At 34.4% G+C, this 72089-nt stretch overlaps 1 pseudogene; it reads left to right on the forward strand.

Annotated features, from left to right (window-relative positions):
* Nucleotides 1-36871: 36871 nt before the first annotated feature.
* Nucleotides 36872-37016, forward strand: LOC114100902 (U2 spliceosomal RNA; annotated as a pseudogene).
* The last annotated feature ends 35073 nt before the right edge of the window (nucleotides 37017-72089 follow it).

The raw sequence follows: 72089 nt of genomic DNA on the forward strand, positions 1-72089 counted from the left end.
AATTCGACAGCCGAGGCCTGATCCATTCCCATTTGCGAAAATGGTAATTTGCTTTTTCACAAGTAGCAATGAACACACAGACTCCACACTTAGCTAGGCAAAGTCTTTTTTAAAATCACAGAAGGAGAGTAACTAAGAACAGAGTAGGGACGAAGAGCAGGAGAAGAAGATTAACATTTAACAGGGATGAGAGGTGGGAGGGAAAGGGAGAGAAAAGGGAAATTGCATGGTAATGGAAGGAGACCCTCAGGGTTATACAGTGGAGGAGGTAGAGAGAGAGGAGGGGAGGGGAGGGGAGAGGTGGGGAGGGGGGAGGGGGGAGGATGGGAAAGGCAGCGGAGCACAACAGACACTAGTATGGCAATTTGTAAATCAATGGATGTGTAACTGATGTGATTCTGCAATCTGTGTATGGGGTGAAGGTGGGAGTTCATAACCCACTTGAATCAAAGTGTGGAATATGATATGTCAAGAAATTTGTAATGTTTTGAACAACCCACAATAAAAAAAAATAAATAAAATAAAATAAAATCACAGAAGTGATACCCGAATACCATTGTCATATTCTGCTGTTTAGAAGCAAGACACAGCCTCCTCCAGAGTTTCAGGGAGGGATTATAGGAAGGTATATAAATAACAGAGTTGATGTTGTGGGGAAGTCACCTTAAAGTCCATTCACACAGTGTCTTTAAATTCTTTGCTTTGAGAATAATTTTTCATACACTACATAGATTATGCCACAGTTCTCCATCATAGCAACTATAAGTTAGGCAGTACTTAAGAAGTGCTATTCCCATGTTCCACCTAATGTTATCTTCCAAATACCAAGTAAGGTAAGCAGTGGCAGCAGCAGTATACATGTTTTATGCCTGAGGGAATAGAAGTAGAGAGCTACTCAAGATCTCATAATCTATAAGTAGCAGAGCTGGTTTTCTAATAATGTTTCCAGTGCTCTGATTTACCATTTTGGTTCTTTGGGAAATGTACTTGCAAACATTGGCTTTCTCAAACTCAGCAAAACAGGCATAGCACCAAAAGATTCAGAAAGTCTTTCACTGCCTCCAAAATTGAATGTATCATCAGATGATTGGTGGAAATTAATAAAATGTTATGGTTGGGAAAAAGAGAATATAATTATCATGTTAGCATTTCTGTGTTCCTAAGTTGCTTTTTTAAAAAAAAAAATCCTTTAATGGCCTATTTTAACAAGCTGTATTTTATCTTTTACTCACAAAGGGCTTAATGAACTCTCTTCCATGAAAAAAAATTCACACACTCACACACACACACACACACACACACACACACCTACAGTCATAGATGACTATGACTTAATGATCAGTTCTATCTTTCCATTGTATAATCAATATTTTTAAAGGGAATAGAAACCTTCTCTTTGGAAGAGTTGAATCAGATAAACAAATGTTGTAATCCAGTTTATACAATCTTTTCCTCAAAAGAAATCAGAAAAATTGTCTGTGCAAATATATTAAATTTTACTAACAATAGAAAATGAATGCATTTCTCATCTGATATGAAGGACCAGTGCCTTGGCCTAAAATTTCTTTAAGCTATTCACTTTATAGTAATGTGAAATTGCTGATTTTCAAGCCTGCTCATTCAACATACTCTGACTAGAATGTTTTCAGTTTGAATGTGTTTCCATACAGAGCCTTTCTAGAGTCAAGCACAGGAAGAGTTTTCATCTAGAGATAGGGGAGGAGTTGAGAAACAGGAAAAAAAAAAATGCTGACCTTACAGAAGCCCTTAACAGTATTTCAGGACATGGCCCAGGCTACCATGTGAGTTGCAAATATCAGTAGATGAAAAGACAACTGGAACACAGAGATTATTGTGAAATTTGCACTTTGGCCATATCAAAATTTGGCTCTGTATTATTAAATCAGGGATACATTTAGTGTGTTTTTGTAATGCTTAGAAAGTCTGATGAAATTTAAGAATTTTAAAAGTTCAAAGGAGGAGATAGAGGAAGATGGCAGAATAGAGAGGTGACGTGACGTCCCTAGTGGCTCCATGATATGAAACCAAGAAAAGCAGACAGGCAGCTTTTCATCAAGGTGAGTAAATGAACAAAAATGGGGAGGGAGGCTTTACTTGAATTTAATACTGGATCCTCAAAACAGATCAGGGACTCAAGAGATCAAATATAAAAACATAAAGAAATCTTCAGCCCCACAGCTGTGGCAGTGCACAAACTAGATCTGTGATCCCCCAGGCAGTAAAGCCATAAAGGAATTAAAGGAACCACCATTCTTTTTTTTAAGATGTTGATAGACCTTTATTTTATACATTAATTTAAATGTGACGCTGAAAATTGAACCCAGTACCTCACACATGTAGGCAAGTGCTCTACCACTGAGCCACAACCTCAGCCCGGAACTACCATTCTTGCGAGGACCGAGGCATGCCAGGGTAGGAAGAGTTTAGAGATTAAAGTCACTACCCAACTAAACAGTAAGATGCACTATAGAATATCCTTGTATAGGAAAGAAACTCCATCTCTCATGGAAGAATAAAAGTCTCTGGAATACTATGAAGGATGTGCAAAGAGGCAAGTTCATTGTATTGAGCCTATTCATTGAAAGAATAGAAAACAGCAAAATAAATAACCTAACATTATATCTCAGTGCCCTAGAAAAACAAGAACCAATCAACACCAAAACCAGAAGAAGATAGAAAATAATTGAAATCAAAGGTAAAAATCAATTAAATTGAAACAAATGATTCAAAAAATTGAAAAAAGTTGGTCTTGGACAAAATGAATAAAATTGATAAATTCTTAGCCATCTTAATGAAAATAAAGAGAGAGAAAAACTCAAATTACTAAAATTCATGATGAAAAAGAAAATATCACAATGGACACTACTAAAATACAGACAAAAAGCAGAAAAAATTTGAAAATTTATACTCGAATAAAATAGAAAATCTTGAAGACGATGGCAAATTTATAGACACATATGAACTACTCAAATTGAATCAGGAGGAGATACACAATTTAAACAGATCAATGTCAAGCCATGAAACAATAGTCTACCAACCAAAAAAAGCCCAGGACCAAATGGATTTTCAGCCAAGTTCTACAACACCTTCAAAGAAGAAATAACACCAATACTCCTGCAATTATTCAATGAAATAGAAGAGAATGAAACCCTTCCAAATTCGTTCTATAAAGCTAGTACCACCCTGACACCAAAACCAGACAAAGACACATCAAGAAAAAGAAACTTCAGACCAATATCCCTGAAGAACAGATTCAAAAATTCTCAATAAAATTCTGACAAATTGCATAAAAAAATATTAAAAAGATAGTTCACCATGATGAAGTGGGTTTCACACCAGGGATGCAAGGTTTGTTCAACATATGAAAATCATGAGAGGTAATTAATCACATCAAGAGACATAATCACATCACAAGAATCATATTATTATCTCAATAGATGCAGGAAAAGCATTTGACAAAATACAGTACCCTTCATATCCAAAACACTAGGAAATCTGGGGATAGTAGGAACAGACCTCAACATTGTAAAACCTATATATGCTAAACCCAAGCCAATATCAATTATAAAATGAGAAAAATTGAAAGCATTTCCTGTAAAAACTGGAACAAGAAAAGGATGTCCTCTTTCACCAATTTTATTCAACATACTTCTGGAAACAGTACCCAGATCAATAAGACAGAAGAAAGAAATTAAAGGGATATGAATAGAAAAAGAAGAACTTGTACTGCTCCTATTTTTCCAATGATATGGTTTTATATTTAGAAGACCCCAAAAATTCCACCAAAAACTTCTAAAATTTATAAATGAATTCAACAAAGTAGCAGGATGTGAAATTAAAACCCATAAATCAATTGCATTCCTATACATCAGTGATGGATCTACTGAAAAAGAAATTAGGAAAACTATGCATTCCAAATAGCCTCAAAAAAAAAAAATAATGGAATCAATCTAACCAAAGAGGTAAAAGACATCAACCATGAAAACTACAGAACACTAAAGAAAGAATTTGAAGAAGACCTTAGAAGATGGAAAGATCTCCCATGATCTTTAGGCAAAGTTAATATTGTCAAAATGGCCATACTACCAAAACTGTTATACAGATTTAATGCAATTCCTATTAAAATACCAATGACATTCTTCATAGAACTAGAGAAAGCAATCATGAAATTCATTTGGAAAACTAAGAGACCCAGAATAGTTAAAGCAATCCTTAGCAAGAAGAGTGAAGCAGGTGGCATCACTATGTCAGACCATAAATAACACAACAGAGTAATAGTAACAAAAACAGCATGATATTGGCACCAAAATAGACATGTAGACCAATGGTACAGAATAAAAGACAGATGGAGAGAAACCCACATAGATACAGTTATCTCATACTAGACAAAAGTGCCAAAAACGTCCACTGAAAAAAAGATAGCCTATACAACAAATGGTACTGGGAAAACTGGAAATCCATATGTAGCAAAATGAATTTAAACCTCTTTCCCTCACCCTGCACAAAATTCAACTCAAAGTGGGTCAAGGACTTAGGCAATGGACAAGGGACCCTTGTCCAAATCTCCACCATGTCAACTTAGAAACCAAATTCCTCAACAAGACTCCAAAAGTGAAAGAAGTAAAATGAAGAATCAATAAATGGGATGGAATCAAACTAAAAAGTTTCTTCAGAGCAATGAAAACAACCAATAACGTGAAGAGAGCCTAAAGAATGAGAGAAAATCTTTACCACATGCACCTCTGATACAGAGTATTCATCTCCAAAACATATAAAGAACTCAAAAAATGTAATATCAAAAGAAACAAATAACACAATCAATAAATGCACAAAATAACTGAATATACACTTCACAGAAGAAGAAATATGATTGACTAACAAATATATGAAAAAAATGTTCAACATCTCTAGCTTTTAGAGAAATGTGAATTAAAACTACACTGAGATTTCTTCTCACTCCAATCAGAATGGCAATTATCAAGCATACAAGTAACAGTAAATACTAGAAAGGATGAGGAGGAAAAGGTACACTCAGACATTGCTGGTGGAACTGCAAATTGGTACAACCATTATGGAAGGCAGTATGAAGATGCCTCAGAAAACTTGGAATGGAACCACCATCTGACCCAGTTATCCCACTCCTCAATTTATATGCAAGGGACTTAAAATCAGCATATTACAGTGATGCAGCCACATCAATGTTTATAACAGCTCAATGCACAATAGCCGAATTATGGAACCAACCTAGGTGCCCTTCAACAGATGAATGGATACAGAAAATGTTATTATATGCACAATAGAATATTACTTAGCCATAAAGAACAAGGAAATTATGGCATTTGATGGTAAATGGATGAAACTGGAGAATACCATGCTAAGTGAAATAAGCCAATCCCAAATAACCAAAGGCTAAATGTTTTCTCTGATATGCAGATGCTAACTCACAATAAGGGGGGAGTGGTGGGAAGAATAGAAGTATATTATATTAGAGAAAGGGGAATGAAGGAAAGGAAAGGACAATGAGAATAGGAAAGATAGTAGAATGAATTGTACATTACTATCCTATGTGCACACATGATTACACAACCAATGTAATTCTACGTCATATAGAACCAGAAAAAAAAAAATGTCAAAGTATATCCTGCTATCATATAAAATGAGAACAAATAAAAATATTTTTTAAAAGTTCAAAGAAAATTGTAGTGGACTATTTTTGGTGTTTATGGGTTTATTTAATGAATCATAATTCACTGATATTTGAAAAACAAAAGCTGAATTTTTTTCATACTTGGGCAAGGATGTATTGCAAGCAAATATAGTTTTTTGCTAAGGCTGGAAAGAAGAAATGCTGGTACAGGACCAGTCTTTGTGCTTTCCCAAAATTCTTATGTTGAAAACCTATCCCCCAAACACCAATTGTGGGGAATTTTTTTAATTTAATAAATAATATTAATTAAACTGGCTACCTTAATAACTTAGATCTCACTACCTTGCACTACATGAAATAAAAACTAGATGGATTATAAACTCCGGAATTTAAATAAATAAAAGATTTTTAGGCAATTGAGATGGAATAAATTGAAGATAAACATATCCTTGAATAATGAATAAGCATATTTTACTCTAAAACTCACTATTTAACATGTCATAATATATAATGAAATCAATTGGATCTAAGACATCAGAAAAAAATGTTTAACAATATGAGTAAGGGAAAGTATATAATATCAAATACAGTAGTCACAAACTGATTTTGAAACGTTCCATAGAAATTAATGAAAACAGTTAAAAAAATAAAAAAAGACATTTCACAAAAGAGTCAAGCCAGTGTTTAATGAATAAGTGAAAACAAGTACAACCTAGTACTCACCAGATGGACAGAAAACAAAAATAATATGGCACTCATTTATTTGACAAAAATTAAAAAGAGGAAGGGCATCAATAAGGATAAATTCTGAAGTTTACGATTAAATGGAAGATAATATATCTTGTATAATTTCTGGAAATATATTTAATATTTTTGGAAAGCACACTGGCAGTCTGTACCTCAGTTTAAAATACCATATTTCTCCCGTATACTTATGAGAACACATACTTTAATATACTTTCTACAGACAGTTTATGACAAAAATCTTTTGTATTTACAAAACATTACAGGTTAAGCATATGCCTATTGATAGTGTGCCAGTTGGATAAACAGTGGCTGAGCCACACCATTACCAGGTAATTAAAAAAGACTTATAAGTATCATGGTTGAAGACCAGGAGCAAGGAAACAGTGTGTGCGGTGTGACCCCACATACAGAAAAATGACCCTGATTTTTTTCATGTTAATGTTTTCATATGACAGGAGTCTAAGACAGGCGGCAGAAACACTCACAAGAGATTGTTAAACTGCAGAAAAATTCAGGAGGAAGTTCAAAGGAAAAAGTCTTTAAAATCTGAATTATGAATTATAATCTTAAAATAGATAATAGCATTAGGTGGCCTAAACAGATGTCTATCCATAGGAGAAAAAATGTATGAAAAGTAAACTTTTAAAATATTCCTGGTGTTTATATCAGAATATTAGGTTTTGGTTTTTATATTTTCTCTTACTCTCTTGTATATTATAGAAATGTTTTCCAGTGAGGATGACAAGGGGAAAAAGAGAAATGACAATTGTAGGAAAACAAATATCATTTTTTGCAAACCTAGTTGTATTTCAGAAAAATGTGTGGACTTTGTACGTGGGAGGATGCACAGTCTTATGAGCTACTTAACCTTTTATGCAGCATTTCTTCCTACAAGTAGGAACACTTTTAAATGCCACGTCTTTATTTTCCGTACACATTGCTAGTCTTTGGGTTTTCATCTCCTGTTACTGGACAAGGAGGAGGCTTGTCATTTTGGGGGCTGCAGGTTACTAGATCAGCAGGAAGTTTGTATCCATATAAGTTTTCATAGATTTTTTGATCTTACACCTCAGTTTACACCTCTGAGACCAAAGCCCACAGATGAGAGAGTTTTCTATTTTTCATGAATTATTAATTTTCTTTTCAGAAAAGTCTGACAGCTCTCAAACTAATATGCACTCATGTAGACACATATTTTTTTCCTTTTGTTATATGTTCAGAATTAAAGTCCTTGAAGGCCAAAGTTAAAATCTTGTCCTAACCTAACAATTATAAGAAGTAAAGAAAGTGAAATTTGAAAAAAAAAGTACAACATATAACCCAAGTACTGACACATGCATCACCTGCTTTATTATCCTTTGTCTCAGGAGGTTATTAATATTTTATAAAAAATGAGCAACCAGCATCTATAATATATAGTTAGCACATAATAAATTCTTTTGCCTTATTGTAAAAGTTCTTTCTAAATTATTGAATTGAGGCCAAAAATAACATTTTAGTGCTTTTGTTTTATTAAAATAATGGATTATTCTCAGCTTAGATGTTTCTTTTTCTTTAAGCATAAGAGTCTTTCTTTTTTTTCTTTTGAAAAGTCAGACTCCGGGGGAAAAAAAAAAAACAAAAGCTACAGCAAATTTTAATTTATTTTATAACTGAGTACTATTATCCAGATTTACTATCAAAGTAATTAATGGTAACAACTGTGCATAATATTCAGCTAATAAATGTTATGTCTTGTAAGCCACAGAGGAGTAAAACCTACCATGTTCCAAGGTTAAAGGAGACAGGGGAATGACAACCAAACTGGGGAAATTTACTACTGCATTTGTAAGAAGCGTCAGGGACATCAATCCTCTTTCTCCTCCCTACTTCAAACACAAAGCCCTTGCTGGTGGTTTGCATTTCTTTATTCTGTCAAGCTCCCCTTAATAGGAAATGTAAATATCATTAAGGAGGATAAGCATATGTGTCACAAATGGTTTGAGTTGCTCCCTGAGAGGCCCACTTCTGCATTTAAAAGCTGCAAATTAGACTTTTCAACCCTTTTTGATTATTTTAAAACAAGAATTACATACTGAAACAACTTCTTGCTGCTGTATACATCTGAATTAGAGTCATATAAAGTGTGAATCAAACTTTATAAATCATAAATCCCTTCTTTGTATCTTTTTCAGAATGTCTCCCGAGTGAATCTCTCCTCCTCTCCCTGACATGTACACATACACCCAAGCTTACACTCACACATACACTCGCACAGTTCTGACATACAACCCTTGTTGCTTGCAGCAAACTCAACCTCCAAATTTTCAAGGCCAGTAAAATTTTGATCAAATTTAGCATAGTTTGGTGAGAATAAGCCCCATAGTCTATAAAAAGTCCCCCAAAGCATTCAGAGTTTACAATATTCTTCAAATTTCTTAGAAGGCAGTTAGCTGCACATCCCCAGAACCAGAAATAATTGCTTCCTCTTTTTCACTCCATTGCATTTGACTTCACACACATACCACTTTGCTCTTTGTGTTGCAAACATCTGTTTACATTGAGATCATCCTCTGAGGAAAGGTTTCTGATATTAATCCCCTGCATGTCTCCAGTAACTAAACCCAACAGCCCAGAGAGGTCAGTCAAAAAACATTTGCTGCATTTAGTTAAAGTCTAATATCTGAATACACAGAAAGAAAAGAAGAATATATGAAGGCTTTGTGTCCACTTTTCATCTTTTCCTCATAAATAAAATTCCCCAATACACGGTTCTGTTCACTTCCCAGTATTTCTTAGAAATTGTATCTGGGTGTTTCTCTCCTCTTTCTTAACGATTAATCATATAAAAATAATTTCAATAAACTTAAAATTTCTGCCTTATTGGGCATCATTTATCAAGTGTAGCTTTATTCAAACTGAACACTTATCCAAAGGAACTGCTTTAAAATTCTCTAGACTAAATCGAGAAGAGTCCCTTAGTCCTGTATCTGACAGAATGACAGATTCACTGAACACATCACTATTTTTTTCGCAGGGAATTATTTCACATTCCCAGCCATCCAGGTCCTGAAGCTAAACATATATGCACTGAGATTAATTTACAAAAAAAAAAAAAAAATTCTGGGAAACTTCCTTGTGATTATTGGTGCAGTAGTTTATCCTGCCTACTTTGCAATATTGAACATAATAGCATCTGGTCTTGAAGTGAAGTGATTGCTTTGGAAACTCTTTACCCCTCCTCCTAAAAAAAAAAAAAAAAAAAAAAAAAAAAGAAAGAAAAAAAAAGTTTTAATAGAAAGCAGTCTGTACTTTAGAACCAACACATTGAACTCAATGCTGATTTAGGTGCAATACTCTCATCCAATGAATATTTAATGAGAAGACTGTGTGTGCCAGGTCCTGCAGTAAATGCAAGGCAGATTCAAATAAGATTTTATCTGTGCCCTCTCAGAACTTACTAAGCACAAAGGGGAGAAGAGGAGACCATAAATAAGTGCATAAAGTTGTGTCATGTAATTTTAAATAAACATCAGTGTTTCAAAGCCCTGACTATGAGAGACAGAAAGTGGCAAGTGGGGAGTGGTATGATCTATATGTTGCCTAGGGAACTCTCTTAAGAACTGGGAATTTCAGAAGAGAACCGAATTTAAAAGCCAATGAAGGAGATTAAGATATAGAAAACTTTGATGAAGGAGAAAGTGTAGAAACCAGATATTGCTTGATCGAAGTATTTCCAGGTTTTTATTTTTAAAGCCTTTCAATTGTCTATTAAAACCTTAATCTTTTTTTTTTTTTTTTTGGTACCAGAGATTGAGGGGCACTTAACCATTGACCCATATTCCCAATCCATTTCTTTTTTGTTGTTGTTTTGTTTTGTTTATTTATTTATTTTTAATTTTGATGCAAGATCTTGCTAAATTGCTCAGGGTCTCTCTAAATTGTTGAGGCTGCTCTGAACTTGTAGTCCTCCTGCCTCAGTCTCCTGAGCCACTGGGATTAGAGACATGCAACACTGCTCCCAGCAGTACCTTAATATTAAGTAATAATCACCAGATATTTAATGAAAGTTTGTTGTCCAGTAAAAGAGAAAATTATACTAACAGGGAAAAAAAGGAGGAATTAGAACAAATCTAGATAAAGCCAACAGTAGAAATTCAAGAAAAATAAATATTAGATGAAGTTTTCCAGGAGTTTAAAGAAGAAATTGCAACCAAAACATTGTAGCAATATTTGGTACATAAATCACGTACAGTAACAACACAATAAGTAATTAAGAAATTCCTTTGCATAATGTTACTAATAAGCAGGTGGTCTTGACTTGTTAGAGAAAGGATACATGTACATCATTTTTAAATTTTTTTTCTTATAGATGGACAGCATGCCTTCATTTATTTATTTTTAAATTTTTGTATGCATTGCTAAGGATTGAACCCAGTGCCTCACACATGCTTGGCAAGCACTCTGCCACCAAGCCAAAGCCACAGCCCATCTATATCATTTTTAATGGTAAATCGTGCCAAAAATAGAAAACAATATTGGATAGAACAAGACAGTATGGGGGTGGGGGGGGTATAGGGGGGTCTTCTGAGGTCAACTTAAGCATATGGATATGCATTATCTAACCACCACTGCCTTGAATGTGCCCACATCTTTGTGTTTCTTCGTCTTCAGACTCTTCATGAGAAAAAAAATAATAATAACTGAAATATTTCCTGTTCCTTGACAATCTACAGGATCCACAGAAAAGGGTTCAGAAAATTGTCTGATAAGGATTTAAGAGTCAGAAATAACTTTGCCTAAAGCCCCAGCAAATCTGTATGAATGATCCAGTTGTTCCCTGGGTGATATGCCCAGTACTAAATCGTCTTGGAAGTGGGAGGCAATTGCACTTAGATCACCGTCACCTGGAGCTGAAATGGAGGCCAGTTTCCAGAGTCCTAGTACTATACAGGGAGGGTGTTTTCCTAGGTCATGAGGGGCAAGTCAGTCCATCACACTGGGTTATTCTTCAACTTACAAAGCATTTTATATACACACTTACTTCCATCCCTAGCAAAAAAAAAAAAAAAAGTCACTATATTTAAAAATGCCAATTCAGTAACCAAATGAATACAGGGCAGGCATAATAGGAAGGCTATATCTAACAGAACTGATGGTATACTATCAGAATAAAACAACATTCTAGAAATTTATATCTGAAGAGAAATAGAGTCTGAAAACCCATCATGTTTTGCTTATAAAGACTTTATAGCTTTCCATAGGATAGAATGCATGTTTTTTTTTTTTTTTTTTTTTTTTAATTTGGCTGATTATATAGCATGATGGGAGATACTAGAGGAGGGGGAAATATCTGGTGGTATCATATAAGTTGATTTATTTAAATAACTATTTTTATATTTCAAGTTAACGTGAGATTTAGTAAAACTAGAAGACTTTCTTTTAAATGACTCTCTAGCTCTCAGAAAGGGCAACTTAAAATCAGAGGGTTTTCCCCTCACTATCTTTCTGACTAAATGAAATTTCCTACATCTTAAGACACTTAACTGACAGGAATAAATCTAAATTTATTTCAGATAGCTAGCCTTGTGAAATCCCTTTGTGCTTTATTTTTACTTCTAGTATTTATATGACATTTAAAGCACCTTTGCTTTGTTGATGGATATTGAACATCAGTAATTGTACTACCTGAGCTAATTAGGGAGCTAGAACGTGTTTATCGTAACTATCAAATTTCTGTCGAGCAGAATATCTCAAAACTAGTTAAGAAGGAAAAGCAGTGTGAAATGCTTGCTTAGTTGTGTATACAGTATTCTTTAAAACAAACCAATAACCTCAATTAACCATTTGAGGTTAGTATTGTTTATATCATTGTTGTTTTGTAGCTTTCTACAGTGACTTTCCTAAAAGCAAACCTTTACATAATAGAAACGCTTTACTGAGTTTGTACCAAGCAGAGGGAGAATTGTCAAATCATGGTAGAAATTATGCAGACTTGGGTTTAACTTAAACCTGAATAAAATCACAATGAACAAACAATTATAGCATGTTATTTTTCTTTCAGAATGCTTTTAGAATGAGTAATTAGAGAAAAGAGGAGGTTATGCCATCATATCATGAATTTCTTTGGGGGATATACTAGAATATTAATAAAGTTCTAGGTATTATACACATAATTTCCCAATGACAGGAATGTACTCTCTTTGCAAGCATTAAATAAGACATGTTCGTTATCTTGCACATTAGGGCCATAATTTAAAATATACTTTGGACATAGCTTAGATGTTTTCAGTTGTTGGAATCTATCATTTAATAGGGAAAGGATGGCACTGAGACATTGAGACCGTTTAATTTGAGTGGACTTATATTTGTAGAAATTTAAAAAGACACTCAGATTTGTCTTTTTTTTTTCTTACTCATTCTGTAAAACCTATCTTTTAAGATCAAAGAGACATAGATTAGCTTTCAAGAAAAGGGAAAAGTGGTCACATCTTAAATATCTTAAATATAGCAAATAAGTTCCAAAGTAAATTTTTAAAAAGCAAATGCAGAAAGTCTTTAACATATGCAACTAAACATATAATAGTCTCCTCACATAATATTTGATAAACTTACATGGGTGTTCTACTTCTATCTACTGTATATGTTCTTTCTAACTTTAGTTATAATGAGGAGAGATGGTAGAGCCCAAAACACTCTAGAGAAAAATGAAAATATTCTACTATCATTACGGTCCTATCTGAACAAGCCCAGTTTCATTTTTATTGCTTCTTTCAATATGCCAGAAAGTCTAAAAAAATAGCCATTATAGTTAAATGATGCTGGAATTCTTTCACGCATTTATAGAGAAAGAAAATATTCTACAGAATTTTAAATAAGGGAATGAGAAAAAATAAAAGGAAAATATTATATCCTTATCTGTCTTATTAGAAAAAAAGGGTGGAATTTTTTCTAAACTTTTGCTTTCATTGTTTTAAATATTTTCTGGCAATTTGAAATAGAACATTGAAAACTTCAATCTTTGTGTTGATCCACAATATTGATTTTCTTATGATTCTGCCAGCATTCATTAAAATTCTATTTTACTTACTTTATTTCCTGCCTCAGACAACTTAATACATGTATAAACTATTCACCTTACTAGTGCCAATGTGGAAAATAACTTTATTCACTATTCAAAACAATCCTACTCCAGCTGCTTCCTAATGAGTAGATTATGAGGAAATTATTTGGAATATGTGTTCTGGGGTCCAACAGACACTAGGTTGAATTCAACACTTTTTTTTTTTTACTATTTGCTATACAATATTAAGTGTTATTTTTTTCCAAACTTCAATTTCCTTTCATTCAAAAATAGAATGAAAAAATATATATCTTAGAGTTTTATTTTTTGAGATACTGCCTCTTAGAACAGTATTTCTTTCATTGTATGCACAAATTAAACATTGGCTATCATTTTGGTTTTATTCCTATCATCATAATTATTATGGATTCAAATGAATACGTCACCTGCTCTATCCTAGCAGGATTCTAAGTCATAAAAAAATGCAAAACGGATGGTGATAAAAGATCCAGATATAAGTCTATACATGCATCTCTTAATCCCAGGGCCATTAAGAAAAATCTGTCTTAGATAAACGGTTATATGCAAAGCAGATGGTCTCATACTGTAAGTCTTAAACAATTTTTTAAATTTATTATTATTATTGGTTCTTTTTATTTATACATAAGTTTAGGATTCATTTTGGCATAATTATAGAAGCATGTAATATAATTTGTCCTAATTTATTCCCCAGTACATCCCATCCCTCCTCTTCTCCCTCCACCTGTTCCCTTCCCTCTACACTATTGGTCTCTCTACTATTTATTTCTAGTATTTTTTTAAGTAGTGTCTTGTGGATATACACAATGATGACATTCACTATGGTATATATTCATATATACACATAGGAAAGTTAGATCAGATTCATTCCACTGTCTTTCCTTATCGCATTCCTCCTTTCTTTCCTTAATTCCCCTTCATCTACTCCACTGATCTTTCTTCTATTTTTTTTAATTGCCACCTCCCTTTATTTTGGATTAGCTTCCACCTATCATAGAAAACATTTGACCTTTGACTTTTGCGGGACTGACTTATTTATCTTAGTATGATAGTCTCTAGATCCATCTTTTTACCTAGAGAAAGAGTTAAAAGCCTATAGCTTTGCTCTACTTATCATCTCCAATGATAACATAGATTTCAACTTCCTTAAAAAGTCTTTCATCTTTGTTAGCATGTTAATTACTGAGTTTCTTGAACAATAGATCTTTTGCTACATGTTAGCTCCTAGAGATCTATGCACCCACTGAACTGAATGTAAATTGCTAAGTATAGTTTTCTACATTGTCTCCCAACACCATAATTGTCCTTCTAAATTATAATTTAGAATTAAAGGACAATTTAATAAATAATTAAATAATTATATTTAGGATGCCATAAATAGAATTCTTTGTCTTAAATATTTTGATGAGACATTTATGTTTTTCACTGTAATAATTTTTTAATGAAGTGTCCAACAATACCACAAGTATATGTGATTGAACAAAATCTATCAACATTCTCTTAATTTTTAGAATAAATATCAAAATCCTTAGTTTGAACTTGAAGGTTCTGCATGGTTTGAATTTTAGCTGGCAAAATAGTCACATTTGCCTCGTTTCACTTCTTACAATATACCTTCCCTCTTGTCCTAGCCAACAGACCTTAATTCAATTCAATGCACACTATTTCAACATTCATATCTTTGCCACATCATCTTTTCTTAACTTCTTTAAATAGGGAAGATACTTCTATAAATCCCTTTCACAGTACTGTGTAGTCCCCCACTGTAGTTTTTATAACAATTCAAATTAATTTTTTCTTATATGTTAATCTTTTTGATTTCGACCTCCTGTACCATAGTTTAAGCTCCCTTTTGGAAAGTATTTTGTCTGTTCACCTTTGAATTACCATTATTTGTACATTGCCTGGCCAAATAGATACTGTACTTGTTAAATGAATGCATAAATAAAGAAATGAACAAGGACATTAAAATCCTTATTTTCTACCTCCTATACTTATCACATTTTATTCTAATCTCTATAAAAGCAGAAGATTGGGGCTGGGGATGTAGGTCAGGAGTAAGGCACTTGCGAAGTATGCATGAGGTGCTGAGGTCAATTCAAAGAACACAAAAAGGGGGAAAAGGTGCAGATTGACCTCATCAATTTTGAGGTCTTAATTATCTTACCTAATATTTAATATACAAAGATTAATCAAGAAAGGCAGTGGAGCACAACAGACACTAGTATGGCAATTTGTAAATCAATGGATGTGTAACTGATGTGATTCTGCAATCTGTGTATGGGGTGAAGGTGGGAGTTCATAACCCACTTGAATCAAAGTGTGGAATATGATATGTCAAGAAATTTGTAATGTTTTGAACAACGCACAATAAAAAATTAAAAAAAAATAGTATGAAAGAAGAGATAATTTTAACTTTCAGAACAAGTGTCACAGTGTCAAATATAACATACAAATTAGACTATAAAATAATATATGCAAATGAACACATGTGAAGGATAGAAACACAAATATATTCACCTTATGTTGGTAGATGTTTGAAAATAGTAAATCAAATATCTGTCACTTAAGTGGGACTACTTTACATATTTTTCCTGTAACAAAATGGTGAGGGAAATATTTTATGATTTCACATGAAATTTTTCTTTTAATTTTGGGACTGCATAAGTTTCAAGTGTTGCGTTTAGTGTGAGAAAGTGTGTGATGTACAAGGATTCCAGAGGTAAAAGCACTATTGCCCATTAGCCAAAGATATGTTGTGCTATTTTGGATGAAAAGAGGGCTTCCTATTTTATATTGTCTAATATTTCACTTAAAAATGTGATACATTCTCAATTAACTGCAACTTTAATTTTAATTTTGAATGTGTATAAATTTTTAATTTTATGTGGTATGGAATTTTAAATAACAGTAAATATACATATTTTTATTCAAAAATGATGGTGATACAGATGAGCAGAATAATCAGTTTGTTTCAACTGGTCATTGTATTTCTAAATCTTCTTTTGTATAAATTATAGAAACAAATAGCTCTTAGACTTGTATTTTTCTAATTTATACATATTTGTTTTATCTAATTCTTAAATTCTCTATGTTAAGTAGTGTAGTTTTAATTATTTAAAAGCAGAGAAAATTTTGCTGGGTGATGTGATGCATCCCTGTAATCCCAGTGGCTAGGGAGGCTGAAGCAGGAGGATTGCAAGTTCAAAGCCACCTCAGCAACTTAGTGAGACCCTGTCTCAAAATTTAAAAAAAAGGGGGGCAAAAAATAAAAAAAGTAATGTGACTCTGTTGCTAAGTACCCCTGGATTCAATCTCTGGCTAAAATAAAATAAAATCAGAAAAAAACTTTTAATAGAAGAGGGAACTAGGGTTTAGACAATTTATGTAACTCATAACAACCAGAGCCACACAATTAGAAAATGACAAAATACAAGAATTCTTGCTCCATTGACTACAGGCTAGTTTTGATATATACTCCATAGGATTTTATATGGATTGTTTTATTTCTTTGTCTTCCACGGTTATGGTTTGAATATGATTTATCTCCCTCAAAATTCATGTTGAAATGTGATTTTCATAGTATCTCTCTTGGGAAAGAGGGCTTTAATAGATGATTAGGTTGATAAAAGTAAAAAAAAAAAAAAAAAAAAAAAGATTAATCAATAAATCATAAATCAGTGTTCAATAAAGGCATAACTAACCTAAAGACATATAAATAAGCACAATGCTAACAAGAGCAGTCTCACTAAATCGTAACTAATATTGACATTACTATCATTATTATTTGTGATATTAGATTAATTCATGAAGTAAAGTATTATTCAATGGTAAAATATGTTATGCCATATATAATGAAAATTTAGGATGCCATAAATAGAATTCCTTGCCTTAAATATTTTGATAAGACATTTAGAAATTAAGATTATAATCATAGCACTGGATATTTTCCACCTTTTTAAGTCAAACTTAATATGTTAATTATGTTAATTAAATTCATCAAAACTATAATTATATTAATGTTTTTGTCTAACTTAAAAAAAGTAAAGATTATTTAAAATGGTGTACAAACATCATCTTATAAACTAATGGGATAAATTTATAATTCAATTTTCTATATCAAAAATGTGTATTATAATTTATCAGAGGTAAAAATTTCAATTTACATTGAAGTATCCCCATTACATGAATATTTTTAGAGAATAAATAAGAAAACTCATAGAACTATATAACTACATAATACTTTTGAAATTCAAAACTCACAGTAGCTGAAAGAGTTGTTGAATTAACAAAACTCTAGTACAAAACCAGGTAAAATATACAGATGTAACAGTTTAGCCAAAAGAGTTAAGAATGGAAGCAAGAATCTCAATCAGGTCTCTAAGTAACTAGAGATAGGCAATGATGCACATAAAAAATTGACTGAATACTTGGAGGAAAAATAACATGAACAACTGATGCAATTAAAATTTACTTACTTTACAAAATCTCATTTCTTATTGTTTTGCTCGATCAACTTTTATACCTACCTTTTTTCCCTTAAGAAACAAAAGCTCAGTTTTGACATGAGACCCAACTGAACAATTTAACACCAACATTAATAAAGTAAAATAAATAATTTTCTTTAAATGTTATTTCATCGTTGAGTGACTTCTTTGAGTTGAGCAATTTCTATAGTCTTTCTAAAAGTCCAATTACTTTAGCTCATGGCTATTCTAATCTAGTGCTTTCTTTAAATTTCTACAAGGATAATCAAAAGATCAGATTTACCTCTTCACATTTTAATTAATGATTGATATTTGAGAAAATTATAAAAGCATAATAAGGCTCAAATGAGACTATTTCAGGATTAAAACAAAGCATTCTCCATTTAGAAACAGAAAATGAAAGAAATGCAAAAATAATATATATAGTATTTTATGTTCTGTTATACCTAATTAAGGCAATACCGTCACACTAAATTCCAAGACACAAAATTAAGTACCAGTCTTATATAAAAGAGCATAAAGAATAACCCATGATAAAGGAAGAAGGGGAAAAATAGAATCTTAGTGGATTTGACAGAGGGGAATGAAGGGACGGGAGTGTGGTAGGAATAGGAAAGACAGTGAAATGAATCTGACATAATTTTCCTATGTGCATATATGAATACACCACAGTGAAGTTCACCATCGTGTACATTCACAAGTCCTGGGTCTTGACTAGAATAAGATGTATTCCATGCTTATATAATTATATCAAAAAGGATTTGAATGTCATGTATAACTAAAAGAAACAATAAAGAAACAATAAAATTAAAAAACAAATGGCAAGGCAGAATTACCAAATCAATTGAGTTTTCTGTGTTTTGAGGCAGATTGAGGTGCAAGTTGACAATATTGTACAGCATATATATATATATATATATATATATATATATATATGAATGCATTACAATTCTTATTACATATAGAGAGCTCAATTTTCATATCTCTGGTTGTATACATAGTATACTCACATTTATGTCTTCATACATGTACTTTGGATAGTAATGATCATCACATTCAACCATCATTAATTACCCCATGCCCCTTCCTTTTCCCTCCCACCCCTCTGCCTTATCTAGAGTCCATCTATTCCTCCCATGCTTCTGCTCCCTATCCCACTATGAATCAGGTACCTTATATCAAAGAAAACATTTGGCATTTGGTTTTCTGGGATTGGCAAACTTTACTTAAAATTATCTTCTCTAACTCCATCCATTTACCTGAAAATTCCATGATTTTATTCTCTTTTATTGCTGAGTAATATTCCATTGTGTATATATGCCACATTGTTTTTATCAATTCATCTATTGAAGGGCATCTAGGTTGGTTCCACAATTTAGCTATTGTTAATTGTGCTGCTATAAACATTGATGTGGCTGTGTCCCTGTAGTGTGCTGTTTTTAAGTCCTTTGGGTATAGACCAAGGAGAGGGATAGCTGGGTCAAATGGTGGTTCCATTCCAAATTTTCCAAGAAATCTTCATACTGCTTTCCATATTGGCTGCATCAATTTGCAGTCCCACCAGGAGTGTATGAGTGTACCTTTTTCCCCACATCCTCCCCAACATTAATTGTTGTTTGTATGCATAATAGCTGCTATTCTGACTGGGGTGAGATGAAATCTTAGAGCGGTTTTGATTTGTATTTCTCTAATTGCTAGTGATGATGAACATTTTCCATGTGTTTGTTGATTGATTATACATCATCTTCTGAGAAGTGTCTCTTCAGGTCCTTGGCCCATTTATTGATTGGGTTATTTGATTTTGGGGGGGTCTAGCTTTTTGAGTTCTTTATATACCCTAGTAATTAGTGGTCTATATGATGTGTGAGTGGTAAAGATTTGCTCCCAAGATGTAGGCTCTCTCTTCACCTCACAGATTGTTTCTTTTGCTGAAAAGAAACGTTTTAGTTTGAGTCCATCCCATTTACTGATTCTTGATTTTAAATCTTGTGCCACAGGAGTATTATTAAGGAAGTTGGGGCCTAATCCCACATGATGGAGATTAGGGCCTAGTTTTTCTTCTATTAGACGAAGGGTCTCTGGTTGTATTCCTGACAGTGATCCATTTTGAGTTGAGTTTTGTGCATGGTGAGAGACGGTGGTTTAATTTCATTTTGTTGCATGTGGATTTCCAATTTTCCCAGCAGCATTTGTTGAAGAGGCTATCTTTTCTCCAATGCATGTTCTTGGCTCCTTTGTCTAGTATAAGATAATTGTAGTTTTATCGGTTAGTCTCTGCGTCCTCTATTCCGTTGTACAGCTTTTATCAAACCAAACTTTCAAAACTACAAATGTTTTGACTAATTCTGTGGGAGTGAAAAACAAACTCTTTATGAAGTTCAACTTGCATGCTGCAATTTAAACTGCATAGGGCAAATGAAAAATTGTGTTCAAATATAGTCACTGCTGGGGAATTCAAGTTTGAAGTTCTGTTCTATTCACTATTATCGCTCTCAGCTTCAAAATCACCTTCTAGGCTATGGACTATGAAGCTGGGGGGTGAATACTTGCTGATCATATTTCTGTTGAGTGTGTAGATTCCTGCTATGTAATAAACAGGAAACGCATTGGAAGCAATGAGGAATAAGGAGAGACCCTCTCCTTCTTCTCTGTTTCCTGTTCCTGTTTTTGCTTCCTGCTGCTTTCAGTGTCACCACAGTAACACTTTCTCACCTGACAGTGACATTTCATTTCAGTAGCAGCAGCTAATTTCAGTTTTGCACTTTTCCCAACACTTTCAGAACCAACTTCATCACACCCCTTCAGAGACATTGGCTTCAATAGTGAGCAGCAATTTCTTCTTAGACATCTGAGTTTCAGCTCTGCAGGTTTGCTCTACTTTAATAATTCCAAACTTTAATTACCCCATCTTTTGGGAAGCAATTTCTAGAAGTTACTCTCCCCTGATACATAAATATATATTTTTATGTGCCTGAATACCTTTAATTACTGATATCAAATCTTAATATTATATGTTCCTAGTTAAAAACAATAACAAATATCAATGACAACAAAAGCAAATGGCCATATAGCTTCTACTTCCTGACTGATCTTGAAAAAAAAACCAATTTATCTATCTATCTATCTATTTACATAATATATATATATATATATATACACACACACACACACACACATACATACACACATATATGTATATATATACATATAATATATACATATTTAGGAATATATGTATATTCCATACATATATTCCTAAATATGTATATATTCTATGTTTTAGTCTACTATTTCATTGTTGTGACCAAAAGACCTGAAAAGAAAAAGAATAATTTTAGAATAAAAGTTTATTTGAGGCTCATGGTTTCCAAGGTATCAGTCCATAGACTGCATTGCTCAAGCATGAGGTGAGGCAAGAACATCATGGTGGAAGACGTGTGGAAGAGGAAAACAGATAAGGACATCACTGCTAGGAAGAGAACTGAACTCAGCTCATCAGGGTCAAAATATATGCCCCAAAGGCACACCCCCCCCCATGACTCACCTCCTCCAGACACACCCTACTTGCCTACAATTACCACTTAGTTAATTTATTCAAGTGGATTAATGCACTGATTAAATTAAGGCTCTTATAACCCAATCATTTCACCTTTGACCCTCCTTGCATTGTTTCACATATGATCTTTTGAGAGATACCTCATACCTAAGCTATACCATATAATATATACATAATAAAATTAATAAATGATTTCTTAAATCTTTTACCTACATATTTTCTTGAGATTCACCAAAAAATGTACAGAATAGTCAATTTTGTTGTAAAGTATTCATATTGCATGTAACATAATTTGATCAATCTCACTCCCTGCTATCCACCTTACTTTCTCCTCCCCTCTCACCAAGTCCGCTTCCTATATACCATTTTTTCTTCTATATTCATAATACCCTTTTCCTCCGAGCTAGTTGCTACATATAAGAAGAAGCATATGATACTTATCTTCCTAAGTCTGACACTTATCTTCCTAAGTCTGACTTAACCTACTTTGTTTTTTATTGATAATATGAAAACAGTCCCTTAATTCTTATGAACTATTCATCTATAAGTGAATCCATAAAAACCATTGATAAAGAAAAGTTAAATGTAATCATTTTACTTTTGAGATTAAAAAAATAGGCCATTCTTGGCATTACTAACTCAATGAAAAGTGATTTTCAACATCTTTTCATTAAATAGAAAAAGGTTTCTAAGGTTTCTTACACATGTAAGAAGTCTAAATGCTTGCCATCCAAGACCTTCACCTGAAATTATTAATTGAATGCATCTACTTATCTCTCTTCCCATTAAATATGCTGCCATATGTCTTAAAGATATAGTGCCAAAACATCCCAGGATTTGAAATTTAGAGATAAGAACTTCCCTGAAAAGTCTTCTCTTCTCTTCACCCAAGTTTAGGTCTAAAAGCTCTCTTGTGTGCTTTCAACCTTCAAGCATATGCTCCTATCTTTTACTTTCCTGCTTCCTGAACTCCAGAATAAGATTCCCAACAATAGAAAAATTTTGTAGGCACAGTTTATATTGACCACCATTCAAGTGCCAAGCTTGCTGCAGTTTTCAAAAGATGTGGGATGAATGAAAGAATAAAGGATGGTATTGTCACAACTAATATTGTACTATACAACAAACACTTGCCTTATCAATGAAATCCTCTAATCTGAATGTCGGTATTATTTCTCCCTCCAGTAAAATTGATGAAATTATGTTCATATATGTTTACATATATGTACATATACATATATAAATATATACACATATATATTTTTATGTTTACATTATAAACATACATTTACATTATAATAACATTTTATGTGTTTATATATGTATATATATATATATGTATGCTACAATGAAACACACCATTATGAATAATTAATATAGGCACCAATATAATATAGAATCTACTCAATAACCTGGTTCTTACTACATACCCTTACATTTATGTCACATTATACAGCTGCTGGATTTTATTTACTGATGTAAAGTAACTAGTGAATTTTGCAGTCATTAAAATTATTAAATAGTGTTTGATTTCATTTAGTGTTAAATACATTCTATTGTTTTCTAATGCTTTTGGAAATTGGTAATCCCCCTGGATATGTATGTGATAATTCCTTATTAATTAAAAAAATCTGTTTAACAAGGATAACACATTTCCTATCTGCAAGAGATAATAGAGAGTTTATTCTGTAATTAACTTCCTGTCATAGTTCTTAAACTTTTTAGCTTTTTTTCTGATCTTCTCTGGCTTTATCTATGGTCCTAGAGACCATCTGGTAGAAAATCTCATTTGATTTCTATATTCATGTCATCATTCTACATAAAATATACACTTTAATATTTTAATTGATATAAATATATATTTTAGTTATGTTTCAACTTACCTCTTACTTACATGTTTTAGTTATTTTGTGGATTTTATTTTATTTTATTTATTTATTTTTACAATTTTTTTAATATTTATTTTTCAGTTTTCGGTGGACACAACATATTTATTTTATTTTATGTGGTGCTGAGGATCGAACCCAGCGCCCCGCGCATGCCAGGCGAGCGTGTTACTGCTTGAGCCACATCTCCAGCCCTCAAAATACAATTTTTAAAAAGCTGATAAACAGCACAGATATAAAAACCAAGAAAAATATATGCATCTTCACGAACTGTCTGATACACTTCTAAATGCATTTAACTGTATTTTCTTTTTTTATTTTTTTTTTAATTTTTATTATTGGTTGTGCAAAACATTACATAGTTCTTGACATATCATATTTCACACATTTGATTCAAGTGGGTTATGAACTCCCATTTTTACCCAGTATACAGATTGCAGAATCACATCAGTTACACATCCACATTTTTACATATTGCTATACTAGTGTCTGATGTGTTCTGCTGCCTTTCCTATCCTCTACTATCCCCCCTCCCCTCCCCTCCCCTCCCATCTTCTCTCTCTAGACATTTACTGTACATTTTAATATAATTCAGTAACAGATAAGACAGAACATAAATTTTAATTCAAATAAACATTTTGTGAAAAGATAATGAGTATGTTGCCATTAGAAGATTGTATCAAGTCTGTGCTGACTTCTTTTTATGAACTTTGCTTTCTTTATATTACAGCAAGGAAAATTAGGAATCAAAATCCTATTGTCAAAAGCCAGAATTATTGGAACTGGGAAATGAAGAATATATATCTTTTCTCTAAAGTGAAAAGCTAAAGATCTTAGTCTATGCTGTCGTATTAATGCTCCGTGTGAAAGCAAAAATCACTGGAGAGATTAAGTCAAGCCCCTTAACTTTGAGGATAGAAGTTTCTTGCCTTAGTATGAGAGTATAATATCTTTCACTTATCACCAAGTTTGTCAAGAATATAGAACAAAATGATGCATAAATATGTGCTTAAAAGATGATCATATAAATTCAAGACAGATGAAACCTTCCTATCTTTCAGGTCTAAGCTTTCCAGAATTAATGATATAAAATCCCATAGCTTCTCAGCCCTATGTGACTCATTTTCTATGGTAGCTCTTCCTTTTGTGTTCTCTAGCTGACTTTGATAAAGATAAAATTTTGTTTTCTGAATAACTTTCTAAATGACATTGAGATTGCTAAATGACTCTCTTATACAAATGTAAATAGAAATGCATGTTTTTCCCACAGATATTCAAATATAACACAATGTTCCTCCTTTAATAAACTCTCTTTAGATCCTATATCTCTAGTCCCTTATTATAATAAAATAACCCAACCTTAGTAGTTTTTGATACTTTCTAGGTCCCATGACATTCTTTCCATTAAAAAAAAAATCTATTTAGTTTTTTTTTTCCCCACAGAAAATGATTTTGTCAAAATTACCAATGAATTCTACATTGCTAAATTAAAAAAACAATTATCGTTAGTCATTTGCCCCTTTTCAAAAAAAAAAAAAAAATGTCTTCACTAGATTCTTCTCTGGGGACAAGCTAAGCTCCTTATTGCCTTGTTGCAGGCAATTCCAGACTCGACTCATATTTTCAACCTAAAAATTGGTAATGGTACATGGCTTAGCCCTTGGACCTCCCATCTTTTCTATCTGCACCATCCATTTAAATCATCTAGTCTCTTAGTTCTAAACTTCATTCACATGCTTACAACTCTAAAATGTGTATGTCCAGCCAAGACTTTGTTGTTGGCCAATACCTCATCCATTTCCACTCAAATTAGCAATAAAATTTCAAAATTATTATATCCAATAGAGAGCCCATATATTGTCCCTTTTTAGAAATGGCCTATGCATTTTTTTTCAGTTTTCTAGACAAAAACTTTGGACTTATCCTAGACTTCCCTATTTCCCAAATGTCTCTCCCATATTCTTTGTTAACTCTACCCTCAAAATTAACTCAGCATCAAACCACTTCTCATCACCTCAGCCATCAGTACCTTCATCTAAGTCTCCATTATTTTAATCACCTGATCCGTTTTTCCACTTCTAGACTCATCTCCAATCTGTTGTCAACACAGAAGCAAAGGTAATTTTTCAAACATTTGGTCATATGCATCACAGTCTGCAGAGAACACTTATACACCTTCACGTTTAAAATGAAAGACAATTTTCTTAACAGTGATAGAAAAAGCCGTATGTGATCTGTTCCATCATTTATTTCTTCTTAAGATTTTTTTTTCTTATCATTCTTCAGTGATACATTCTATTACAGCCACACTTGCTTCCTGGAGGTGGATGGATAGATGGATGGATAGATAGATAGATAGATAGATAGACAGACAGACAGACAGACAGACAGACAGATTCACCTTAGGAGCGTAACCTTCCCTGTTTATCTGTTAAAAGTTGCTAATCAGTGCTAACTCATTCCTACCTACCAATCTTATGCTTTCTTTCCATAACACTCATCACTTCTCATATTTTATTAATTTGACTACTTCCAATCTTTCCCTACTAAAATAAAAACTCCAAGTGGATGAGATGGCCACTCTCTATCACTATCTGATCAATTCTTAAATAAAAGGAGACAATGAATATGTCCAGCTCATAACAGATATTTAATAAATAGCTAACAATCAATTTTATGAAGTAAAATTGAAAAAAATTCAGAATATACCTAAAGTAATGAAAATCGGTCTATTTCCCATGACCTTAGCAATTATCCACTGCAAACAGGGACATTGCCTCTATTATAAACCACATTAATCCTATGTTCAAATGTTAAGAGGCATGAATATGTAAAAAACAAGACATGAAACAAAATTCTGAGACTTTTCTTGGAGGGTATATTCAGTTCAGAATTCCTTCTTATTGTGTGAGATAGTTTTAAAAGGCTTAGTAATACATACTTTAAGAAGTCCACAGGGGGAAAATGAATGCTAGGTACATGGGTTAAGGACTTTGCCAAAAGTCTGAGGTTTCATTTAGAAGATAAAGTGGCATTCACACTTGGAAAGGAGCTTTCAAATTAAGATGAATTCTGGGGTTAGGAGATGTGTATGTGAAATGAGATAAAACTTGTTTTTCTTACTGCCTGGTGCTATGTGTGCACTTACTAAATATTTATTATACTCATTATTCATTTAATTATAGTGATAAAATTCTATAACAAGATCCAGGTATGTAATAATAGTAAATTGAAGAACATTGATCTTTAAAGGGAAAACTGTAGATGACATAAAACTGTCTCTATTTATTTTGCCAGAAGAGTATTTTCTGAAATTGCAAACCTGTGTTGGTGAGTTCCTTGCTCTCATACATTCAAGTACCAAAGATCATATGCATTGCAAGAGATGAGCAAAGATGTCAATGAGGCAACAATTTGAATATAACAAAGTATAAGAGCTGACTATATAGTGCTTCAAAATGCAGAAACTAGTTCAACTCCAAAATTCACAATTCTACACTTGTACATAAATCAATGTAATTGTTTTTATGTAACAAATCTCTATCTAAATATTTCTTAGTATTCTAAACTGGCCTAAAACCTTTACCAAGGTCATAATATTCTTATAAGTGATATTATATAGTATTTATATCACTTGACTACTAAAAACTAAAAAACTCTCTGCATAAATAACTCCAATAATCGAACACGCTAAAAGCATAAAAGAAATGCTAATATGGATTCTATTGTCCCAAGATATAGTTCGTAGCATAGTTTACTAGTTCACTGTCAACTTGACTGAGCCAGGAGGAGTCTATAGATGTAGTCAAAAATCGTGGATATGTCTGTGAGGGTATTTTTGGATAAAATTAACATTTGAACTGGTAGATTAGACTGAGTAAACCAGATTGCCATTCCTAATGTGTATTGGCATCTTTGAAGCAATTGATGGCCTGAATAAAATAAAAACAATTGAACTTTGAATGAGTAAGAGGGGAGTCCTCTGTTTAACTGCTTTGAGTTATGACCTTGTTCTTACCTTGCCTTCATATTTAAACTGAAATATTAGCTTCTCTTGTGTCTCAAACCGTCGCCAGATTTCAAGCTAGAACATTATTATGGTTTGGTTATGCAGTATCCTCCAAAAGCTCACCTGTAAGACACTGTAGGATTGTTTAGAGGTGACCTTATTGTTATGAGTCCTATGACCTAATTAGTGAATTAATCCATCTGATGGATTAATGCCCTTCTGCCATGATATTCTTCCTCACCCTGGGCCCAGTATAATGTAGTTTGCTGACCATGTACTGAACCTGTAAAGTCATAAGCCCAAAGTAAACTTTTCCTCCTCTGTATTGTCCTAGTCAGGTGTTTTGGTCACAGCCACAGAAGTCAAACTAACAAAAATATACATCATAAATGCTTCTAGTTCTTAGGACTGTGGTCTGTGTCTCCAGCTTGCCAACTATAGATCATGGAACTTAAATATCCATATCATGGCCGCTCACTTCTTAGAATAAATACATATCTATATGTGGAAATATATATATATCCTTAAAACTACAGTTGCAAAAGCAATTTACTGTATGTTCCATTCAAAACCTGATTATAGGTGCCCACTTCCCTTTTGTTAGAAGAGATATTTTTTAAAACTTGTAATTAAAAAATGTTTTTTCTACTGTAATGCATTCCACTGTCATTTATTTTTTTTAATCGATAAAAAATGTTTTTCTGTCCCTTTAATATATAAATCTTCTAACACCCAGAAATATCTCCTCAAAGACCTTAGAATACAGCTCTCCAATCTCCTGGCTTTCTGGAAGAATAAGAGCCTTAATTTAGTCAGTCCTTATTCAAATTTGCAAAACTGCCTCCTGTCCTAAAGATATAAAATACTTGTTTCTCAGGTTTGGGATATAGCTCAGTGGTAGAATACTTTCTTAGCATGGGAAAGACTCTGGATTTGATCCCCAGAAAAAAAGGTTTTTTTCTCCTCCAAATAAACATCATTTAAACAACCCAGATGGCTGGTCACTCTTATCAAATTTCTTTTAACACCCTTTAGTATTTTCTTTTAGCAAACCCTAATATTTTAAAAGCCTCCTGACACTAATTTTAGTGTAGTTGAGCCCAGTTTACAATCAAGTCTTTCTCCACTATTTTCATTGTCTTAATAGAATCATTGTTGCTATTGCTATTTTTTTAATGTATTCTTTTAGTACTAGGAATCAAACAAATGGTGCTGTATACTAACCTATATCTCCAACACTTTTTATTCTTTAGTTTGAAACAGGGTCTTGCTAAGTTTCTGAGACTGGCCATGAACTTGTGATCCTCCTTCCTGAGCCTTACCAGTTGCTAGGATTAGAAGTATGTGCTACTACACTTGGGCTGTTTGCATTTTTAACAAGTATTGAGTGAAAATTTTCTCTTTGACACTGCTCATTCACTTGGTAGGACAGACACTGACCTTAGAAATGTGGTTAGAAACATAAACTCATTTTTTCCTCCTTATTAAAAGCAGGGGCCCCACATTTTCATTATAGAATGAGCTCTACAAATTACATCCCTTGTCCCAGTGTTAATAGAAATAGTAACGTTTAGAAGAGGAAGAGGAAGAAGAATGTCAGCAAAATCTACCATTTATTAAGAAACTGCTCTTCTGTATCTCATTGACTTGTTTAATCTCTTAACAGTAATAAAATACCATACTAAAACAAGCACATTTTGATAATTGTAAAACTAAAGCAACAGAGAAGTTAAGTTCTCTAAGGCGTAACTGACATAAGGAAATTATAGTGGAAATGGAATAGAAAAAAAATAGACAAGGTAAAAATAAAATCAGAAAGAAATAATGCCCAAAGAAAGACCTTAGGGTCAAGTATTTATGCTTGTTTCTGTTTTATTTTTGGTTTTGATGAAGGTGACTCAATGGATAGTGAAATAATAATTGAGATTGTTTTAAATGACAAGATAATTATAAGTGTAGCTTTAGTTAAACTTAATTTATATGAAGATGCCTTAACAGGTAATTGTAATAGGTTCCAATGGCTCAGAAGAAAAGTGCAAGCTAAGGAAATAAATTTGGAAAAACCAGTAAGATTATATTTATTTAAAGCAAGTCAGTATATATGAGATTGACAACCAGCAAAGAGACCCAAAGAAAGAAACTTAAGTAAGACCTTATTGAAAGAGCCAGAAGTGGGAACTAAAATGATTCTCCTTCTTTCTGGGACTTGCAGTGACATTTAAGTCCAGACAGGAGACAGTTTAAGAAGAGTTTTCAAGAATTCTGAATGTTGCAGAAAGCCCAAGGCGGGTTGAGGAATTACTGAGAACAAAATACTGAAGTTGGGGATAAACATTGGTGAGTATCAAGAGAACAATTTCAGTGTAGTGAGAGGCAAGAGACAGATTGCAAATGTTTACAAAGGGAATTGTTGGTAAGAGAGTAAAGGTTGTTTGTTCTTTTCAGATGTTTGGAATTGAGAGATGGAATAGATGGAATGGCAGGAAAAAGAAAAGAAAGCCAAGGCAATGAATTTTAGGGCCAGAGAAATTGCTTTTTTTAAAATAAATAAATAAATAAATAAATACTGGAAAGGAGAGACACTACTAATTATAGGGAACTTTTTCTTGTACCCCTTTTTATTGCAATCTTTTAATTCTACTTTCCTTCTGCTGTCAACTCTTCATGTGGTCATGAGTCTTATGAACTTGATATTATTATGTCTTGACACTTCCAACTGTATAATATTTATCAGTTGATTTTATCTCTCTGCTTTTCATTTTCTATTTGTACAATTAAAATAATCACAGTAGTCTTTACCTAGCCTGCCTCATAAGATTTACTCAGAGAACCTAAAATAGAAATGTTTATAAACAGATTGTAATTATATAAGAAAAAATTAAAAACAAAATATAAAATGCAAGAAATTTAATAATTTGTGTTGTTATCTGTGCTTGTTCTCTGCATTTTGGAAAAATTCTCAAGGCGAGCTACACAAGTTTTCTTTGCTTCTCCCATGCAAGTACCTGCCTCAGATTCAACCCCAACGGATCCAATTTATTGTTTTTTCTCTTCAACTTTCTCCACATCCTAAAACAGTAAAGGTAGAAAAGAAGCAAAAAAAAATGCCAGAGTAATGGCTTTGGGTCAACCTTAATAAAAGTGACTTACTCACCATTGTTCATTTATGTATTCAAACTGACATATTTGCATCTTTCTTTTCATTACTCAGGTATCCATTCTGACTCTTAAAGCTAGTGTACTATAATTATCATATGATTATGCAAGGCATCAATTTTCCTTCCTGCTACATTCTACTTTTACAAGCCATGAGAGTCATAAACTTGGAGGATTTTATTGGAAAGTCAAGGTGGCATAGTTATAAAAGTGACTCAGAAGTGATGCTTCCTAGCCCAACAATGTTGATTTACTTGTGATGCTAAACACACACCACTAAGTCATACACAGCTCTTGGGAGAGGGATGACTAATTAGCTCAGTGGCTTATCCACCCACATACTCTGCTGATTCTGATACATTAAAACATTTTATTAGCTGCAAGGTCAGGAAAACTTTCTGTGTGGGTAGTATTTCTAAAAATTTAATAGCAATAGCCTGATGTTAGTTCCTTTCTATCTGTAGATTGCTAATAAATCTTCAAAGACGAATAAACTCATATGCTTATTTGTCAGAACTTCTTTTCACACAGAGGTTTCAACAAAAGCTGAAATGGTGAAGAAGGAATAATTCTTAGCAGTCATATAATTATTCATGCATTGACAGACAGCGTCTAAAATTTAGAATTCCTTCACGTATTCTACGCATCATACATCCCAATGTGAGATAAAGACTTAAAGTTCATAGTTGTATATGAAATTTTCTCTTCAGGAATCTCTAACAGTAAAACATCTTCAGCAAACAGTTCTAAACAATGAGATGTTCAGTATGTCCAGTGTGTAGCTGACGATGGTAGGGCTACAAACAAAATCAGAGTAATCAATATTCTAATGGAGATTCTACAATTACAATGGACATTAGTCTATACTTAGTCTTAGCAGTAGAAGATACACAAATTGAACATTTAATTTCCAAATATCACCATCTGTAATCTCTAGTTGAGCACAAAAATATTACATTAAATTGGACTACTGAGATCCTTTGGAGTTGCAAGAATTATATTCATCTATTCATTTCCTTGCACTGGCCAAATCCTACAGTGAGTGCATTGTCTTCTATGCATACAAAAGATGGCATATTTAATTCTAGGCAGATAATTGTCTTCTCCATTAATCACTTAAAATACTCCATACAGTTGATTAGTTTTTTTTTTTAAAAAAAAACAAACAGGAAAAGGTACTGAAGCAAAAATGCTGTAGAAAAAAGAAGACTCAAAATGAAGCCATAGGACAAAAAAAAAAAAAGAGTTGAACAGGTTATTTTATATGTATGAATTAAGAATAAATTAAATTGAAACAGGAAATATTTAAGGCCCACACAGTTTGCAGTCTTGCAATAAATATCCTATCTCAAACAATTATATCATGTAAAAGCATCTTTGGATTCAAAAAAATCATTTTCACTCAATTTCTATATTCCAAAGCAATCTAAAAGAAAATATAAGTATATTTAACCCTAAGAACAATGAATAATTTGACTACATGAATTATTTGTTGGCTTTTAGGTCAATGATAATTGTTCAAAGAAATTCTGCTAATTCCTCAAATCCTTGGGCATTAGACATTTTTCTGTGGCCCAAGGTGACATTTTTCCTTCATTGTTTTTTTTTTCCCTAATTTTGACACCTTTCATTCATACAAAAATGTTGCAGATTATTTTATTTGCATATTTACTCCCTCAAATTGTGCAGACTGAAAACAAATCATGGTTTCTAAGGTAAGAGAATAAAGAAAATTACAAATAATTGAGATGCCATCACTCTGGGTTCAAATGCAGATTTGGCTACAAAAATAGCCATGTAACCTTGAGGATATGTCATACTCTATTTTAGCCTCAAATTTTTTCAGCTGTAAAATAATGAGATCAAGTGAAATGAACAATAAAATTTCATCCAGCTAGAAATGCCAGGCTCTATGTCCAATGACTTGCACCCGAAATTTCAGCACATTTATAATTAAAATGTGGGTGAAGCCGGGTGTGTTGGTGCATGCCTGTAATCCCAGCAGCTTGGGAGCGTGAGACAGGAGGATCCTGAGTTCAAAGCCAGCCTCGGCAACAGTGAAGCACTAAGCAGCTCACTGAGACCCTGTCTCTAATAGATAGATAGATAGATAGATAGATAGATAGATAGATAGATAGATAGATAGATAGATATGGCTCAGTAGTTGAGTGCCCTGAGTTCAAGCTCCAATATCCCCTCCCAAAACAATGGGGGTGAATTGGAGCATTAGAGATACATAGGCTGGAGAAAAGTACGTTTAAACATATATGATCCAACTTAAAAATAGAAAAGTACTGAACATTTAATTCAAGACTAAAGATGCATTCAACATTCTTGCTCTAGTTAAGGCATGTTTTGAATTTGAACTTTAATTTTCAGTTAGAAGCAAGTCCCCATTCTTTAGAGAGGAGGGATATTTTACCTCCTAAGTCATCTGGTTATTCAAAAGAATTATACTGTTTTGAAATTTGGGTTGGAAAATAGGAACTCTGTTCTACTTAACTAGTGCATTTTCTATGCTGTATCTTTATAAAACCTCAGAACTTTATTAGTCTCCATTTCTTTTATATGCATTTTACTTATTGAGCTTAAGTTGTATATCACACCACCATTATTATCCATTATATCTCCTCTAACCTACATGAACTACTTGGAGAGACAATAAGGAATTATATTTTAGCTCATATGAAATTGGTGAGGGCACTCTTCTTTTCAACTAGATTTATGAAGCTAAAGATGGCATCTAATGACACAATCATACTGTTAGTAAAAACAACATTAAGAATACAAAACAAAAGATATGGTATTATTTATTTCAGAGTATTTTTTTTTTCATTATAGTATTTTGGTGGATTAAAAACAGACTGCAAGCTGGGCACAGTAGAGCATGGCTGTAATCCCAGTGGCTCAGAAGGCTAAGGAGGAGGATCGCATGTTCAAAGACAGCCTCAGCAACTTAGCAAGGCTCTGTCTTTAAATAAAAAATAAAAAGGTCTAGAGATGTGGCTCAGTCATTAAGTACCCCTAGGTTCAATTCCTAGTACCAAAAACAAAACAAATAACAAAAACCAGAATACAAACAGTTATATAGACAAGAAGAAAAAGTCACTTTCTACATAAGTAATTTAAAGAATAAATACATTCAAATGAAGTGGATTTAGCCAAGCCTGGTGTTAGCTATCTCCCCACCACATCAATCCTTTGGGAACGCTCTTAAAACAGACCCCCAGGCATCCATTTGTAAGAAGAGATCATGGTGTTTTTGCCAAAAGGGAAAAAGACTCAAGATCCTTGTACTTTGTCAAAAAACAAATGATTAGCAGGGAGGTGGTTATAAAGATCAAACTCTGGTCTCTGGTCTTGTCTGTTCCCAAGAACTTAAATAAAATCTTGATACACAGAAAGGATTTTTTGAGTGATTATTTCTATACTGCTTATATGCCTGTTTTTAAAGTATAATACATGGGAAAGAGAATAAAACCGAACTACTCAACTCAGAGCAGTTACTTTTATATTCTTTTGAGTGGCATATACACAAGCGTAAGAAGACAGTGGGTTGGAGAGTAAATGTGACAATGCCCTAGGATCTTCAGAAGTTGGTTAAGAGTGAATTGCAGTTTCTGGGTTTCTATTGATTGACAGTAAGAACTGGAGACAGAGCAGGCCTGTTATTATCAATAATGTGAACTCCTTCATGCCCAGGCTGGTTTGAACTAGTGAAACATAGGTAATACTTGGAAGAAGAAAACCAGAGAAGATGATACCCCTGAATTCAAGTTTCCCTAAGGTCCCCAAAGGAAGATGCCAAAAAATGGGTGTGAAATGAATTTGTATTGCAAGTTCCATAAACAATCATTATGTACTGCTATTTTCCAACTTAGAAAGTAGCAAGATTATTTTCATAAAATATAAAATGCTTTTCTAGAATGAATACACATACACTCACACAGACACGTACATTCTTTTGAAGGTGTTATGCTTACTGGTCTCTATTCAGAATATGTAGCTTAACTACATAAGTTTCTTGAGCCACAAAATCAGACATACTCTGATCAAACGCATAACATTAACTCATAATTTATGCTGGAGCCTATATAAGTTTCAGTTTCATAAGGCCACAAAAGGGGAATATGTTATAAACAATAAAGTTGTGATAAGTCACATAAATGTATAACCCTTTGATCTATTCATCCTCCAATCCAGAATTTAAATTACCTTTGATAGTAGGAAAGATAAGCTACTTAGACCACTGGAATAAGTTCTAAATTAAATGCTTACTAAATAATAATAATAATTAAAATTCCTCAGGTGGATAAATATATAAAAATCCAGAACTAAAATCTAAGAAGGAAACTATATTTCCAAGACCTGCATCTTATTCCTAATACTTACCAAATCTTTCCACAGTCCCCAACCAAATTAATAAACACAAACAAAAGAAAATTATTATATTCTTATTGCTCTTTGTGTTATGTAAGTAATTTATACAGTGATATCTATCTAAAAATATTCATCTTGCACCTAGAGCATTTGGACTTCTAAATTCATATATTTTAGTAATAAATAGCAATTTAGTAATTATTCTTGAAGACAAAACTGTAATTTGAAAAAATAATCTAATATATACATACATATAGACATGTAACATGCACATATATAATTATGTATATGTTCTAGTGTATAATGTTCATTTTTTAAATTTCAACTTGCTCAATTATTATTTATGAGCTCTATGATTTGTCCAGCATAGCATTGTGGATCAAAATATATAAAAGTTCTTGATCAGAGCATAGAAAAGAGGTCTTTAGAGGCAAGGAAGGGGAGTGGGAGGGAGAATTGGGAGGGGTGGATAACGGGTATCAAAATTCAATGGGAGAAGCAGTTCTTTTACTATATGCACAATTGGGCAACTACAGTCTATAATAATTGCACATTTCAAAGTAACTACAAGAGAAAAGCTTAAAATTTCTCAGAACACACACACACAGTTGTAACATTTAAGGAAATGTAAATGCTAATAACTCTGATTTGATCATTACATATTATATATCTACATCAAATTATAGCATATCCCACAGATAAGGTATAAAGAGTATGTCAACTAAAAATAAATAAATATATATAATGAAAAATTCTTGACTCATGCTGCAAACAAGTTCAGAGTCAATTATATTAGGGAGCTCCTAACACTACATACAATAATACAGCTGAGAAAGGGAGCATCCCAAAAGCTGTTTCTCTGGGGTAGAGAGGGAAGTGTGCAGGATCCAATATCCAATCAGTTATGTTTTGCCCCACCATTAGTAGAACTGCAACCAGTTTCACTCTGTACTTGAAGAAGACTCCTGTTCAGTACAATACCAGTTTGAGGGTTTTTCCCATCTCTCAAATTCCTCTATGGAACTCTAGCTCCACAGGAAGCTTCAGGAATAACTTCTGCTGCACTTGACAGGCTGTGGAAAGTAAAGGACAGATTCACCTCTGCATGAACTGGAGAAAACAACCAAAGAGCTGCAACATAACTCCTATTTCTAATTTTGAAACTTACTTGAATGCATGTAATGTTAACTTGTAAAATCAAATCTGTATTCAGAATCCTAGCTGCTCATCTAGATGATTTTCATTTTCCAGCCTCTGCAGTAAAAGGAGAAAGCACCAGACCAAACAAATCCTAAAAGAAAATGCAAAGGAAACTCAGACCCTGTTCCCTGCTTCCTTCTTCACCTCTTTCACACTTTCAAATCACTATAAAATTTTGTTCTTATTATTTGCCGCAGTCTGTGGCCCTCAACAATTATTGATAAATCCTCCTCAGAAATAGTGTATATCAGGAGCAGGGAAGGGAATGTGAAATTGGGATAAACAGATTTGATCTCTCATTGGAGGTCATTGAAGGTGTTTTTCATTCTTTCCTTTAAATCTTTATCTCTGTTTGAATGCATTAAAAATCCCATTGTTTACCTTTTTCTTTCCAATCTTTGGGCTAATATATTTATTATGACCTCTATGGGTGATGACTTGTCACAAATCCAGCTATGTAGAGAAGCATTTGCACTTTAAAATGGCCCCCTTGTCATTCTTCCATTAAAAAAATAAAAAAAGGATTCCTCTCAAAGTACAATATCATTATTGTGAAGGAGATCAAGTCAGCTTAGATCCAGGAGCTCTGGAGAATGTGGACTGAGGGGTATGGGGGGAAAGAGGACTTCAAGTAAAAGGTGTTTAATAATGAGTGGCAGAACCAATGCATAATGAAATGTGACTTTGTATTACAATGACAGATTGCTTCTCGGTCTTTTGGCTAAGATCAAGTGTAGTATTACAATGACAGACTAAGAAAACTTTATATTATTTCTGTCACTGGTCTAGTTATTTCTCAGCTCTCAATACAGTGTCTGTCCACAATTAGCATTTAATGAGCTAAGTAAAATAATGTTTAAATGAACGACGATTGACATCTGGAACGCATTTGCTCTACTTGCCAGTGGAGTATACATGAGATCTTTTTGTCTTTGGAATTTAAGGATGGAACAATAAACACTTCATAGAAATTCTTTATAATTTGTTCTCAGGGTCTTTGAATGCCTGCCACCCTGAAGTTGAGGTGTGCAGAAATCACTTATTCAGGTAAATATTGCCTAAAGTCAAAAATAAATTAGATAAAAAACAAATGTAAACAATACACCCAACTACTCATGGATAGATGAAAGATGAACAAAAACTGGAAGTAGCTGATGTTTTAACTTTGGTGTTGATTACAATAATGTGTAATGTATAGAAACCACATTAAAACAGCTTTCAAAAAACAATTGACGTATATTAATTTATATTCTGTAATCTGTAGCAGTAAATAAGTAATACAAAATAAAAAGGAAAAACCAATCCAAGGAATGTATTCCTCTAAAGATTGAAAACTGTGTTACTTTGGTCCTATAAAACCAGAATGAACAAAATACAGAAAGAATAATGCAAAAATTATTCTATCTGCCCAACTAAAATCAGTATAATTTCTCTGCTTTTTAAATTTTTCTCTGGATAGTTCAATCATTAGTAGATTTTATCTTTGTCTATGTTAGGTACTGCTGATACTTGTGACAGTAAAGTTTTTGTTTAAATGAGCATAAACAATCCATTCTAATATCATTCTCCAAATTTCCATTAGAAATAATCAGAAAGTTGGAAGCAGAAGTCAAATGTTACTAATAGAAAATGTAAAAGAAGAAAATGTCAGTACATTTTATGAAGGATTTTATAAATAAGCCGAGCATGAAATGAAAACAATAATGGAGCTGACAATGTCATTCTGAAAGAAGTAGACGATAACGTGGCTGGCTCTTACTAACATAAAGTGATTTTTCTTTATACTATTTCAAGCTTTCCATACAAAAGAAAAAATCAAAATCAGTAGAATTAAAATTTTAATTATTATATCCTCAAATTTTCTGATGGAAAGATTTTATATCAACATACTGACTTAAAAACATATATAGAACTTTCCTTGCATTAATAAAGCAAGTCATCAAAGTTTTTTAAATTATTTTTTTATATCTGAATTTCTTTTGGTGACTACACTGCCAGAATTCTTAACTTGGAATTCATGTACCTTATATAAGCTCCTAGTCAAGGTTCTCCAGAGATATATAACGGAATAAGGTGTGAGTGTGTGTGTGTGTGTGTGTGTGTAAGAGAGAGAGAGAGAGAGTATGTGTGTGTGTAAGGATTTAGCATGAAAAATTGGTTCATGTGATTATGGAAGCTGAGAAGATCCACAATCAGCTTCTGCAAGCTGGAGATTCAGGAAATGCAATGTGAGCGATTCCAGTCTAAGTCCAAGACCCTGACTAACCACAGGGATGATCCCAGTTCAAGGTCAGAAGATGTATTTCCCAACTCAGCATTCAGGCAGAGAGAAACAATTTAAGCTTCTGCGGTTCTGTTTTTATTGATGCCCTCATCTGACTGGATTATGCTCAGGCACATTCAAGAAGACAGCCAGTTTTACACAGTTCACCAAATGATATGGTGATCTCCTCTGGAAACAGCCTTATGACTCACCCAGAATAATGGTTAGCCAATATTAGCACATACTTTTATTCAGTCAGGTTGATGCATAAAAGGAATGTGTATGATGCACAAAACACTGAGTCACTGGATGTTTATTCAATTGTACACACTTCTCTGAATACTGAGTCTTTCTTTTAATCAGCAAAAGTTTGGTTGTAAATTTGACAGTAAATCTTTTTGACTCTGTTTTATTTTTTATTTTCAGCATGAATTCTGGTTTGGGCTTCAATCAACATCTGTCCTAATTATTCAGACCATTTTTTTTTTACTCATTCAGCTACTTTATTGGTTTTAGCTACTATTTATTATATTGTTGAATCTTCTCTTTTTATCTCAATCTCAATTCCAATCTCTGATCACTGTCCCATGCTATAAAACCAAAGCAAAACTACCTTCCATATATCGTTGGTGGTGTTTCTAAAGAACTGATTAACATCTTCCCATTCAAAATCTGTGACTCCTTAATTCCCTATAACAATGTCATAACCCAGCCAGTTTCTCAAGGTCAGCACCAAAGCAGGTTGTTTATACCTTCCTCTTCTTTTAGTGTGCAAAATATTATAAACTTTGCTAAATAAATATCTCTTGGATCTCCTCTCTTCATGCTATCAATATGTAACTTTAATCTCTTCTCAAGTCTAAAATAAGTATTTTTCCCCTAAATTTTCTCTCTCCTAAATCTACAAAATTTCTTTTCTATTGTCACCATAATTAACTTCCCCCCAAAAAGCAGATTTTCTGATTAAACATCATTTTCCAACTGTTTCCCACTCATATGTACACATATGTGTTCATGTACCTATTTTATTAGATAATACTGCTCAATGCTTCATACACCCTTCTGTTGACTCACCAGGCACAACTCACAGATTATGTATACAGAGTGTTACAGCAGAGATGAATTTCTGCCAAAATTTATGCTTCTCCCTCCATATTATTGAGTTGTTGCTGCTCAAGTGTGGACCATATTTTTCACCTCCCCTGTAATTCATATAACTAGTTCTCAACAGTAAAATTTTAGCAAAAATTATCTATGACTTCCAGACAAAGGTTTTTAACAATTTGATATTTTATCCTCTCACTTATCCCCCCACTGTCTGAACACATGGAATCAAGAGGTTTAGGAAGGAGAATCTAAATGAGGTAGAAACCTGAATCCCTGAAGTACAACTGGAGGTGAGCCTGTCCCTTTCCAGAAAGACCCTCAGTGGAGAACATTTTGAGAATGACATGATGGTCCTATTGTATTAAGAGTGATTTGTTTGCAGTGGTATTGTAAGCCAGTTACCCCAACTAGGTAGGTAAGTAGGTAGTCAGTAAAGTGATTTAAAATGAATGTTTATAATGTTCCTTCTTATTTTATGCATTTGATCAGGAGTAAAGGCAAGAAGAAAGTAGGCATCCCTCCCTTACATTTCCCAAAATGTGATACCATATAATGATCTGGGGTTTCTTAAATGAAGAAGAAAAAATCATAAAATATACATTTAGAACATATAAAATTTGCATCTTTATAAAAATTCTCATTTTAGTAGTTTTCTCACTTCAGTTCAAAATACAAAGTACTGTTTTTCTCAAGAAAGTAAAAAAAAAGAACAATACAAATAATTAAAGAGAGTGTAGAATATGTTGACAACTAATTAGGGCAATGAAAGCATTTGGATGAGGGCCCAGTTAAAACTATTCAAGAAAAATACGTTAAGCTATTTGAGTACCCACATTATGCACATTGCTTCTTCTTATAAATCTGTGAAAGTATCTTAGGATTGTTTATTTTACCTAATTTATATGTCAATGATTTTTCCCATTTTTGCATAGTCAGTCAATTTATTTGTATAAAATTGAATTAAGTGGGAAAAGAAAATTCAATCAAGAAGTTTCCCCTCCAGCACTATTCTATCTTTCTTATAATGAATTAGAAAATTGTGAGATGAGTTTATATATAAGTGTGTGTGTGTGTGTGTTGTCAAATGTGTAATATGGAGATCTATTTAGAATTGAATTCTATACAGCTATACTATTGAGTCTTTGTGAATATAAGGTAATACACAGTCAGAATTTAATAATTACTCATATTTGTTTATCTTGCTCTCATGAGCATGCAATGTCATTAACATAGATCAAACATATTTGTGTGTTTCCACAATGTCAGAATTTATTGAATAACGATAAATTCACAGGCTATACCACTTTCATCAGTGGCAGTTCACTGAATACTTTGGGTCAAACGATCTTCATAAGCCAGGCAAACACAAGTTCTTTTATCCCAGTCTTAATTTCTAACATTTATAACATTCAAGTCACCCATACTTCATGCAGTAATATATAAATATGTCACAGAAAGACCAATAAAGAGTTAAAGCAGCCTCAGGGTTACAGGATTCTGTGCCAAGAGCACAGGCAGAGAGTGACAAATGCAAAGTTAGTCATTGTAGGTGGTTAGATCAGGAAAGAGTTTTGGAGTTATCAAAACAGAGGGTCCAGATGGATGACAGTTTCAGTTTCAGAATGTTAGCTTGAGGTGTCATCTTGGAGTGGGAAGTGCATGGTCATCATGGACAGGAGAAACCGTGATTTGCTTAAGTCCCATGGGGATAGGAAATCAGACATTCTTCCTGGACAAGGCTTGTGATAAGTGACCAGGTGATGGGGTCAAGGTGTCACCATTTCCACTCTTGGAGTGTCCCTGACTTTATGGGTCACAAGTGAGGAGGTTGAAATCATTCAGTGGTCTGGTGTGTTCAATAAGCTCATGAACCCAGTTTATCAGATATGCCCAAGCATTCATATACTTCTGGTTAATTTGATAAGTTCATGGGTGGTTATTCTTATTAGCATGATTAATTTATTTATTAGTTTTGCCAAGCAGATGGTTTTGCCAAGCAGATGGTTGTTTACTTGTACAAACACAGTGTGGAGTCATTCCACTTCAGCCTCAATTTCAAAATGGAATCCCTTATAGCAAACCACTGCCTTACAAAACAAAGTAACAAAGGTTAGGCACAGCCTGAAAACTGCTGTTCTGTACATCAAAGAGCAGTTCAGAGCAGGGCAAAGCCTGCTAGCCATACCTGTTCTCTGTGTAAAGGATAGTTTATTGTCCGCTTGATCCTTGACATCCAAAGTGCAGTCCAAGCTTCACCAATATTATGTGGAGCTTGTTTGAAGTCCAGAATCCCTATTCCCATTCCAGCTAGTTTGTATGCATACTAAAATTTGAGAAGCACTACTCTAGATGATGAAGAGGAAGAAACAGTGGCTTCATGAGCATTCCTAAGGAATTTTACTACTCTGAAAACATTATTTCATTCTAGTTTTTTTTTTTTTTAATGTTTAAGTTAGGATTTTGGTGAATAATGTAATCATGTGCCCCATTAGCCCTTCAACATTAAAGTTCAGGGGACTAGGCAGGATTTTATTTATTTATTTATTTATTTATTTATTTATTTATTTATTTATCGGTATAGGTTTTATATTGACTAAGATGTTTCCATCTGAAAGTAATAGAAAGCACACCACCACTACTATTAAATGGTAAAGAAACCCTGGCTAGGGTAGGGCAGGCCCATGCTGACAAATTTCCTTCCTGGGTAGCTTCCTGTAGAAGTTAGAAAAAGAGAGCAAAAACAGTGACAGAGTTTGTCCATGGTAGGATCACATCCAGGGAAATATAAATGGTCTTTTCTTGTGACCAACATTTAAACACAGGAGGGAATTTTCCCCCAGAATTCCCCAGCAAATTTCTTTTGTATCTCATTATTTGATTGAGGTAATAATCCTTCTCATCCCAGAATCATCTTACTAGGAATGTGCTGAAACCTCAAATGATCAAGGGATGAAGTGCCCTGATTTGTGTCAGTACCACCAAGGAATTTTCAGGTTGTTAATCTGAAAGGAGGAGGAAGAGATGAATGTGGAGAAGCCAATCATCATGCTTACCCAGTTCTGCATTTATTTTATTAGTTCATCATAATCATGTCTCTTTCTTCACATTTTCATCCCTGCAGTCAAATTGCCAACATGACTTTCTGACACTTCTAATACAAGGAGCTTAATCTCAAGACACTTGTCCTCACTGTCACCATCATGGCTAAGGCTCTACTCTTGGTTCTTTAGAGGAATGACTCTCTCATTGCTTTGATCTGATTGTTTTTGCACAGTTTTGGTTTTCTCAGCACAACCGCAATGTAAGAGTCCCACCAAGGGCATCCAGTCTGTGACAACCTTTGTGGCCAGGAATTTCCATCATCTGTATTTCCCTCAGCAGAAGGATGGTCTATTAGAGTGCAGCCAGATGTTAAATAAGCTGAGGCAATTTTTTAATACACATGATAAAATGAAAGGGAGTTCTGTTGCCTCTGTCAAGTTAGATGACCAACTCAAATGTTTTCCTCCAGTTATTGAAAGATAATTCTTGTTGAATGATCCCCAAACAACCTAATAATCACATCTTTTATTTTTTTCACTCATGAATCTCTGGCATGTGGAAATGAAAGCAGATAATTCAACTATGAAACCACATTGCCCTGAAATTTCTAGAACATTTCACAGCCAAAAGTCAAAGTATCAGGACTGTGATAGTATCATTTTTTTTGTTTGTTTCATTTCATTTTTTTTTCTATTCTAGAGAATTTTCTTTGCTTGCATAAGCAACTTGCATATGATGGGCCTTTAAAATATATTTTTTAAATAGAAGAATTCTAATCTTGATAAAACCAGCTGAAAATTCCATGTTTTTTAAAGAGTCTGTGAAGTTTGCCTGATTAATAACTACCATTGTTCAATCCTTCAAATATGATTAGAAGCTAGGAGTTGCTTAGTGAAGAATTTTTATGGTATGTCTCTACTTCTTGGCACTAAAAATATGTTTTATCTTTTTTTTTTTAGATTTTTTTTTATTGGTTGTTCAAAACATTACAAAGCTCATGATATATCATCTTTCATACATTTGACTCAATTGGGTTATGAACTCCCATTTTTACCCCAAATACAAATTGCAGAATCACATCGGTTACACACTCACATTTTTACATAATGGCGTATTAGTGACTGTTGTATTCTGCTATTTTTCCTATCCCCTACTATCCCCCCTCCCCTCCCCTCCCATCTTCCCTCTCTACCTCATCTGCTGTTGTTCAATTCTCTCCCTTGTGTTTTATCTTTTTTATAGCTTAAAATTTTCATGAGATTGAACAAAGTCTAAACAATAAGTGGATTGGACATATTAGTTTTAAAGAAATAAGTCAATTTTTTTTCTTTCTCTTTTATTTATTTATTTATTTATTTTGTTGTTGTTGTTTTGGTACTGGTGATTGAACCTCAAGGCACTTTACCATGTAGCTCAGTCCCCATTCCTTTCTTGATTTTTTGATACAGGATCTCACTAAGTTGCTAAGTGTCTTGCTAAGATGCTGAGGCTGGCTTTGAACTTGTAATCCTCCCACTTCAACCTCTATAGAGTCCCTGGGATTACAAGTATGCACCACCCTACCCAGCATAAGTTGATTTTCACTGAAATTTGCAGGATGAGTCAATAGTGACAGCTTATAAGTGAAGAATATGCATAATATATGTGTCTATCATATTTAACATGCAAAAGAGAAATATCTGATAAATTCAAGATATCCACAGTTTTTCAAATCCCTACAACACAACTTCCACTTTGAGGTGTGATCATTTGCTCCATCTCTCCAGAGACTCTGCTGACTTTGCCATGTTGTCCTCTTGGGAAGATCCTCCAGGTACACAAGTCCAGAGCAATATTTCATTTCTTCTATTTCCACAGTTCTTATTGATTGGATTTTGTCTCTAATAGTTTTGTGAATATCAATCTCATTTTTAAAATAAACCTCAGTTCTCAAGAGCATGATAAAATCAGCAAACTTCTTTATATCTATGCAATTCTACATTCATTTTATTAAACTTTTGATAACCACATCTCTCCCCTCTCATTTTCATTCCTGTAGTCATATTGCCACATGACCTTCTCACATTTCTAATAAAACATAGCTGCTTAAACTTGAGGACATTTGTCCCCACTGTCTTCACTGTCCCCATTATGCATAAATATCTATTTCAGGCTCTTTGGAGGAATAAGGTTAGGACATAGAAATACTTAATGAAAACTAATTGGTTGAAAAAAGTCACCAAAATGTCCACTTTCTTTCAAACTTAAATTAATGTGACATTTAGAAACATTGTAAACTTGTTATGGTATCAAGTTATCTGTTTAGCCTTAACCATAACTTCCATTTTCCCAGCGTCACCTCTCATAGTAAATTAGGAAATTGTGCAATGATGGTGAATCTTTTCTATATCCCTTGCTTTATGTTGTTATTATTATGCTTATTCTAGTGTCTAATCCATCCATAGTGATAGCAATAATAATTTGCCAAACATATCTAACAACAATATTCTTTATTTCAATGATAGTTTTATGCAAACATCTCTGACATTTGCACAGCAAAATGTAAACATATAAAGGATAATAAAATCAAGAAAATTATATTTCAAAAATTGAAAGTATAAAGATCCAGTATATCCTATTTTATTATTTCATCCCAGTTACACAGCAAAACAATCTCTCTTAAAACATCAAAGTTACATAAAATACAATTATTAAAACCAAGTAGTTAACACAAAAAATTGCCTTATCTCTGAAAAGGAAACGTAAAGTACTATGCTCAAGGAAGGATTGGATTCAGCAAGGTTTTGTTCCTTGGAGCCTTGATCTAGAAGACATCAGTAAAATAGCTGTGAAAAAATCAGCGTTCACATAGGACTGGAAGTATTGAACTGAAATCTCGTGTGTGTGTGTGTGTGTGTGCGCACACGTGCGTGCACACATTTACTTAGCATGTTAGTATACTGTAGGTTCTGAGATACTAACAGAAAGGAAACTCCCTGAATATTTTCAAAACCGTGGAATAAAATTTTCAAATTTATTCCCGCTCCAAGAAATAAGTAGCTGTGTGCATAACTATTAACTAGTAGAGGTATTTTTGAAGGCCATCAACAGGGAAAATGCTAAAGTGGATAAAAAGGATTTGTACTGAAAATCAGGGGAGTTGATTTCTAGCCTTGGGTAAGCAGCTCTAGGGCTTTGGAATCCATGCAATTATAGAAAGTGTATTTAGTACTGATTAAAATGGATCACAATGCATTTCTTCTGAATAAAAATATATACTGCTGATATTTCTGTTTGGATTCTCTAAGTTTCATTAACACCAAACCCAGTTCAAACAATTAGAACTGAGCAATGATGACTATCATGTTTCCAGGTCAGAACACATTTTTCCCCTTGTTTCTACTGTATCTTCTACTTTATTCTTGCACAATGGAAGAGTCATTTCATGGTCTCAAAATGGTTTCTTCAGGTACCTGAATACACGATTTGCTCTTTTATTTTCTGAAAAGACTATACTTATTTCAAAACATCCAATAAATTCTGGATTTTTTTTCCAATTATATTAAGCCATATACCCTTCATAAATTCATCACATTGGCCAGATAACAAGATGTATGCTAGGGTCATCCTAGATCATGTGCTCTACCCCTGGGAGCAGTAAGGGAATTAGCTTTCCCCAAGTTATATGGATCTTTCAATAGCAAATGGGATTTTAAACAATGGGAAAAAACTGAAGAAGATACACAGACAGCAATGGAAATTATCCTTTTCACCTAGAGAAGATTGCTAAGAAGACAAAATTTATAAACTTATAAATTTGTAAAATACTAAAGCCTAAAAATAGGAAAAGAGAAAAACCAACCCAATGAGCTCAACAGAAATATTAAAGACATACGTGTCTAGATGCTGCTACTAGGGATGTCCTTTTTAAAATGTAATTCTTCCTTTGTAAGTTAATCAAACTATTCTTTTATAAAGAAAAATGATCTGTGATTTCTGGATGGCATCAGAACATGTATGGAAACTGGGTAATCACTAACGTTCATCTGAACTTTAGTTTGGGTCACAATTTCAGAAAGTGAATCACAGAAGCACCAAATGGAATGTTCACTACTTTTTTCCACATCCTTAGAAAATACTTCTCTTTTCTTTTACCAATGAAATTTTAGTACATTCTCTTAGATTTGGGGCAGCCATTTATTAACCATAACTATTAGTATTGCATTAAACAATTATGCAATCCTTTGAACTGAGATGTTAGCACCAGAAAGTTCAAAAATAAGGGAACTTAATTTTCTGGAATTCAAAAAATGTAACACACTTATAAATGTGTTGAGACCACATAAAATGTTACAAAATATACATTGCATTTTGCTTAAAACACAATAAAAATAATAAATTGTGCTTACTTATGTACTTTGTCATTCTCATCAGAAGAAGTTAACAGTATGAGTTTCAGGATATTAGGAATTGCTCTGAAAATTTATATCCTTAAAACTCATGGGGAAAAAAAAGAGCCCTCTATACTTTTCTTAGCAGCAGGTGCAATAAGCCTAGAGATAGTTCTAGGTAGGGCAGAGGAACCCGGCTCAACTACTGAAGGACAACTGATACAGTGTCAACCTTAAGTCCAGTGCTATCCACATCTGGCAGTCAGCTTGCCTTCTTTTCAATCATGATGCCAATGTGTGCCCTTCTTATTTACAAATTCTCAAAGTAAATACTACTTCAAAACCTACAGTTATGCACTTTTATTTGTTTGATATTTTAAATCTGTATGTAAATATTATATACATTGATGGGCACCATGTGATGTTTCAAAACATATATACGTTGTATAATGTATGAATCAGGGAAACGATATATATCTCCTCACTTATCATTTTGTAGCAAATATACTAAAAACATTTCTTCTAACTCTTTTGAAATATCTGTGCTTTATCATTATCTATAGTCAATTGATTATGTAAGAGAACACAATCATTCTTTGCCTTGTTTTTTTTCTTGTCATCCTGGATTCGTAAGGTCCCAGGAGATTCTTTGTTCTAAATGTTCTAGTCCTGTTTATTTTTGATCCCTTTGTGATTCAGCTCTGGTCTATGCCGATGTGAGACTTTCAAATACATGTGAAGCTTTCTTCTGAACTAAAATATCATGATAGCCATCATCATAAAAGCTATGTGAGAAGACCTTTGTATCCTGTAAACTGTAATGAACATAAACCTGTTTTCAACTCGCCCCATTCACACCAGTGATGGCTGCTTACCATGTTTATCCAAACAAATAGCAATTTGCTAAATGGACTGTGGATTCTCTACTGTGTTAAGTGCAATAATATAAGAGAAGAAATGAAAATGTTCCTTTCATAGTCTGGAGCATGGGATGACAATGCCACAAAGTGAAAATATGGCAAACAGTATAAACAGTAAAAATGCTAAATTGTGCAATTTGGGAGAGCTACAGGTACACAAGGCTATAACAGTCAGGAAAAGCTCCATAAGAATAAAGACCGACTTTACTTGTGTCATCACGCACAACCACAGCATGATGATTTCCCTACTGTTGGCTTTCCTTGTCACCCCTTTGTCATTATTTTGCATTTTTACATAATTTAACAAAGTGATAAACACAGAGAAAATATTCAGTGAATGATTATAGCATTGATAGAGAATACGAGCACCTGATGTATGTGTCTATTTGAGGGTTGGCAATTTCCCTACAAAGAAAATAATTGTTCATCTTCTCATATCTCCAGTAGACAATGAAATGTAGTGGTAACTGACAATGTTCTCATTCTGCAGTCTAACAATGATCATGATATATTTCACCTATATTCTTGCAAACTCTAATGCAATTTCAGTAAAAACTTTAAAAAAGCACCAATGATTAATTAAGAAGGCAGAAGCAACACTATTTACAAAATTTCTATTTAACTTCAGATAGAAATTTTGAATATCTTAATAATTCCAAATGTCTTTCTTCATAGAAATATTTTTCTACATGGAAGATTCTGATCAACATTAACAAGTGGATTCTCTGTCACTTTGGCATGCTGAAAACAGGATGAAGAGACATCTTCTTTACAGAAAAAGGATATGCATCCTTTCTGTGTTGTTAGTGTGATGGAAATGTGTGTAGAACCTCTGTTTGTATAGCAACCTTAGCATATTTCAATGTTACCCAGAATTGCATGATCCTTCAACACTGTGTGATAAGCCCATCCTGTTTGGGCATATGAACAATGTTCAAGAAATGTCTAGCATAAATCAATGGAGAATGAACTAAACAGTAACACAATAGGTAAACTAGTCATTTAAATTCCCTGGAATGGTTCTCCGTGAATTGTCCATCATTCACTGTTCTTCGCAGTTTAAATGAAATATTACAGTAAACATCTTCTTTCCAAAGAATATCAATTTCCTTTACAAACATATTTTATTAAAAATAGAGCAATAGTTCATGATATATGAATAATAAAAGAATATGCTATCATATTTACTCTTCTTTCTGTTTATCTTTTATATAGGAATATGAGAATAGTTTGCATGAAAATAAGAGGAGACTAAAATTATCATGCATCACAATTTTCTAAGAGTACTATTTGGGTTTTAGATTTAGATTTGTCAGCACTAAGCAGAAGATGTAGGTGGAAACAAATTTGTAATTTTCTATACCCCTTCAGCACAAAATTATGTTGTTCTTGAACTTGGTTGCTTCATGTTATCGGGATTTCAAAACTCCATTTAGTTGTTTAATTAATGCTTCGAATTCTACATTTATGAAATTTGTTTTACAGAAGGAACTTGGCTTTTGTTTCCTCCTAAACAGAGTTTTCAAAACTGAACACAAATCAAAATGGTTTAGTTCAAGAAGGAGGTATCTGGGTCTCTAGCCCTCATTTTGTTCTTATATCACCTTTTCTGATATTTCCAGGAATTGGGTTACACTGCTTGACAACACTAAATGAAAGTGATGATAAAAATTAGAAACGAGAAGGTCACAGTTTGTAATGCACTCTTCCATATAGAGTCGGGCTTGGTTCCTTTTGCTATTTGTGAAGTTTTTCCTGCATATAATCTTCTGAGATCCAACCAGCTGAACTTTCAACATTTGCTGATATTTTAGAAGCAGCTTTTTGTGGAGATTTTCCTCTACACTAGCAGGCCAAGAAATTTACTTTCTTTATTGTATAAAGAAAAAAAGTACTTTTGCTACAAATTTGGCTGAAGCATTATATTGAGTGGTTAAAAGTTTAGACAAAAGTTAGTGATCACTGATCAAGTATCTTGTGGTTTTCAATTGTATTATTTCTATCTTCTAACATCCATAAAATAGCAAGATCTAAACTGGAAAGCAGTTTTTTAAAGACTCATCCCAGCTATTAAAAAGTAAATTTATAAAACACTTTGGATGAACAGCAATAATAACTAGTATTAATATAAGTATATGAAGCTTTCAAGAACTTTTGTAATCTGTATCCTATATGAAAACAAAACTGCCACAAAAAAAAAATGTTGGTGCTATAGATATCCTTACTATCCCCATTAAATATACCCCCCCCAAAAAAAGAGCTAAAACTCAGAGTAAAACCTGACTAGATCTACAAAAGCATTTTTGAAAAAAAAGATTCTCGAAGACTTTATTTATTTATTTTAATTCTGAAGCTTATGTAACATAGGTCATGGTAGATATAAGGAGCTCAGTAAATGTGCAAAATTTATCATATCACAATAATAAAAGTTTCTTTAATGATTGTGTTAGTCAGCTTTTCGTTTCTGGGAAAAGAATAGCTGAAAAACAAGTCAACTTAAAGGAGCAAAGACTTATTTTGGCTCACAATTTTAGAGGTTTCAGTTCATGAATAGCTGGTACCATTGTTTCTGGAACTTTGGTGAGGCAGAACATTATGGCAGGAGGCCATGACAGAATACGGCTACCTACTCATGTTGTCCTGGGATGAGAGAGGGAGGGGAAAAGAGAGAGAGAGAGAGAGAGGAGAAAGGGGCACTAGTCATACGATATTGTTTCCAAGAACATGCCTTTAAGGATCCACCCTCCAAATGCACTCTATTTCCTATGATTTTCACCATCTCCCAATAGCCTATATAGCTGCAATCCCTTAATGGATCAATCCAATGATAAAGTCAGAGCCCCCATGATCAAAGGTCTCACCTCCCAAAATCCCTGTCTCTCACTATTGCCAAATTGGAGTCCAGGTCTTCAATACATGAGTCTTTGGGGGATATGTCTAAATTATAACAGTGATCTTTTGTCAATTCCTATAAACATGACAAAATATGGATTTTAATTATTTTCCTTGTTATTTTTATGCAGTTCAATCTATAGCCATCTATATGCTATAAACATATATTTCCCATCGTTCTGTATTTTTTTTATAAAAGATTCTATTAATGTGGAACTGTAGCTTAATATTAACTAGATTCTTCTACTTATAAGAGACAGGATAGACTTGCAGAGAGAATTATTAAACAAAATGTGGAATACATACGCCTATTTCTTTGGAAGTTTGAAAGTAGCTATATTCAAAGGGAATGACGTCCTGCAAAGTGACTCTGCTTTTACTCCATTGTTGATTCCTAAACTGAATTAATTAGGATGCTTTTTGTTGCAATTTAGTCACAACAACTCAAACTGCTTTAAGCAATATATTGGTTTACTTATATTGCTGAAAAGTTCAAAAGTCGGGCTCATTTCAAATGTAGTTTGTTTAAGCCTCCTGCTCCTTTTGCCTGCAATTTTCTTTTTCCCTACTTTAAGCATAGAATTCATTTGAAAGCAGATTTAGGCCATTTTCTTGAAATTGATATGCATTTTCAGGCATGACATATGCACACCATGATATTCTTCCCATCAAATATAGAGGTTTGCACTGATTATACCATCCTTCAACTGATACCTTTGCATGAAAAAATGTCATGCACTGGTTGTAGGGGGTATGGAGGAACTCCTGATTACCGTGAAAAAATTAAAAATAAAAAAAAAAACTGGGGATGTTAATAATTTATATGAATAAATGTTTGGAAGAAAACCACAATGACCTTCACAGAAACCCAAAAAGCTGACCATTTCTAGAGTTAGATCCTTCATTTAGTTTAATATAAGTCATTATTATTTATTAATTTCAACACATAATGATAGTTTGAATGTCAATGAATAACTCAGAAGCAGGATCATACTGGAATTCAGGCTTTGGTATTTTAAAGCAAAAGCAGTTTAACAATGATGATGATGTTGATACAGGAGATAATCTCCCCAACAACAGTGATGTTATCAATACTAAGAATATTTTTAGAATTTAACTTTATACAAATATACCTGGCTTTAAAAAAAAGTATCTGGTCAAAAATATTTAACTCAATATTAATATCTTAAACAATAAATTTTTGCAGGAGTAAGTGAATCAAGAAATGTGCACATCTTAACACTTGAAGAAACGGAAGTTGAGTATGATTTAGTAACTTGCTGAAGTGTAGGCAGCAAAAAAAAAAATGGAAGCACAAGAATACAAACACAAATATTATAAATATAAAGTCTCCTGTTAGTATCGGACATAAAGAACATTCATAAAAAAACAAGATCTAAAATACATGCTCTAAAATATTTAAAGTTATGAAAATAGAGCAAGAGTATAAAATTAATAAATACAGATTGAGTCACTCCCATATATATTCTTAGATCTCATATTTAACTTCAGGTAGTGCTTTACTTAGGAGCCTATCAGCCCTTCCATATAAATGCAAGGCTAAGGAGTGAGGACTTGAAAAGAGGTAAAGGAAGATACCTATTTCCATTTGTGAGCAGGCTCTTTTGGGGTGGGAATGTTGATCAATTACTCTCTGTGGCTACAGATGCATGGACAAGATGAAATAGGTTTATATTTTTTAAAAGTATGCTTTTGAGAAGCTTTCATGTTTCAAAGACAGAAAATTTTCATTTCCTTGATGCAAGTTATCTATCCTTCCTACAGAACAGATTTCTGATTTCCACAGCCTCGGTCCTCCCAAATCTTTTCTCACTGTATTCAGTTTTGCCCTTAGCACTAATCAGTCTCAACAGAAAATATGCTTTTGTTTTTTTCAACTTCACATAAAAATACTTTACACCCACGATCTCCACTCCAGCCACTGAGTCTTTCCTACGTTTTTTCCGAAGCCTGCATGTAGCCATTGTTTCAATTTTTCTCTACCCTATTTGGTCTTAAACATTTGCATAAAAGAAAATTGTCATGTGGATGTTAATTCACAATAAGGGGGGGGGCCACTAGGGAAGAATAGAGTTACCTTAAATTAGGTAGAGAGGAGTGAAGGGAGGGGAGGGGAGGAGATATAGGGATAGGAAGAATAGTAGAATGAAAGACATTATTACTGTATGTATATATATAACTGCAGGACTGATGTGGTTCTACAACATGCACAATCATAAAAATGAGAAATTATACCCCATCTATGTCTGATATATCAAAATGCATAAATGCATTCTACTGTCATGTATAACTAATTAAAACAAATTTTTTAAAAAAAATTAAAAAGAAAAGTAAATTGTCCCCAATATTCCACTGCAACTACACATACCAATATCACCAGTGTCCTAAAGCTGCTAGTTCTTGCCGCAGCCTGGCTGGCTGGGCAAAATAACCAGGGGGGTGACCAACAACTTGTGTACGTTGATACAGCAGGAGTGAGAGCCATTTATTGTAGGACAACAGAGGTATTTATACATTCCACATAGCTTATCTAATTAACATAAACTCCATACAGCAGTCAACCAATAAGGAATCTCCACACTTAATGGCTCGCTGGCGTTACTTCACAAACCACTCCCTCTGGCAAAATGCCAGGCCTCATCCAGACTTGTTTACAGACTCTAACAGTTCTAATAGTCAACATTCAAAACTCATCCCATTTACCAGCAGCATTTGACAAAGTTCTTCCTTGAAACACACAGCTGGATTCTAGGTTTTCTCACTCTTGTGGTTTTCCTTCTTTCTCATGCTCTTACCTCTGAGTCTCTGTTATTAATTCCTAACTGCCTCCACCACTGGATGCTGAAGTGAATTTAGCTCCTCAGCAAACACTTCTGTAGCTTTGCTAATCTTACTCCCTCCCTAGGTCATCTCAACCAGTCCTTTCACTTTAAATACCATCTATAGGCCAAGGACTTCAGCCTTCCTATTTAGACCAGAGCCTTAGTCCTATTCTGCAAGCACCTAAACCTAACTGCTTATATAATTTCTTAGATGTCCAAATTCCCCCATCTTCTCACCAATCTCCAAAGTTGCTCTTTTTACAGCCAATACCTATGTCACCATGGAAACTTCTTTTCTTGATAATTCTATCAGAAAATGCTGTTAGATTTAGATTCCAAATATAACAATTAACTCTGGTTTTAATGTTCATCCAGATAGAAAGATGGCTTGACCCTTTAACTTCTGAGGTCTGTTCATGCTCACCACTCAGTGAGTTTTTCCCTGACCATATAGAAATTCATTTGTACTAGTTTATTTTTTTATAATTGACTTTCTTAACTAAAAGGGAATTTCCACAAAGAAAAAAAATTCCCCCTTTTCTTAGTGCCAGAATAATGCTTGGCATAGAGTAGGTTTTCAAAAAATATCTTCAATAAATACATAATTGCACCTCTAATATCACTCATTATATATTGCTTTAGAGCTTTTCTGTGTTTTTTTCCCTTAAGAGCTTATTGTGGGAGTTCCTGAAAGATTGTTGGTTCTATATCTTTAAAGCTCAGAGAACAAAGACTTGAACAGAATAAATGTATGACTCATATTTGGAAAATGTAAAGGAAAGATGAAACTGAGGAAAGGAAGGATGTGAAGAAATTATTTCCATCTGAAATCAGGTCTATGATTGTTGTTTAAAGCCAATAAAACATTGGGGTTTTGTGTCACCACAAAATAATCTGGTTTGTTCTAACTGATGTAACACTTTGACATTCTGATTGTACTTTTATATAAATAGTCAATATGATCTTGATCAGTACACCAGAAGCAGTGTGAAATACTATTTATTGTCTAAACCCGGACATTTTTGAGTTCTAAAATGAATAGTGTTAAAAAGATTGACATTATATAGTGTTTAAAATTTTCTGTTGCTGCTATTTTATTGAGAGACTTACATAATTATTCTGCTTGAAATTATTTTCAGAAGTATAACTATTTCTAAAAATTAAAATCTCAGTATATATAAGAACAACAATTAAATGAACATTATATTAATATCATTGTACATTTAAAATAAAAACAACAAAATACTTATCCTTGGTATATAATTATATCCTTTTATAAGATTATTTGCTTTCTCTCTAATATTGTATATTTATAAAAATGTATTGTTTCAATCATTAAAAACAAATATGGGGCAAAAAATTGATAGAAGAAAATATACAAATTTCTAGACACTATAAAATATAAAGTATTTAAACATCAGCAACTTTGAATCATGAAAATCTGAATAGACCGATAAAAGTAATAAGATTGAACTAGTAATTAAGTCTCCTATCAAAGCAGTTGATAAAGAATCTTTTTTGTCTTGTTTTGTTTTCATGAAATTGTTTAGAATCTACCTCCAAGTTGAAAGTTATGGTTATAAAATTTGAAATGTCCTTATTTTCTGCTGACTTCTGTGTCAGTTCGGGTCCCCCTAGGAGCAGAAGCCAAGAGGAGGCATATGTGCAAGAGAATTATGTAGGATTATGCCTATGAAGACCAAAGGAGTGAACAAGAACAGGCAGACGAATCATTTGACCATGACGCAGGTCTGGTACTCATGAAAGGCAAGTTGAAAGGAAGGAGGAGGATGTAGAAAAAGCACCTCTCTAAGAAAATCTAGAACAAGTTGCTAGGAAGTCACCCAAAGTGATACTGTCTGATGGAGAAGTCCTGCCTGTATTGGGCAGAAATGATTTAGCTCCAGTAACCCCCTCACCTAGACTTGCTTTCTATCACCTACTACTTTAGTGTGATCTGGCTGCTTTTACAACATACCACAGACTGGATGCAACCATCACAGGTAGGTGGGGGAGGTGAAGCTCCAAACCTCAGTTCTTGTGTTCTGCTGAAAGAAAATTTAAAGTCAGACATAAAAAGTCAAGCAAGAGAATTTTGTTATGAGTGAATGGAATAAGACTCAAGCAAAGAAGACTCTCAAGAAGTAGAGTGGGTCATCTCTGAGCACAGAATGATAAAGGAAACAATGCTACTTTCAGATTTATTACAGTTTGATGTTCACCAGGAGAATTGGGTTCCACCTTCTGAGGTCTTTACCAATCGGATGTTTAACTCTTCCGTTGCAGCAGGCAGGGAAGCTTTTGAACCTAGTTAATCCTCTCCAGAACTGCCATGGTGACCATCCTATTCAGGAGAACTTCATCTACAAGTCAATTCTATGATAATGCAGGTTCTGGGGTCAATGACACACACACACACACACAAAAAAAAAAAAAAAAAAAAAAAAAAACTTTACCTGAGTGTGCCTGCACTACTAAAGAATTTTCCCTTCTGATATAAATTGAGAAACCTATGATCATAAATCCAAATTGTACAATGACCCCACTTAATCCTGTCAGGAATTAGCTCCATCAATCTTTTCTTCCTGACATATTTCCTTAATTGGTTCCCTTTGTTTCTCCTGTTACTCTCAGGGTTAGTGCAACTGTTATTTTTCTGTAAGTTACTTGATTGTTCATTAAAGGCAATTCAGAGAAACCCCATGACCCTGCTATGTTATTGGTTCACACTTCACCACTCATTCCTAACTACTGCCTAACACAACAAAAAATATGAAGTTCAAGATCAAGATGCTGACCAGCTCAATTCCAGATGAGGGGTCTCTTGCTGGCATGTAGATGGCTGACTTTTCACTGAGTCCTCATGATAGGAAAAAAGAAAGAAAAAGAGTCTCCGGTGCCTCTTCTTCCTTTTTATTTATTTTTTTTAGATTTTATTTTTAGTTAACAACAATCATATATAAATATATATGTATAAATGTATACATTTATGTATAAATATATACAATAACAATATGATGTTATGATACCTTATATATTGTAGAATGATTAAAGTGGGCTGATTCACATTTATATCACCTCATATATTTATTTCTCTTTGTGAGACCATTTAAAATCAACGATATTAACAATTTTGAAAGATAGATGATTTTTAGCTACCATCACCATTTTATGTAATAGATGACTAGAACTTATTTCTCCTTTCTAACTGAACTTTGCACCCTTTAACTAACATCTCCCACTTCCCTGTTCTCTCCCCTGCCCACCACTGTCTGGTAACCTGCATTCTACTCTCTCCTTCTACGATTTCAACTTTAGATTCCACATGTAAATCCTGACATGCATTTTTGTCTTTCTGTTCCTGGCTTATTTCACTTAGCTTAGATGTTCTGTGGATGTATCTATGTTGTTGCATTAATTATAATTGATGTAAAGGGATTTCCTGAAATAGAAAGCCAAAGCACTGTGGTCATCTGAAAGAGACTATTCATACGTACACAGGGTCTGTTCCTCTACCATAAAATGGTGGAAATGTTTCCAGGTTCATCATGCCCAAATCTTTGCCAACTTACAGAAACTTGCTAAGCTGGGTGCTTATGTCCTTTCGATTCTCATCTCCAGCTCAGTACATTCACTGAATGACCAACACCTGCAACAGGAAAGTTTCCAGAAGAGCAAGTCCTGGTGAGGGCAGCATTCCCAGAACATCACATCTAGATCCTGCGCTCGCCCATTGTTTCATCTCACATTGCCAATTCACCTCTCTGGGCGGTGCTGCCACAACAAAAATTGTGAAGCCACATCTGACCTCAAAAGGAAGCAGGCCGTGACTAAGTAGAAATTCTTTTTTTTTTTTTCAAATTTTAAAATTAATTTATTTATTTAAATTATATATATATATATATATATATATATATATATATATATATATATGACAGCAGAATGCAGTTTGATTCATTGCACACAATTGCAACACAAAGGGAAATTGCATGGAAATGGAAGGAGACCCTCAGGGTTATACAAAAGAACATACAAGAGGAAATGAGGGGAAAGGGAAAAATAATACAAGGAGTAGAAATTCTATACTGGATAAAGGAGGAGATGGATGGCAGGAAAAACTGCCCTGCACTCTACCTTAGGAAATCACTCCTTTTGAGCTATTTTCGCATGTTTAATTCTTAATCAGTGTGTTTCCATATCCTTGGGTAAGGAAAGACAAACAAACAAAGCTTAAAATATACACTGATTCCTTGTTATTGAATTCAATCTAAAAACCTGCTGGGAAAATGTACTTGTCAAGTGTTGGGTTACTGCTAGATGTCATTCCATGGGCTATTTTTAATGTAGATGCAGTGATAGACTTGAGACTAACTGAATCCTGGACCAACAAAGGGATGTTCTAAAGAAGTGAAGCTTCACCTTACTTAATCTTATAGTAAATAAAGTGAAGAATTCTTTGAAGCATTTATTTTTCCCTGAAGAATAAGCACATGAGATCATAACTGTGAATAGTCAGAAATCTTTCTCATTGTGTCTGCAAGTCCCTATCAATGCAATCACCATCTCATGACAAATGGAAATGACAAAAATCAACTAACATTTCTTTCCAACACCTTTTTAAACACTTAATTTACTGTCTAGAAAATAAATATAATAAAACAAAATTAAAATTGAAATGTTGCAATAAAGAAATCAGAACAAGACATTCAAAATAGTACTGATGATATTCACCCTGATTCTTAATCACATAAATATCCCTAATCCTTACACTCAAGCAGGCAAGAGATGGGTCTCCCATCATCAAAGTTGGTCATCCTGATATAAATTCTCTCTTTTGCAAAACTCATTGTGCCAGTTATTGTCAGTACTGTGTGGCAGGTAAAACAGGACCAGATAGGGAACAGGATACATGGAACACATTGAGTTATTCTTGAGTTTGCAAATGCTTTTCTCTGATGAGGCCATCTTTGCCTGCAATTGGTGATTATAGTAGTGTTGAGAACTATACAAGGATATGTTTTCAATAATGTAATTTAATCAGAAGATAGATATTAAAATGAATGGAATACATGTGGCAACATTTTATATCTCCTAAGGAATTTAGCAGTAGCAACATGTTAATATTTGTGCTCCCTGACTATCTTTCTTTCTGATTGATAGTTCCATGCTAAGGTCTAAGAAGGATGAGGTAGAAATGATACTTTCTTATGATGCTGAGTCAAAATATAGTTGTGCCACAAAGAAATCTATCCCATGGATGAGTATAGGTAGTAAATATGTAACATGCACACTGCATCAAAGTGTTATCTCATTTATTGATCACAACAACCACAGGTTTGCTATCTTCAAGTACCTTTAAACTTCTTTGAAGTTACAGAAGTACTTTTTTAGTATTTTTTAAAGATACTTTCAGTATTTTAGTACTTTTTTTTAGATATTTTAAAGGCTGGGCAAGTTTAGGTCACTACTTGACTTAATTTGTATACTATTGTGTAATCGGTAAATGGCAAACTTGGATTTGAATCCAAGTCTATCTGTTTAGTCATTTATTTATTATCAAAAGTCCAGAGGGAAGGTAGACCATTATAGTAGAAGGGTGTGGCAGAGGAAAGCAGCTCAGGATATGGCATCCAGAAAGCAGAGAGCATGAGTTCTGTTCATCAGGGACAAAATATGAACCCCAAAGTCACAGCCCCAATGAACTACCTCCTCTAGTCACACCATACCTACCTATAGATTCTGCCCAGTTAATCCACATAAGTGGATTAATCCACCAATTAGGTTAAGGGTCTCATTATCCAATCATTTCACCTTTGAAAAGTCTTACATTGTCTCACACATGATCTCTTGGGTGATACCTCATAACTAAACCATATCCAACCAAACTGAGATCCTAAAAATCATATAACTGTAAAGGAAGGTTAATAATATAAGTATGCAATGTTGAGCTTACATAAAATAGAGACAGGATATTTCATTTTCTCTCTCTCACTCAAAATAAGTGTTAGGGTACAAGAGGGAGTAGTGGGGACTGTGGTGAATAGATGGACTGTTTACCAAAGTTAGAATATTTGTAGACACTCAAATGCATTTTAAAAATGTTTAACTAGAAAATAAGATTGAATAAGAAAATTATATTGTAATTGATATTGTTACTTAGTATTTCTTTTAGCAATATTATTTTAAATATAGACGATATTATACAAATAGACCGTGTAATCTGATGATTCCAAGTAGATTTTAAAGACATGGATGTCAGGGCTTGGGTGTATCTAAGTGGCAGAGCACTTACCTTGCATGCACAAGGCCTTAGACTCAATCACCCCACCCAAAAAAGACAAGAGTATTTCTCAGTGTATTTCTACAGATGGATTTATATGTAGATATAAAAACCAAATGTAAATAAGCATATACACGTGAACATACACTGTAACTTCACCCTTCAAAAGTGTCCAAACATTTGCTTCCTATCATATTTATATTATACTTAAAATGTGCTACTTTTGAAATTGTATCATATTTGTGTATGTGCATGACATTGTACCTCAAGGCTCCCTAACAGAAATGATGATTCATTCCAAGCCTGCCTCTTTCTAATACTTTTCAACTACATCTTGCTGCCTCATTCACTTCTGTGTTTCTAATAAATCTTGGTTCATGCCTGACACGCAGAAAATAATAAATATCATTTACTGAACAAATAAATGCATGTCTCAGCATTGAGAAAATAGAAGGATTGTAAGGGGCATCATAGTACAGTGGGGTCTATATATGTGGAGCCAGGTTTCTAAGATTTCAAAGTTATGAATGTTAATCTGAATACCTACAAATTAAATTGAACTTGGATCCTTTGCTTGTCTTTTGTGAGCAACATCATAAGATTGTAGGGAGGATAATGAAAATCTTCATTATCAGATTTCAGGATGCTGTTCCCTTTCCCCTTTCTCTTCAGTTGATCTTCCTTTTCCCCAGACAATGTGTAATTTAGCATTAAATAACACCTCTAGTATCGTTGATGGCCAACATCATAGGTTACTGCTCATCCTGGAAAAGCATTTATCTGTGTTGGATACTAACTAGAAACATGTGCCAGTACCAGTGCCAAAATGGAATGTGAAAAAATTTAAGCAGTCTCACAAACCTGTCCTTGCTTATGTGTTCTTCCTTTGATCAAATTTCTAGTGCAAGCATGAAGACTTCAGATTCAGAATTCCAAGTAGCATCTGTAGAATTCAGTTCTGTATATGCGGTAAAACATTCAGAGACTAGAAAAGGATAAGAGATAAGCACCTACGCAGAAGGGAAAGATTCATGCGTTCATCATGTAAATTGATACAAATAAAATTGAGAGATCTAAATTTTGAATTTAAAGTTTCAAAATTCTGATTTCTGAAAACCTGGGGCCCCTGGGATGAGTCAAAAGCATCCCCCCAGAGCTTTATAGACCAAGAGAACATTTTCTCATGAAACTGTAAAATAATGCAACTCATTGTGATGCACAATAAATGTGCAAGGGAACAGGAAAAAAAATGATAAGAAGGAAGATGTCCAGACATAATGAGAAATTAAAGGGGAAGGAAGGATAGAAAAGAGGGAAAGAAGAAAAAGTACTTACTTTTCTCAACCTCTATAAAACATTTTTTTTTTGGTAAATATCAGGAAAGAAGCCAAATTTGATATTTAAAATGTATCCTACCCTTGTAAAAGTTTAAGATTAAGATACAAATGGCCAGGTGCACAGCTGTAATCCCAGCTACTCAGGAGGCTGACAGAGGATGACCACAAATTCAAGCCAGCCTTGGCAACTTAGCAAGATCCTGTCTCCAAATATTTTTTTTAAATACAATCAAAAGAGCAGGAGGTGTAGTTCAACATTAGACTGCCCCGGATTTCAATCCCCAGTACAACAGAGAGAAAAACAGAAAGAAAGGGGAAAGTGGTGGGTAGAAGCATGGGAAAGCAAAAAGAAAATTGTGGAAGAATGATATATTTTCCCTGTGGTCTACACTCTGCCTTTTAAGCACAGCCATAAACTCTAGTTTGGTCTCTGTGTTGTTAATGAGTTTAGATACCATCAATTACATTCATTGGAAATCTGGGCTGAAAGGAATAGGTTATGTGTGTCCCATTGTTTGGTTTATGTTTTTGTTCTTGTTTTTTGAGAAAATATTTGTTTTCTGGATGAAAGGGCAACTTTGCTCTTAGTTTAGGGAAAAATGAAGCAAACTTATAACTTGGCTCTGAATTATTTGCAAAAAGGAAAAAATCATATTTACAGTCTCAAGATGGCAGAACTCTGGTGCAGTGTGAAAATAAAGCAAGGAATGCATTTCTTTATCCTGTGAAGACAGCAGATCTGTAAGCTTCACTGGTTTCTCGTTTTCCTTTTATGAAAATAATAGCTCAATGCTGTTTCAAGGTTATATTATTTAAAAGATACACCGTGTGTGCAAACAGAGAGTCTGTGAGACTTCTCAAAACATGTGTCTAAAACAGAGCTGTTTAGTTTGACAGGGCTTCAAATACCAAGATATTGTGTTGAATACAAAATCAAATTCTGAAAGTGAAGAGCTGAAAGGTAGTTGGATGGGCTTAAATCTTGACAAGGTTCAGCACTTCGTTTTCTCAAGATGACAATCAACACATCCCACGCTCCTTTCAAGGCTTTTTAAGTGGTTTCTTGGGACTTTCTCATAAAAAGCTTTTTGGTCCATAGCTTCTTCTCAATGTTAGAGCCTAGAATATTTTTTTAATTACATATACTTATCATTGTATAATTATTACATATGTGGAATAACTCAAAATCAGATTCTCAGAGATGGACATGTCAAAATGTTTTCTTTCATTAAATACATTTACTTGAATTCTAATACTACCCATAGGTATGCTAGTTGGTGAAGGCTGAATAAACAACGTGAAAATACAACAAGCATAATAATATAGCAATATTTTGAATAGAATTCAAGAAAAAAAAAAAACACTTTCCTATAATTTTTCACCTGTATTTCCAGAAAGGTTTGGGGAAAAAACAGTGAACAGTAAAACCCATGTTTATTTATCAATAAGGAATTAAAGAATCAAAATAAAGAATTATAATTAAAAATGTAAAGTGAACATACAAGAAATCTAAGGGAAGTGAATTCTACTTACCATTCACATGTGTGTAAGTAATATGCAAAAAAAAAAAAAAAAAGATATCGAGTCTGATTCCAGAGATGTGGGGCAAAACATTGCCCAGCAACCACATCTCCAAATTCAATGCCTGCCATTCCCATTCTGATTTTCAAAATCTGACCAAGAAGCACAGATTAAGATGTCAATGTTACTTTATATCTAGGCCTCGAGTTTTCTCTGGTAGTTAATATTAGAGTGATCAACTTTGCACTTGAAAAGAACTGGCTTCATTGTTCTATTTAGAAGTGCCTATAGTGTGCACCACTCTCTGAACTTTCACTGTCTCTCACCAGGTTTTATACACCTAAAAGACAGGTGGAATAATATTCTCTATCTCAACTACTGTGCAGTCCCAGAACTATGATCTGTGAATCTCCTGAGTTAACAGTCATCCCCAGAGATTGGCAGATTCATGGATCATGTCTCACAAAATGGGAACACGACCTGGTAAAGAACACTGTACTAAAAACATATGTTGTGAAGAAGGGAGGGCATGTAGGAATGAGAAAAGGAGAGAGAAAAATGGAAGCAAGAGGAGAAGAAAGGCATGCTTTCATATAAATTGTTTAAACCAATTATCACAAAACAGAACTTTCATTAACTATTGTGTGATAATGTACCTAGTAAGTAATTTAACTTTTCATATAAAGTAGTGTACCACAGAGTTCTTCTGTCTATTTTCAGGAGAATAATGTCTCTAAATGCTAGCATCCTCATCAACTTGTTAAATATAAGCATAAACATCTTAAAACATTGTTGAGAGAGTTAAGGGAACTCATTTATGTGAAAGAGATGAGCTAGCATATTGTATTCACTCATCTCCCATTTCTCCATAATACTGAGAATTCAAAACTTTTCATTTCACTTGACTTCCACAAATGTTCCACTTATGACTTTATATCTATACCAGTTTGTATTTCAAGTCTCTGAAGCCCAGTTATGGAGGGATGGAAGCAAAGGATATGGGAGTTGATGCAGAGAACTTACAATCAAATCCCTTTAAACTACATTATAAATGATAAAACAGCAGCAAATATACACCCACTCTGACCACAGGCATCTAATCATCCTTACAGATAATGAGATTTACCTGGGAATCTTATCTGGCCCAATAAAAGCAATTTTTCAAGGCTAAGTATAGGGAATTACATCCATTAGCAAGTAATCTGTGAAAAGAGAAACAATTTAGGTTGAAATGTGTGATTGCTAAAGCTATTATAATCTTTCAATCTCCAAAACTTTACCTGTTTTGCAATGGTATCCATTTTTGCTAACTCTTTAATTCCCAGTGAACGAAGAAAAGAATGTTATTTTCAAAGTTCTCTTTCCCCTTGGCGAGAGGCAGAGTACAAATATCCTAATTCCTACTGCTATTTTACATAGCTTCTCTTCAGTTTTCCATCTTGGTTTGGCCCACTTCTATAAAAGATTATCATTTCTTACATACTGGGTATAAGTGGTTTTGAGAAATAGCCTCTCTATATTCATTACATTTGAAGAAATTTTCAAAGGAAGCATTATGGATTGCTTGGATTGGTAAAAACTTGTTTCAACCAAATGCTTTCAGTATAACTACAATTTCTATTAGCTTTTGTGAAACTTAAGGAAAACAAGCAGAGACTGGACCTAAATATTGGAATCCAGAGTTGGCAACAAACTATGATTTGGATAAATGTTTCCCAAAAGCCCATGTAGAGAAAAAACTTGTCATCAGACTGTGGTATTATTGAGAAGTGGTGGAACCTTCTTGAGGTGGAGACTAGTATGAGGAAGTTAATACACTGGGATAATGCCCTTGATGAGGATATTAGGATCTCAACACCTTTCTCTCTCTTTGTTTCTCAGTATCCATGAGGTGAGCAGCTCCTCCACCATATGCACCCAATATGTTGCACTGCCTACCACAGACCCAAAGAAAAAGGGCAAAGAGAACATGGACTGAAACCTCTGATACATGAGCCAAAAATAAACACTTCCTCCTTATAAATTGATTAACTCAGTTATTTTGTCACAGTGACAGAAAGCTAACACACAAACATACAGCTTAACATTTCATAAACTATTGACGCTGATACACACATGAGATTTTCAGTTTCACAATTTAAACAAGCAACAATTAAACAATTAGTCAACATGATACTATCTATGATTCTTAGCTATCACCTCTCTTTGCAGTCAAATAAAGCATAATAACTTAAAATAGGTCTTAGATTTTAATTCTGCTTCAGCATGTTCTATCTGAGAAACCTTGATCAAGCAACTTAATCCAAAGACTTACACATCTGGAAAACAATAACTTCATAGGACTTTGTTAAATCAAATGAAACATGACAAGTATTTAAACAGTGCTATAAGTGTTAAATAAATGTTTAAATTTCAAACTGAGAAGGTTAGTTGTAGTCATATTGTTCCCTTGTAAATTAAATTAAAATTAACTGAGATAATCATTCCCAAGACATGTCCACCACTCAGACTAGACTGTTTATGTGTAGAACATATATATATAAAACAAAGAGGGTCAGGGAACTCTCTCCCTTTTGCTGATATATATATATATCCTTAGAGGACCAGGGTATCATCATCCACATCCAGTGTTCAGCAAGCTTTTCTAAATCTTTATTGTTGTTCCATAGCAGAACAATCAGCCTGTACTGGTTTCTTTAGACAAAGATACTATAGATTGATTTTTTTTTCCTCTCAAATTTTATGAGTTGCAGTTCTAACCATGTGACTTTCTATAAAAAGATTTGTAGGAAGAACCCCTAATTAAATATAAATGGTTCTTTATAAAAAAAAAAAGGGGGGGGGATTTTAACATATACACACCCAGGGAGATCATCATGTGATGATAAAGACAGAGAATGTGATACAAGTCAAGGATCACTAAAGGCATCCAGTGACTGTGCAGAAGCTGAGGCATAGGACAGATACTTCCTTCACTGCCCTGAGGAACCAACCCTGCCAGAACCTCAGTCTTAGACTTCTAACCTGAACTGTAAGATAACAAATTTCTATTGCTCAAGACACCCAGTTTAGGATACTTTGTTTTGGCAGCTCTAGATCTTACACAGGGTATGACTTAAAATTTAATTATAAGCAGGGAATTATTCTAAATTTTAAAAGAAATGACACACTTTTGCTATGATTCATTTGCCAATATTTTTAAATTTCAACTCTCAGTACATGCATATATCACTGAGGGTCCCAGTAAGAAATAGTCAACATTGTCAGTTTAAATTACTTTAATAAAGGAACTATTTAAAGAAGTATAGGCAAGGATAAAGAACAGATACAGAGACATCCAAGAAATACCAACAGCAAAATATTGATACCATCTTCCCAGGTTGAAGGATAAAATACAGTCATTGAAGACTGCTTCAGAGTGGAAACCATGATATAAATGCTACTAGATGGAACAACCAGTGTAGAGGGCATAGAGGGCCGGGTATTGCCATCACCACATTGAACTGGAGACACAGTTACAGGAGAAAATACATTAACCTACAGGAGTAGGTGAGCTGATACCAACCGGAAATCAGTGGGAAAAGGACTCCAGATAATGAGTCCATAAAGGTCAGCCTTCCGGGTCCAGAATGAGCCATAGAAGGGAGGAGTATAGATCTGAGAAGCAAAGGGAGAATAATGAGAACTGAAATTCATTAAGGTACTTTTGACTATAAGTGACAAAGTGCCTGGCTGAAAGTGACTCAAGCAAAATGTAATTGTTTTTCTCATTTTTAAAAATTTATCTGAATAGAGGAAATTTCAGAGTTAGTGCATCTGCTTACTAATGTCAGAGCCCTAGTTAAGCTTGTTGAAGATTCTCTTGATTTCCTCTCATGATCAAAGAAGACCTACATTTCCTAATATTACATCATTACACAAGTGAGTACAAAGTCAAATGAAGAAGGTCGGGGAACTTTATGATTCTCTCTCCCTTCTGCTGAGTGTGGTACTTTTTCCTACATCTTATTGGCCAGATCTGCGTCTCATAGCAACTACTAATTCTTATCATTGGCAAATAGGATCAAAAAATGACTGTACTTCTGGGTACTGACTTCATCTCTCAGTTCTGCTCTTCCCCTTTCCACAGCTCCTATTCTACTGAGGCTTGTTCATAACTTACCATGATGTCAATGAGAGTCCACAAAACCAGCTCAAGTCCCACTTCCATGGCTAGTAACCTTAGCACCACTTTAGTCTCCCTCCGCTCATTCATTAATTGAGACACAATATGACTTCAAAAAGACACAACCTTCCTGGTACTCTTGGCATTACAAAGAGTATTTGGAATATATTGATTCAAGGGAGGTTTTGACAATAAGAAGAAAGCTCAAGAATTAATATTTCAAAAAAATTAGTATAATGATAATATGAAAACCATTCCAAAATAAGTGTCAAAGAGATGAATTTTAATCTCATTTCCTTCTGAATTTTAGTGATCTTTATTCAAGAAAGAAATTCGCAGAACCCCTCTGGGTCTGGATCTTCATCTATGGGATGAAGGGATTGTCAGTATATTAACTTTCCAACTACCTCACAGAATAATTTGAGCAGTTTGTGATGTCACAGACATTTCAGAATTTAACATTGAATGAGTATAACCATTTTAGTAAGCTTTTCATCACTGTGATCAAAACACCCACGAACAAATTAAAGGAGGAAAATTTTTAGTTTTAGAGGATCAATCTATGGTCAGCCAACTCCATAGCTCTGAGCCCTAAGTGAGACAGAACATCATGGTGGAAAGGCATGGCACAGGGAAGCAGCTCAGGAAATGCCAACCAAGAAACACAGAGAAACTTACCCACCAGGGACAGAATATGAACATAAAGTCACAACTCTAATGACCTACTCTCTTCAGTCACACCCTACCTGCCTACAGTTATAACCCAGTTAATTCATTCAAATGGATCAATCCACAGATTGGGTTCCACCTCTCATAATCTAATCATTTCACCTCTAAATATTCTTGCATTGTCTCACACATGAGCTTAGAGGGACACCTCATATTCAAACTGTAATAGTAACTTTGGCTTAGTAACTTCAACTTGCAAAATTCTTTTGAAAAGAGAGGAAAGATAGAATTGTAGGATGCATTTGCTAACATCTTCAAAGTGTGAACTTTCCATGTCTTGATCATTCTCCCCTATGCTGCATGGTACATATTGATATGTTAATAGTGATGCCCCAGTTTCCTAAAGGAGAAGCTTGTCCAGGCAGGTAATCCACTGGGCTGGTGCCCAGTTATTGCTGATTCATACAGGTGAATATCATGGCTCACATGGAAAGAATAAGAAAGAACTTGTCTTTAAAAAAACAAACAAAAAACTTTATTGTTGTAGTTACTACAAATTTCCCCACATGTCCATCAAAACCTGACAAATTCACATGGGCAAACTTACATCTTCAGATTCATGAAAATGTCACCTTAATATTTTCATATTGGAAGAAAGCTAACCTTTAAAAGAATGGTTTAAATAATTGACTTATATAGGTACATTATGTATTTTAAAGACTGAAGCAAGTTCAAAATGTTCTCACTTACATGTTCTTAAAATGTCCTGAGAAATTTTTGCAGAGCTCATCCTACTTTTAAGGTATTAAGTTACCAGACTCCCAAAACGGTGCAAGGAAAATATTTCCTTCTTAGAACAGTTATTAAGATAATTAATCAACACAGTCTTCCTGCTGAAATGACACGTGATCCCTGTTTTCACTCGAAACATGCTGAATTTAAAGAAGCAGGGAAGTCAAAATAATATATTCTCATCAGAAATCTGCTTAAAAAATAAGGATAAAGATAGCTTTAAACATAATTCTGTATTTACAGTAGACAGCTGAGCTTCATCAGTTTCACATCACGAGCCCAGAAATATATGTACTACATTAATGGACTGTATGATAAATAGGGTTTTAGGAGGCTTGAGAATCTATTTATATGTTTGTTTGTGAGACTATAGAAATAAGCATTAAACATGTGCTTATATAATCTTAAAATCATAAAGAATTTTAAAATACTCAAGCATGTATACTATCACTGAATTTGGACACATTTTAAAAGTTTTATTCAACCTTTGCCTTATACAAATTCACTTAATACATGCATAGTTAGAATTTGTATTTCAGAGATATTTCCCAACCAAACCTTCATAAAATCTCTCACCATCTGTAAGACTATTTAAAACAGGGAATATTCATATCACATTATTTGAATTATATTTACTCACCATAATTGTTCCTTTCATACATTTTCCAGAATGATATAAGGGTGAATGTATAATGTGAGAAATGATCTAAATGCTTTGGAGAAGGCATCAGACATGCCTGGATCGAGCATCATGGACTAAGATGGAGATCAAGCTATGGAATTTTCTAGAGTTAGATTAGGTCACTGGTCACTAGGACTTTATTAGAAGATGTAAGCAAAGAAGGTTAGAACTTAGTCTCTTGACTCTTGTTTGAGAATCCTTTTTCTATTAACACTAAATAGCTACTAGCTCACCACCTGGAAGTACATATGTCTTGATGTATCTCTTCTTAATCTCCAAAAATTAGTGAGTCTTATCAACTCAAGAAGACAATAGCATCTTATTCTACTATAGTAGGATCTGTTGGAGTCTGTAAACAAGTCAAAATAACACCTGGCATTTTGCGAGGTGTTATTTTGACTTGTTTACAGACTCCAACAAGGATCAACAACTTATTGTGTTTTATTGTCAAGTATGTGATAGAAGAAAGGTAAGTTTAAATGAAAATGAAGCAATTGTAATAAATATGTGATAAAAATGTAATAAAAAGGCACATTTCTTCCCTGATCCTTGCAATGTGTCACCACAAATTTATATAGAGAAGAGAATTTGAAACATCCACCAAACAATTTTTGGTATTAGAATGCTCCTCCAAGGAAGGTGCTATTTGATCTATAATTCACACACACACACACACACACACACACACACACACTAAATAAATAAATAAATAAATAAATAAAAAGATGCTACTAGAGCTTACTTCTAACTCCAGGAAGAAGGAATTATCATTCCTCCATGTATCCTAGTTATATTCGCATTTTTCAAAATATTGGCAGAAAATGCTGAGTACTTCAGAGAGGCAATTTTAATCAGTTATTCACTCAAGAATATAGAAGGCTGGTATACAAAGCAAATAGAGGGTCTAAGAATTGTAGTGAGGTAACAGAGATGGTAACTAGGTAGACCTAACTAAGTACCTTTGGTCTATCAAGCACATCTGCAAATTCCTCCCCAACTGGAAAAAGGTAGAAAGGTAAGGGATGGCCCCTACACCCTCAGAGAGTTATTTACATAAGCCCCCACCCACCAAAAAATCTTTATAAATATGTCCTTCTCTCCTCACTATCCGAATCCTTTCTTTTTCAACATCTCTGCTTTTGGTTCCCCCCAGGAAAAGATAAATCTCCATGTTTATACTTTCAAATGTCTTACAAATTCCATGAACTCATTGCATGGAGCTTCCTTCTTGCCAGCACCTTTCAGAAATGCCTACTATGGACCCATGGAAAAAGATGGCGGCGAGGGGAGTGCATTGCCCCCGTGTGCTGCTTCACTGTGTGGGAGTATGACAAGTCAGGACGGCTAAAGGATATCTTGTTAGGAATTTCCAGCAATAGTGGGGTGCTCCGGAACCTGGAGGAAGGATTTCCATCGCACGAGGATCAGCTACGGGGACTCAAACGCGAGAGGTTTGTCGCACTGCTTATTCAGCAAATCGGCCCGAGGCTAGAATCTGCAGCGTGCGCTGGGATAGAGACGCAGGGTTACAGCGCTGCAGTTTCTGCCAGCCGCGCAAGCACCGTACTCAGGGCTGAATTCTGGGTTCGAGACGGGGGAAGGAAGCGGTCCATCTCGGTTCTCCACACCAATCAGACCACAGAGGAGGCCAGCAGCCACCATGTTGGTAAACTGACGTCACCACCGCTGTTTTCGACTGACCGCAGCTCATTCAGCCATAGAACAGGTAATTTCAGGCTGCAATTCGCCTGCGGCTTGCAGACAGATTGCTAGGGCTCAGCGCCTGGGTGCTTCTTAGAACCTGATCTTATCAGAGTGAATACCGAGCAAGGGGCAGCCGAGTTCCGGCTCCCGGAACTGAGCCCGCGGGGACTGCTTCTTGGAGCTTACATTTATAGGAGCTTACACCGAGCACGGAGTGGCCGAGTTCCGGCTCCCGGAACTTCCCTGGCCCGGGGCTAGGAGCCCGCGGAAACTGCTTCTCGGTCCGGGTCCTGCTGAGGGCCGGTCAGGACTCACCCGGTGCTTTGGTTGCCCGGCAAGGGGAACGAAATGCTGCCATTCGCATAGGATACCAACATGGCAGAGATCTGACGTCTGCAGAAAGCGGCGGAGGAGGGAACTTCATCAATACCAGTGGTGACATAAGCAGTTGGTCTCCTGGTAGGGGGGGTGAGGCACAGTCACCCGAGTCTCCTCAATTTGTCGTCGAGCCAGAGCGAAGGAGCCGGGCCGCCGCCAGCACCCGGAGCAGGCCCAGCGGCTCGCCAGCGTGGTGACCGCGTGACCCCAATTGGAGAGGGGGCGGAGCGGAGCCGCCACCCGCAACCGCAAGGTGGGCAGACCCGCGACCCAGTGGTACATGGGCGTGGTAGGAGGGGCAGGGCAGAGCCGCGGTTCGCGCTTGCAAGGTAAACAGACCTGTGTCAGCCTGGAGGGTCAGGCCCAGTGGCCTGCCAGTGTGGTACACACGTCACCCCAACTGGAGTAGGGGCAGAGCAGATCCTTCTCCCACGCCCGGATCAGGCCCTGCCGGTGTGGTGGTCATGTGACCCCAATTGGAGTGGGGGCGGAGCGGAACCGCCACCCGTGCCCGCAGGGTGAGCAGACCAGTGATCAACCTGCAGAACAGGCCAAGGGGTCCGCAGGCGTGGTAGGAGGGGCAGGGCAGATCCGCCGCCCGCGCCTCCAAGGTAGGCAGACCTACAACAGACCTGCGGATCAGGCCCAGGAGCCTGCCGGCGTGGTACAAACACCACCCTAATTGGAGTAGTGGCAGAGCAGAATCGCCGCCCGTGCCAGGAACAGGCCCAGTGTCCTGCAGGCGGGGTAGTCACGACACCCCAATTGGAGTAGGGGCAGAGCAGAGCCTCCACCCGTGCCCGAAAGGTGGGCAGATCTGCGACCGACCAGCGGGACAGGCCCAGTGGCCTGCCGGTACGACAGACACGTCACCCCATTTGCAGTAGGGGCAGAGTAGAGCCGCCGCCCGCGCCTGCAGGGTAGGCAAACCTGCAACCGACCGGCGGATCAGGC

Source organism: Marmota flaviventris, chromosome 7, assembly GCF_047511675.1.
Source record: "Marmota flaviventris isolate mMarFla1 chromosome 7, mMarFla1.hap1, whole genome shotgun sequence".
Lineage (NCBI taxonomy): Eukaryota > Metazoa > Chordata > Mammalia > Rodentia > Sciuridae > Marmota > Marmota flaviventris.